This window comes from Muntiacus reevesi, chromosome 2, assembly GCF_963930625.1.
Source record: "Muntiacus reevesi chromosome 2, mMunRee1.1, whole genome shotgun sequence".
NCBI classification, from domain to species: domain Eukaryota; kingdom Metazoa; phylum Chordata; class Mammalia; order Artiodactyla; family Cervidae; genus Muntiacus; species Muntiacus reevesi.
The window spans coordinates 124920557-124992645 of record NC_089250.1 but is presented as its reverse complement, the minus strand read 5'-3'; the positions used below and the strand labels follow the sequence as shown (position 1 = coordinate 124992645).

The 72089-nt window shown below is 38.3% G+C and overlaps 1 pseudogene; it reads left to right on the top strand.

Moving 5' to 3' along the window:
- The first annotated feature begins 18873 nt into the window (after positions 1 to 18873).
- LOC136157256 (nuclear receptor coactivator 4 pseudogene) lies at positions 18874 to 47756 on the top strand (annotated as a pseudogene).
- Positions 47757 to 72089: the final 24333 nt, after the last annotated feature.

The following is a 72089-nucleotide window of genomic DNA, read 5'->3' as shown; positions in this document are numbered from 1 at the left end:
GGAAAAAACCTAACACGCAAGGCCATTCAGGATATAAGGGACCCTCCAGGTTGGCCTCGGCCTCTACCCCACCTTGTGTCCTCCCCCCTTTTCTGCTGTTGTTCTTGCTTGCCCTGCTGCAGATTCTTGTGTTGCCTGCCGAGAGCTCTCCTGCTCCTCTTTCACTGAATAAAGACCAACTTAAAACCCTAATTAATAAATCTCTTAGACGCTGGTACCCTATGAAGGGGCCAGGGATGAAAGAAATGCTTCAATTCAAACCCTTTTGCTGGCATTCTGGCTTGTTTGATAAACGTGTGCTCTCATTGCAAAAAATGTCTAAACATCCTAAGCACAGTACGCTAACAAAAGAAACTATTAAGCATAGGTCCCTCCGCGGGGTGAGAAAAGCTCCACAAATAATAGTCACAAATGTGCCTAATAGAAAATACTTTAGATAGAGATTAGCTGGCGACTTCTTGCAGGTAGGTAACTTTTAGACTAAGAGCCAGTTTTGTGCCATATCTGCTGTTTTTGCAATCCTTCGCATTTCTGTTCTGTAAAAATGTAATCCTATCTAGTTCCCATGGAGATGATGCCTATTAGAAAGAAAATAGATTAATCACAAGAAAAACAAGGTCGGCTACTGAAGTTGCTTAAGTTACACCAGGTGCAAGCCATAAAATGTTAGCAGGCCTGAAGGCCAAATGATAAGAAAGACTCTTGTGAACGAAAAGTATGTGGGTGACATCCAGTTTCTGTTGAAGGTCAAGTTGCTGTAATGTTTTCAGATGACCTGTGTGTAAGCAATGTGCACTTCCCCCAAAAAGATGTTGTAAAGGGTATAAAGGGGCCGTGCGAAAATAAACTCCAGACTCAGCCCCGAGCTTTGTCCACTGTCTCTCTCTCATTTGCCGATGCCGTTCATCCTGAGGGTTCCCCTGGATCCTGCTGGGGCTGGACCCCAACAATAGAAGGAACTAGAGAATATGCTCTTTCTTCCTGGTGGCCTTGTGTATCCCTTAGTGCTATAGGAAATACACAACACAATGATTTCACAGGTTACTGAAGCCATCCTGAGGGTCTGAATGTACACTAAATAACATTAATCAAGGCACTGACTGTGCAGAAAAGTTTTAATAAATGCTGGAAAGAGCTAGTGATAAATGAAAATAACCAAGCTTTCCCCCTGTGAACTGACAAATTAGAGGGCGAATCAAGCTCATTTCTAGTCTCTACTAATAAACAAAATCTATATATTATTTCAGAAAATTATCCTCACTAATACAATGATCTAATTTCTTGACAAGTTCTAGATTTTGAGAGTCAAAAGAGCCTTTGGAAATCATCTAAATAAGTCTTTCACAAATATAAAAATTGAGAAATAGACAGGAGTTAACTGGCTTGTACAAGGCCACATACAAATCTAGTTTGAAAAGTAATTAATTCTACTTTTCTGTTGCTATCTTACCAAACAACTCTATACCAAAAATCTTCTACACCCTCAACTTTACTAGATCTTCTTGGGGATACTCAAATTTGGAAGAAGCATTTCTGGAGATAAGAAAGAGAACATTACTCTTCATTCAATAAGAAACATGAAATTGGGAGTACTTTGTGAGAGCTGATATAGAAATTACTTCAATAAAGTCAACTGTAATGGAATCAATGACTTTGAGATCTGTATATAAACATTTATTGCTATCAAAAATTAGAAACAAATGTTGTGAAAGAACCCATCAAAAAAGGATTAATAATAACTCAAGGAATGTTTCAGTCATTATATTACACAGGAAATTCAATGCAGTTTCTCCAAGTTCCTCCAGAATCTCTTACACAAGAAAAGTTCTATTCAAGCCTCCTGCTATTGACAAAATAGTAAAATGCATGGAGCTTCCCACCTTGTACCAAGAAACTCATTGAAAAAAATTACTGTGTTAGTTACAGGGATAGTTACTAATAATATACTTCAGGTTTCCTATGTACTGCTCTATATTCTATCTTAAATAAGTAAAGTACCCACTTTCAGCACCTGACCTGTCAGGCTGTTCCAATTGAAAAAGAAAATTTTCTTCATTATCTTCATTGTAAATGATCTTACATGTTAAATAACATCCACCCAGAATGCAAAAAAGCAATGATTATGATTGCATCAGAGTACTGAAAGCTAAAGATACTGTGATATGACTGAGTCCTGATAATATCAGCTCATAAAGTTGAATAAATAATTTTGAACAAAAGAAGGACATCAAACCACATATATGTGAGAATTCTGCACCTATGAAATGAAAGCTATGTGATTTTTCTTTAATCGTTAATTGTTATTAAAGGACAAAATAAACAAATGTATTCACCTGACTGAAAGACAGTTTGATGAAATTTCATGTGGAATTTCATTTTCATAGCTTTTAATCCCCCCCAAGTTCTAAGAAAAAAATACCATCTGCCCAATCCTAAGAAAAATTAAAAGCTAGAGACCATTATAGTCTTTGAAAGACATTAAATGAATCCTTCTCTTTACAACTTGGAAATTGTCATACCAAAAAATAATATTTTCCACAAATCATAAGGCAGTTTACAGGGTAGCACATTATTGACACATGCCCCTCAAAGCTGACAATGTGTGAAGTTCTGTTTTTAAACAGCTTTCCATTCACAATTTGGTTTTCTGTATTAAGTCACTGATATACAAGCAAATTAAAAGGATAATGATTGCTTCTATTATTACTTGCAATCTCCAGAGATACCCAAAGAGCTGGGTGAAAAAGTTTTCAATCAATTATCAGTCAACTGATAATAATTTCAGTTCAAGAGAGCAATTGGTGTTTTCCTCACAATAAAAATAGCATATTTTCTGCCACCATTCCTGCATTCAAAAATCTTGTGCTGAGCCAGAAATAAATAGAATATGTGGACAGATGAATTACCAGTATTTAAATTGAATCAGTAATTTTAAAACTTCCAACAAAAGTCCAGGGCCAGGTGACTTCACGGGTGAATTCTACCTAACACTGAGTAGAAAGACAACACCTATGATTCAGAAACTATTCTAAAAAGTTGAAGAAGGAGGAATACTCCCAAACTCATTCTATGAGGTCACCATCACCCTGACACCAAAACCAGACAAAGATATCACAAAGAAATAAATTACAGCCAAAATCACTGATGAACAGAGATGAAGAAATCCTCTGCAAAATAACAACAAACCAAATCTAATAATACATTAAAGGATCACACACCATGATCAAGTGGGATTTATCCCAGAGATGCAAGGATTTTTCAGTGTTGACAAATTAATCAATGTGATAGACTACATTAGCAAATTAAAGAATACAAATAATACTATAATTTTAATAGGTGAAGAAAATGCTTTGATGAAATTTGTTCAATTTTATCAACATCCATGTAGGATAAAAATTCTCCAGAAAGTAGGCATGGATGGAACATATCTCAAAATAAAAAGACCATACATGACAAACCCACAGATAACATCATATCCAATGGTGAAGACCTGAAAGCATTCCCCACTAATATCAGGAACAAGAGAAAGATGCTCACTCTCACCTCTTTTATTCAACAGTTTTGGAAGTCCTATCCACAGGATTCAGAGAATCAAAATAAATAAAAAGAAACCAAATTGGAAAGGAAAAAGTAAAACTGTGTCACTGTTTGCAGATGACATTATACTATATATAGAAAATCCTAACGATGCCACCATAAACCACTAGAGCTCATCAACAAATTCAGTAAAGGTGTGACCCTGAATAGCCAAAATAATCTTAAGAAAAACAGAGTTGGAGGACTCACACTCCACAGTTTTGATCAGTTGAAACTTCAAACTACAGTAATCCAAACAGTATGATACTGGCACAAAAACAGACACATAGATCAATGGAATAAAATATAGAGCCCAGAAGTAAACCTATGTAGTGAGGTCAATTAAACCAAGACACAGTCATCGCTCAGTGGGTAATGAGTCTGCCTGCAATGCCAGAGACACAGGAGGCGTGGGTTTGATCCCTGGTCAGGAAGATTCCTCCAGAGTAGGAAATGGCAACCCTCTCCAGTACTCTTGCCAGGAGAGAATAATTCCACGGACAGAGGAGCCTGGTGGGCCCTAGTGCATGGGGTCACAGAGAGTTGGACGCGACTGAGCACATGAACAATAATGGCAAGGAGAAGAGACAGTCTCTTCAATAAGTGGTACTGGAAAAATCAGACAGCTACATGTCAAGAATAAAATTAAGACATCCTCTACATCATATGTGCTTCCCAGGTGGCGCAGTGGTAAAGAATCCGCCTGCCAATGCAGGAGACACAGGAGATGCAGGTTTGATCCCTGGGTCAGGAAGAACCCCTGGAGTAGGAAATGCAACCCACTCCAGTGTTCTTGTCTGAAAAATTTCATGGACAGAGGAGCCTGGCATGCTACAGCCCGTGGGGTCACAAAAAGTCCAAAGAGTTGAACACGACTGAGCACACACACACACACAACATCATGACAAAAATAAACTTAAAAGTGGATTAAAGATCTACATGTAAGACCAGAAACTATAGAACTCCTAGAGGAAAACAATGGCAGAACATTCTTTGATTTAAATTGTGACAACTTACATTTTTTTAATCCATCTCCTAGAGTAACGGAAATAAAAGCAAAAATAAACAAATAGGACCTAATTAAACTGAAAACTTTTGGCACAGCAAAAGAAACTATGAAATCCAAAGACAGCCTACAGAATGGGAGAAACTATTTGCAAATGATGCAACTGACAAGGGATTAATTTCCAAGATACATAAATAACTCCTACTGCTTAATATCAAAAAATCAAATAGCTCAATCAAAAAATAAGCAGAAGATATAAACATACATTTCTCTCAGGATGATATACAAATGGCCAAAAAGCACATGAATGGCCAACAAGGACATGAAAAGATGCTCAATATTGCTAATTAATAGAGAAATGCAAATCAAAACTACAATGAGGCACCACTCACACCAGTCATAATGGCCATCATCAGAAAATGTATAAATAATAAATGCTGGAGAGGATGTGGAGAAAAGGAAACCCTCCAACACCACTGGTGGTAATGTAATTTGGTGCAATCACTATGGAAAACAGTATGGAGGTACCTCAAAAAACTAAGGATAGAGGTATCATATGATCCAGCAATTCCACTCCTGGGCATATATCTGGAAAAGATGAAAACTCAAATTCTAAAAGATAAATTTACCCTAATATTTGTAGCAGCACTATTTACAATAGCCAAGACACAGAAGCAACCTAAACTTCCATCAACAGATGAACAGATAAAGATGTGGTATACACACACACACACACACACATATAATGGGATATTACTCAGAAATAAAAAAGAATGAAATAACACCATTTGCAGCAACATCAATCGATCTAGAGATTATCATATTAAGTGAAGTTAAGTCAGACAGAAAAACAAATATGATATCACTTAATGTGAAATCTAAACAATGATACAATTGAACTTATTTACAAAACAGAAACAGACTTGGAGACAATAAAAAACAAACATGGCTACCAAAGGGGAAAGAGGCAGGGAAGTGATAAGCTAGGAGTTTGGAATTAACTGATATCCCCTACTACATATATATAATATATAAGCAACAACGATTTATTGTGCCACATGGAACTATATTCAATATCTTATAATAACCTATAATGAGAAAGAAACTGAAAAATAATATATAACTTAATTTCTCTGAAACTGTAACACTGTAAATAAACTACACTTCAATCTGAAAAAGTCTTTGTATCCATTGTCCATTTCCAACTAAGCTATAAACTATAAATGCTCATGATGGTCCATGCCAAGAAGTCATCTTAATGTAAATGACATTTTTAAAGACAATACATTCACATGCCCATTTGAGTTATAAGATGGCACAAGTTTTGCAAAGAGAAGCACCAATGGTCTCCTGAGTTGCCAAGCCAACTATTCAGTCATCAGTTTATTGTCTTTAACTATTTGTCTTTACTTCTGATTGTTCCCTTCAGAGCACTAAGTAATATCCTTATCTCTCCTTTTATTCATTGACTTTCACCCCTCTACCTATTCCCTACTATAAAAAAAATAGGATTTATTTCTTTAGGATACCTGTTCTTAACCTTTTTGATTTTTGAGAGATATTAAATTTTTCAGTTCTTCTATTGCTTGCCTTGGTAAAGTTGAGTGTTATACACAAAAAAACTCTATATTTGGATATCAACTTTAATATTTTGTAAGCTTAATTACATTATCTATGCTTTGATGAAAAGTCAATCATAAAGTTGAAGATGATAATAAACAGAAGTTATACTAACATGTCTATACAATGATTCATTCACTACAGGAAAAATAAGGTTGATTCTAAGAAGCTATAGAATAACTGGCTTTGTTTCCTCAACAGGCCTATTAACTGAATGGCAAAGCAACTTGAGCTGTCTCTAATGGCAAGGGTTTGTTGCCTGGGAGGCTAACTTTAGGATGCAGAGCAAGAAGTCAGCGGACAGACTCCCCCGAACAACCACATGGATCAAACGACCAGCACTTCACTTCACAATGACAACACCCACCCTAAGGTTCTCCTTTAATTTCTTTAGGACACTGGTTCTCAATGTATGCTCCTCAGAATAGCAGCGGCGGCTGCAGCGCCTAGAACTTGTTAGAGCTGTAAATTCTTGCTATCTCCTCCAGAACTATGAAATCAGAAACTGAGAGCAAGGCACAGAGGTCTGTGCTTGCACAAAGCTCCAGGTGATCATGAGGCAGACCAGGGTTTGAAAACCACTGCTTTAGAGGAAACCCCCTAGGGTTTGGCATTGACACGAATGTGAACTACAGACAGAAATAAGGTAAAAGATTTGTCACAGCTGGTCTAAACCTTTAATAATTCTATTCTTTTTTGAGCACACCCTCATTCTTACCTGGTTATCTCAGCTGGTAGAGATTCTGCCTACAATGCAGGAGACCCTGGTTCAATCCCTGGGTTGGGAAGATCCACTGGAGAAGGGATAGGGTACCCACTCCAGTATTCTCGGACTTCCCTGGTGGCTCAGCTGGTAAAGAATCCACCTACAATGTGGGAGACCTGGGTTCAATCCCTGTGTTGGGAAGACACCCTGGAAAAGAGAAAGGCTACCCACTTCAGTATTCTGGCCTAGAGAATTCTATGGGCTGTATAGTTCATGGGGTCACAAAGCCTTGGACACGACTGAGTGACTTTCACTCATTCTTACCATTTGACCAGATTATAAAAATCGTGAATTTTCTATGGGGTTCTTTACAATGATGTACTAGTACAGTACATCATCTGTACTAGTACAGTACTGTACTAGTACTGTACAGTACTAGTAGATGTACAGTAGCCAATGAGAAGGAAAAAAGCCCAGATCTGTGCTCCCAGTACAGCAAATTTCAAGCTATCCACATGGTATCTGTGAAGTCACAGTTAGGAAAAGATGATCACAATTCCAGGTCATTGAGACCTGGCTCCACCACCTACTGGTTCCCTGGGAAAATCATTTCTCTGCAGTACTCTTCTGCCTTCATAAGCTTTTTGTCTTACAGAAGTTCTATTAACATCTCTTTCAACCATTGATACTTTATGATTAAAGGTTTTATCATCTTTTGTAATTCTTTATTGAGCTTCTATGGTAGTTCCATTGGTAAAGAATCTGCCTGCAGTGCAGGAGACCTGGGTTCAATTCCTGGGTCAGGAAGAGCCCCTAGAGAAGGAAATGGCAACCCACTCCAGTATTCTTGTCTGGAAAATCCTATGGACAGAGGAGCCTGGCAGGCTACCATGAGGTTGCAAGAAACAGACATGACTTAGCAACTAAACCACCACCAATTCTTTACTAATATTCCACTGGGATTTCAAATGCATGTGTTCAGCTTGTTACCTTAAGGCAGAGCCTGAAAATATGTTTATCCAAAGTTTATGAGGCAGGAGGAGAAGGAGATGACAGAGGAGGAGATGGTTGGATAGTATTACCGACTCGATGAGTTTGGGTAGGCTCTGGGAGTTTGTGATGAACAGGGAAGTTTGGCGTGCTGCAGTCCATGGGGTAGCAAAGAGTCATACACAACTGAGGGGCTGAACTGAAAGTTTTTGATCCTACTGCACTGGTCAAAAAAAGAAAAGTGGCCACTCACCAATGTGTTGTTAACATTATTATTTGTATTATAAGAAGGCAGTGAATCCCATGTTAACAACATCCCTGGAATTTGAGTAGTCCTCTATAGATTAGTCATTCATCTGTTCAGTCAACAAATATTCAAATTCCTTCTATATGCCAAGAATTGATCAGGAAGATACAAATAAACAAAAAAGACTAAAATTATAACTGGCCCTAAAATTGTTATACTGGGGACACTGGGATGGCATAAGCATGAAGGTCAGCCCAGAATGGGAAAATCACATAAGAGCAGCTAAAATAGCTTGGTGAAAGGAGTACTGACCCAGTTCTGCTCTCTCCTTAATAAAATGGGTGGGGAGAAATTTATGAGACTCGTTTCAACCACAGAAATCATACACACTATAAAGCAAACATAATAGCATAATGGGAATATAGTGCATATGATTTCTAACAAGACTCATCCCTCAATCATGGTACATGTATCTTTGACATTCCAGATATACGGTCACTATTTAGTTACTCAGAAAACAGTGGAACGGAATCCCCTAAAAAGATACACCTTAAGATAACAGCACTAATCCTTCTATGACTTACTTACCTCGCCAGCAATGAGCTCATTCCCAGACATACATCTTTTCGACCATGAAGCAGTGTCATGTCTAGCAAGGAGCATGGAGTTGAAGTCTTAAACATGCTTGATCCTTAAACATCCTGATCATCCTCTCCCTATTTCACAGCCTTGGCACATTCATAACCAAAGTCAAAGTTTCCTCATCTATAAAATTAATTTTGTAACAGTACTTCAGAAACTTGCCAAAAGAATTAAAATGAAATCATGCAAAGGCAAGGTGCACAGTAAAAGCTTACTAAATGCTTTCTACATAGATTTCATCATGCTCTATTCTGCTTCTTTGTACTACAGTCTATGATGTCTTCTACTCATTCACCTTTGACACTACAAAAAATTGTGATGATTTACAACTTCCTTCTCTCTCTTTTTTTAAACAAAATATGTTGCATTTCAGCTCTCAAAAACTTCTAATTTATAGTGAGGAAAGCTTTTTCCTCACCCAGAAAAAAAATCCCTGCTTACTCTATTCTGCATGCATGTTAAGTCGCTTCAGTTGTGTCCAACTCTCTGTAACCTCATGGACCACAGCCCACCAAGCTCTTCTGTCCATGGGATTTTCCAGGCAAGAATACTGGAATAGGTTGCCATTTCTTCCTCCAGGGAATCTTCCCAACCTAGGGATTAAACCTGTGTGTCTCAATTCTCCTGCATTGGCAAGCAGCTTCTTTACCACTAGCGTCACCTGGGAAGCCTTGGGACCAATCCTGTGATATTCCACAGCAGCTTGAAGGTTCAGAAACTGGCCTTTCCTAACCTATCCATTCTTTAGCTAGCGTATTCAGTCTCAAAGAAGGCAAACAAAAAAATCTCAGTCTTCTAAATTACAATGCACAAATATACAAACAATTTGGGTTATATGATAAATGAACAAAAGTTCCAGTGCAAACCAAAGGTTCCACTAGAGAACACAAACAGGTATACAGTTTATCTATGGTACTGACATTTCACGGAGAGGGTGGATAACTAGGAAAAACTTGTAAAAAGGCTAAGGAGAAATAATGGGGAAAAGGTAAAGAAGCATTGAGTTATAGAAAAATACTCACAGCTCCCAATTTACAAAGATGTCAGTTGATAATTTGGAAGTTATCATGGAAGAAGTATCTGAAGTCACAAGACTTCAAGTACCCAATTGCACTCCATAATGTTTTTGATTTTTATCTGGTCTGCCTAAGAAAAAGCATGTCCCTGGCCTTCTACAGTGGCTGCTATAATATGGCTCTGTAATGTCAGCACAGCCCCTGTAACAGAAAGAAGTCCACAAGAATGTAACCTATAATTCAGGCCTGAACTCAGAGTGGAAGAAGGAATACACCAATTGGTAAAACCTAGAATGGACTGTGATTACAAACAATTCCAATATCTCAGTGGTTTACAACAAATACATTTTATTTCTGACTCAGGCAGCACCCCTGTGGATGGACTGTGGCTCTCCCCTAGGTCATCTCCCCTCTCGGATCCAGTCTATTGAAGCAGCCTTTTTCTGGAACATTCATGGTTATGAAAAGGGAACTGGGCTTTGGGCCATGTGCTAGGGTGTAAACTTTTTATGTAGATGTGACTCATGGGCCTTCTAATTCTTTTTTTTTGATCAGAGAAGTCACATGGACAAGACTAATTTAATTAGGATAGGGAAATATAATCCTTTCCCAGGGAGACTAAACAACTGTGTATAATCATTCAGATCAGCATGCTAGAGTAATAAGAATGGTACCTTCAGTTAGATCTCAAGTCACTCAATACACTACCTTTCCTATAAGCATTATCTCATTGTATCCTTTCGTGAGATTAAAAAAAAAGGCAATAGTCATTTTATCTAGATAGATTTACATAACTGAAAACAAAAGAACTCTGTGGAGAATATACTATTAGAGGTGCCTGAAAATGGCCAAGTTCCCTTGGGTGGTCTTGAGTTCCCCATCATTGGAAGGAGTTGCACAGAATCTGGACAACTACTTCATGCCCATGCTGAAGAGGAGAGTTAGGATCCTATTATTAATAGTAGACTGGGCAAGATAAGATTCCTTTTATCCAGAAGATTTTATAATTCTGCAAGTTATCAAATTTCACACAGCTATTAAGCAGCTAGTCAGTAGTAAATGTCTTTCTCCTCCAAATGAACGTGTATACAGAAAGGAAAAAAGAAAGCCCAGGGTAATTTAGTGATCTGGCATTCAGGTTCACTTGATCCAGTACATAAACGTTGGGAAAGGTTGGATCGCAAATCACTTCTTCATCAATATGCATGAAATGTTTGTTGTTGGTGTGGTGACTAAAATGCTATGAATTAAAAATAAATAAATAAATAAATAAAATTTTAAAAAAATAAAATAAAATGCTATGAATTATTACTAGGAATTATCAAACTTTCTGAATACTCTAGGTTTGCTGCACTGACGTGGTTCTGAATAAGATATAAGCATATTGGTACCAGCCTCTCGATCAGCCCCCAGGCACAAATACTCTCTTGGGTTGCATAATAAACAAATGTTCCACTAGGGAGCAAAAATTATATGTCAATACTTAAAGGAAGAATAATCCTTGAACAGATCAGTTGTACTGAAGTCCTGCATTTTAAAGATATTTTTATAACTTTACAAAGCAACAATTCATTTACTGATGACTCTTCTTTCCTCCTCTTATTCTCCCCTGAGTTTTGGATTTTGTTGGCACTAACCCTACAGCGTTATGGCTCTAGTATGATTATTTGACATAGTGATTTGAATTTTTACCATTTATCAAATGAGTATTTATTATTGACATAAAAATAAAAAATAAACCTAATTTTAGTATTTTAAGCACTTTTAACTTAAAACGTCCCATAATTTTCTCCTAATTACTTACCATTATCAGAGGGCATAAAAAAATCAGCAGGCATAAAAAACACAAAGGATGATGAGTATCTGATTACTGGAAGTATAGTCACTCATTAATTGTTCATTTTGGTTGGAGACCTAACATTGATCAACTTCTCCTGAAAAATTGAAATAACATTCTCATCTTCCAGGAACAAAGAAAGGTTCAGCATTTCAGAAATTCAAGCTCTGACATCTGATCAGGATGTTGGCTCAGCCTATCCAGAAGACACTGCTGCCAACAGCTAGCAGCGCAATGTTAGCAAATGAAATTCTTTTCAAGCTGGTCTGAGCCAAAGACTGAGTCAATTATCTCCTTCAAACCCAATTTTAAGTGAGGCCAACCATTTAAAGCTGATTTAAGTTCTGGCTCTCAGAAAGTCAGAAGTTATGAATGGCACCACGCTGAGCAGGCTGTCCAGGATAGAATATATCCAATATTTCCCTCCATTATTTCCCCTGAGTTATCTTCATATGACATGAACTTTGACCTGATTATGGATATGCTTTGAATATGTCCAATACGAGCACCTTCCTGGAAAAACCTCAAGCCCCACTGTAAAAGTATAACCGATTAGGAAACATAAATATATATCATTCTGCTTCAATTGGTTTGCTCCCAGGAAGCATTTCTGAATCCCAGAGTGGTGCTCTTCCAAATATAATAACCAATGAGGCGCACAGAGCCAGAAGAGGCACCGCTACGCTCAGATAGAGGAGTCTGAAATACATGACTCTAGGGTTGAAATCAATCCATCTTCTGCAGAATTCATGGGTGATTTTTCTGGTAAGGTTTAAAATTCCATTTATTATATTTGACACATCCAAATTCAAATAAAAAAGACAAGGAGAAGATTAATATCTCTTAAGGAATGTTTCAGATTTCTTTAAAAGTTTAGGTAACTATTAATAACAGATGTCCCTTTCAAAACCAGTTTTAGGTTGAACAAGAAGGGAGAAAAGGAAAGCTGATTTTACACACACACACACACACACACACACACACACACACAAATTAACGCTTTAAAAAGTTTTGAACTCTTTCAACATGCGAGTTATGTTTACAGGTTTCACACTATTATCAGGTTTGGCCACTCACACGACCAGTTCTTGTTTTCACAAGATTTTATCACTTAAGTTTGCCTCTCTAAATCAAGCAGATGGCATTTCATATTCTGGTGTGTTGAGGAATACAAAGCAAGGGTTTTTTATTAATACCACTGGATTTAGGTGATTTTCTTGGGATTTCTACTTATATAATTATGCTAAAAATTCTCAGTCTTGAATTGCTACTGCCCTATAAGTCAGCAACTGTTCATTTTTAAAAATATTTAGACATACACACTTGTGTAATTATTAGAAAAAAAATCAAAGGATCATAAGCAAGGAGGCTAAAATAAATATTCCTGGATTTAAATCCCAGCTCTGACACTTAGTCGTTGGATGACCCTCAGGAAACCTCTTCATCTCTCTGCCTCAATTTCTTACTGTCAAAATATTGACTATGATAATACTTTATCATAAGGATGCCTCATAAGGTTGTTTAGAGGCTTAGATGGTTTGATGTTTATAACACACTTGGAACAGAGCTTGTTACTGTGTGTTTGTTATATAATTAAATAAACAGAAAATACATATAATAATTTTATACATGCCGTCAACTGTCATTCAACTGCCATCTTCATCTCTTTCAAATCTATAAAAACTCCTTTCTCCACAAATTTTTAACTGTGTGACCTTGGACAGGTTATGTAACATCTATGTACCTCAGTTTCTTCATCTGTAAAATGGGGATAATGAAAGTACACACATCATAAAGTTATTGTGTATAATAGATAAAATCATACTGATAAAAATGCTTAACGGTTGTCACATAATAAAAGCTCAAACACATATTAATATTCTAACTGAGGCCTTGAATATACAATAAATGTGACAGTTAATTTTAGTGATGAACAGATGGGTCACCCAATAACTGGCATGGAGGCAACCATCATGTAGGAATATAACATAGTTATATTTTTACATCTTATTCCAAAATAAAAGGAAATGTAAAAATTAAGTTTTTAAACCTAGTTGGAGATATAGGTACCTTTTTTTATAGTGTGTAACTTTAATGTGTAATTTTGTCTGAAGTACTAACGTTTTTTAAAGAAAAATGAGAAGATATCATAGTTATTTAACAGGGATACCAAATAAGGAAATAGTTTGGGCCTCATACTGCAAAATAAGCATTTTTCAGTATTTAAAATTTTGAGGACCATACAGTTTCTGTCACATATACTCAACTCTGTTGTTGTAGCAGCAAAGTACCTACAGAAAATTTAAAAAAGCTATAGTTGTATACCAGAAAAACTTTATTTACAAAAATAGGCTAAGGACCAGGCTCCATGGCCATTTTTCCAACCCTTATCTAATTCATCCCAGTGTCCCAACCAAAACCAACATAAAACTCAGCAAAAATCATGATGGCTTATTAACTTCGTCATATTATCTTGGGCCTAGACTCTACAGAACTTCATAATAAAGAAACAGATAATGTGCTCTCTACCTTCAAGAACATTTCCATCTCATCAAGTAGTTCCAAATAATGTGATACATGAAAAGTTAAATACACAAAGGTGTGTTCCAAATTACATATGGTTTACAGTCAACTCAAACTATATGTCAAATCTTAAAATTATATGAAATTTAACTGAAAGGTTTTTCAGTGGGATAGTAATTCTATGTATGCTTGTTTTCCATGAACACCAGCCTGTTTTTCCTAAAAAAAAATGAGGGAACTGGAAGATCTAATGTTCTTTCATAAATTAGATCAAACATTTATATAAAATATGATACATTTTAATCCACATACTTTAAGAATTTTATAAGAGCACCAACAATGAAAATATTCTCTTTGGGTTTTCTTTACCAAATATCTGAAAATAAGGCATCTTCATAATCTCATTTGTTCATGTTATTCTCATTCCATAATCAGACCCTGAGTTTTTTGTGGGTTTTTTTTTTTTGCCTTAAATTGGATGGTAAATTGATTTTCTAAAATGTAAGCCTGAGTTATCCTTCAGTTAACTTGTTAAATTATATATCAACTGTGCCAGCAAGGAATTATTTTCTAGTGAACAATTAAGTTTTACAAGCATTATTCTGTCTGTTCATTCTGGCATGACAAATATAACACTTTAGGCATCAAACTTCTATAAACTGTCTGTTAACATGTAATCTAATTGAGCTTGAGAATATACTTTTTGACCGATGGGAAGGAGTCTCCAAGATACACACTTAAAGAATGAAAAAAGCCATGTTTTTCTCTGATGCTTCAATTAATCACCTAAGTTCTTTAAAAAATAAAACCTTCCCATGGACCTTGTTGTGAAGCTGTGGTGTGATCCAGTCTCTAGTTCCCCCAGAGGTCTCTGTTTTTTTCACACCCCAGAAAACAAGCTGCTATTGCCTTGCTTCTAAGCATGGCTGGGTTCCTCCATGACTCAGTGGATAAAGAATCCACCTGCAATGCAGGAGACACACAGGAGATAAGGGTTCGATCCCTGGATCAGGAAGATCCCCTGGAGGAAGAAAATGAGAACCCACTCCAGTATTCTTGCCTTAAAAATTCCATGGACAGAGCAGCCTGGTGGGCTCCAGGGCATGGCATCACCAAGAGTTGGACACAACTAAGCACAAAAGCATGATTCACTACGTTCCTGCCACACTGGGCTTCGCAAACCACCAGTCATTCCTGAGGCTTTGTATTTGGTATTTCCTCTGCAAAGAAATTAATGTCTTATTAACCAATACTCTGCAGGTCTTAACTCATCTTTAGTTCTTCAGAGTACCTCTTCCAGAATCCTTACTTCAAAGATGACACACACATAGCCTCCATCAATCACTATGAGATGATCATCTACTCCATTTTCATTATCAAGATCTGAAATACTTCATTTGTTTGTATATGCATTTGTTTATTTTATGACTCCCTTTACCAGAATGTAAAATCCCTACGAGCTGAGTTATATGTCGTTTTATTCTTTGTTGCATCTTCAGGTCCTAGAAGCCCTAAATAGAGAATAATAGAAAGAAAGAGGGGAAAGAAGGGAAAGAGACAAAAGAAAAGAAGCCACGAGAGAAGAAGGAAGAAAAACCAATAGAGAGTGGATGAGGTGAGTCCAGTCTCTTCCGGAATTGCCAGAGCCACATCCACTTCCAAGAGCCCTTCCTTTCTCTGTCTGCTCTTACAGGTAGAAAGAGCCACTTTGGTGTTAAACACAAGGCTGTTCTCCTAGGAAGGTCTCCTGTACTGGACACAGGCAAAATCAGTCTGTTAGAGCAGCTATTTTCTCTGCTTCTGAGTTCACACTCTGTGTGTCTGTGTATGTGCCTACATCCTATTCTATTCAACCATTTATTGACTGCTGGCTGGGTACAGTATATTTTCAGCCCTTTCACTTATTGCTCCTCTCAGTTAGATCCCACGACCTTTCCTCAATCTGTAGGTCTCTACATAAAACAAAATTTTATTTAAAAAACTTTCCATTTTTTTATTCAAACTTTGAGCCAAAAAATAATCATCACTTACAAAATTATTTTTTTCATATTTCCATCGGCATGTTTTACCATTATGGAATTTCTTCTGTTAACATCCTTTTCCATATTTTTACCCAATTGAACAAAAAAGAGTTTTAGAAAAAGAGCTCCCATAATTTAATATAGCATTGACCACACTGCCCCCACATCATGAATGTTCCGATCTTTTAAGTATATGTTATAATCACATAGATTTAATTTTTGTGTCAAATAGGAGAAAGAGCACAACTTGGGTGTCTAAGATTAGGGGAAGACTTAGTTATGGAACATTTCTTGAATGAAACCCCACACAGCTTAATAAATATGATTATGATGTGCCAATGCAGGTTTCTCAATGGTAACAAATGTACCTCTCTAATGAGTGAGGCTGATAATGAAAAAGGCTATGCATGTGTCAGAGCAGGGAGTACGTGAGAAATCTCTGCACTTTCCTCTAAACTTTGATGTGAACTTAAACTGCTCTAAAAAATTAAACCTAAAAGTATAAAAAATTAAATCTCTATAGTTACCAAATCTACAAAAAATTATACATGCATGTGAAATAGGCAAAAATGGCAAGCATCATCAGAGAAAATGGCCAACAGTTTGATGTATGTGATTGATGGACTCAGATCTTTATTTCTTAACTTTATCATTAATAATAATAAAATATAATAAAATTATATTTATACATGAAATAAAGTAAATGATCATATAAAGTAATTTTCCAATCATGAAAACTTTTTTTCATTCACAGAACAAAATATAGACCTTCAACTGTCACAAACGAGGGAATTTACTGTGAGGTATAAACATGGTTTCTGATCTGCAGAGCTTATGATATAATAGAGGAGTTGAAAACATACAAAAATTACTACTCTGTCAGGTAGCACATGACAAATCTTTAATGTGAACTGCTAAACTAAAATCATTATATTTCCAATGTGAACAAGTGAAGGCTTCAGATGGAGGAATACTTTAAGGACAGAAAGCCTTCAAGTTGGTTCTTGAAAGATGGCAGTAATCTTCACAGAAAATGTTGGAAATGAGAGAATTTCTAGTTGAGTGAATGCAATTCTAGCTCTGATTCCCACAGAATCTTACTGAATCATTAGCATAAGCAATTGGTTAAATTTAATGACTACTTTCTGCCCAAAAGAGCAACATTTCAGCCTACTAAGAAACTTCTCTCTGGCAAGAATATACCAGGATACAAAAGCTGGCTCTTTAATAACCAGTATCAGTGTTTTATGAAATGTGTTTTGCAGAAGCCTGGCTCCTGGTGATACTCCACCAAATTCACCCAACTCTGATCATGGATTAACAGTTCACAAATCTGTATAATAAAGTCAACACTTCTAAACTTACTTCCCCACAAAACCCTTTTAGGCTAATAGACAATAGCTATTAACATCTTAACAGTATAATAAAATTAGGATGCAATGTGGTATAGTGGTGGAGAAGGAAATGGCAACCCACTCCAGTATTCTTGCCTGGAGAATCCTGTAGACAGAGGAGCCTGGTGGGCTGCTGTCCACAGGCTCGCATACAGTCAGACACAACTGAAGCAACTTAGCATGCATGCATGCATGGGAGAAGGAAAAGGCAACCCACTCCAGTATTCTTGCCTGGAGAATCCCTGGGATGGAGGAGCCTGCTGGGCTGCTGTCTATGGAGTCACACAGAGTAGGACACGGCTGAAGCGACTTAGCAGCAGCAGCAGCATGGTATAGTGGTGAATAGCATAGTAGACTATGGAGATGGAGTACCTGGGCTGTAATTCTGGCTGACCTCAGGCCAGTTACTTAACCTTCCTGTGTATTCCTTTCCTCATCTACAAAATGGGAATGACAATTAAAAAACAAAAACAAAAAACACTGCTTCCTAAAATGTTGTAGGCGATCAAATGAGGTCCCATGTGTAAATCCCTTAGAACAGTTCCTGACACATGGTAAGCACTAGGTAAGAGTTATCATTAGAGCAGCCTCCTCTGGGTTCACTACGGGGAAAGGAAGTTCATCAGAGATGAGTAAACATGAAGCGGGCTTGTCATCGCTGGTATAAAAATCTAAAAAGGCTGCTTCACCCATAATTCTGGCACTTGGACAGAAGCTTCTGCTTTTCCCCTGCAGCAGAGGACCTCAGGAATGAGAGTGGCATGCTCAGGTGAAAGTGAAAGCTGCTCAGTCATGTATGACTTTGCAACCCCATGGACTATTCAGTCCATGGAATTCTCCAGGCCAGAATACTGGAGTGGGTAGCCTTTCCCTTTTCCAGGGGATCTTTCCAACCCAGGGATCGAACCCAGGTCTCCCACATTGCAGGTGGGTTCTTTACAAGCTGAGCCACAAGGGAAGCCGGCATGCTCAGGTACATGACATGTTAAGCTTGAGATGCCAATAGTACAGACAGACTGGTATAGGCAGTAGACTGCAGGCCATGTTCATTTCCAGTCTAGAGTTCAAAACAAAGCTTTTCAATTAACTTCTATCATTTCCTCTTTTATGGCATACCTCTATATACTAATGGCCTTAGGACTTGAACCCTGCTACCCTCCTATCTGTTCTTATCCTAAGGACTGACTAAGGCTTGATGATCTGCTGAGAGGCTTCCCTAAATCAGTCCTCTTATTCATGCTCCAAGCCCATATCAATATATCTTTATTCTGCTGTAATGGCCAAGCCTGATGTCAATGACTGTGTTGAACTGCTGCGCCTTGCCATTAACATATGTGTTATACCTGCATCGCTGGCTAACACCACTTTCCATGAGTGGGCAAATGAAAGTTCCAAGTCCTAGCCCTGAAAGTGTGTACCATCCCATGCCTATACAACTTGAGGATGCCCCTGAAATCATTAATCCCATCCATGATGAAGCTGAGAATAGTCCAGTCAAGTCAAAGAGACCTGGGGCTTGGTTCTGGGGCCTGAGCTGGTAGAATGGCATGTCCAATCAAAGCTGACTAAAAATATTAAGAACCAGAGGATGAATCAGAACCAAAGTTTTCAAAGAGCAAAAAGGTTCAATGTTGGAAACCTAAGGCCACTCAAACTCAAGAAGTATTCTTGAACCACTACAGATATTTTAACTACTGATCCTTCTTTGAGAAGTCTGTAGGGGGTCTTCTCATTTAAACTACATTCTAACTGAAATGTTGCAGTAACAGTATTATCTAAGCATCGATAATCAGTCATATGTGCATTCCCAGATTTATCTGGCCTGTAGAATCACCCGTTCCTGCTGACCTGCCAGGTGTGGAAGCCATAAGGATTCACTGGTTGATGCATATCCCTGATGCTCAACGTTTATTTGGTTCTCATTTACCTGAACCTAAGAATATGCTTCATTCAGCAACAATGACACAATGGCTGAAATATACCCTGCCATGAACTGAATGCTTGACTTGAAGCTCTAATTCCCCCCAAAATGCATGTGTCGCAGCCATAATCCCTAAGGTGATGGTATTTGGAGGAGGAGTGCTTTTGAGAGATTATTAGGTTTGAATAAGGTCATGAGATGGGGCCCACATGATGCAATTAGTGCTCTTATAAAAAGAAGAAGAGGCCAGAACCCCCTCTCCTTCTGTCATTTGCAGATGCAACAAGGAGGCTGCCATCTACAAATAGGAAGAGGGCCCCCCACCCCAACCGCAGATACTGAATCTGTAAGCATCTTGATCTTGGATTTTCCAGCCTCTGGAACTACAAGAAATAAAGGCATGTTGTTTAAGTCACCCAGACAATGGTATTCTTTAAAGCAGCCAGAGCTGACTAAGGCATGCTCCAGGTATACATAATCTCAGAACATGAGTATATTTTAAAAGATACCCATAGAATTATCATACTTCCCATATTTTAACTCTGGTAATCACTCGTGCATATAAATATCCCTAACACAATCCTATCAAATAATGAGGTTAGCTGTACATATCAAATATCATTAATTTTTAATATGTATTACCTCGTTTTTCTCAGTCAATCTAAAATTCTGTATCAGAGTGAAACTCAGTAAGTTAAACATTAATAAGTGGCAGAGAGAGATGTAGCCTTTAAAACTTTATACATTGACATTATTTCTCCTTCCCATTTTTCTGTCACAAGACTTCATAATGTCTAATAAATCTTTCTAAATTTCAGCTTTCTTATCATCTCTATTGAGGCAATAATACCTTGCCTATCTCAGAAGTATTATAGAGAGCAAAGAAAGAAAAACAAACGTACCTATAAAAGTATAAAATACTCTACTTAATTAAAATAGCATTTCCTCCAGTATAAGTATTACCCCCAATACTATCAAGCAAGTAATACTTAATATTTAAAGCTCATTTTTTCACTAAGTCACTGTCAATACAAATCAATCCTATTAAGGGAGCCAAAGAGAACAAGAATAGTCTCTTTTCTAAGTCCTTTACCAGCCAACATTAAATTGATATGCAAATAAATATGATAAATAATTGCCTTGACTTTGATCATAAAATAACCAAGCCATTCACAGTGCATTTTCATGAGCTATCTTCTAACAGTGGAACTGAGCCACCTGTGTGATACACAACATCAATCATTCAATCAGTAACCCCTAGAGATTTGGTCTATGGTTGGGCTCTTCAGTCACTATGTTTATTTTTAAGATAATATTAACTATGTAATAGTACTTTTGCCCTTGGGCAAGTTGTTTCCATTTATCAGAGATCAGTGGCAACTCTGTGGTTTCTTAGTTGGGTGAATGACTGTTGACAACCCTTCAGAAGCAGGAAGAAAGTCAAGTTTTGAAGATTTGCAGTATAAAAATAGGCATATCATTGCCTCAAGAGATAAGAAACCTTACGCTACTGAAATGAAATCAAGTCACTGGCAATATTGCACCAAACACACTGACACATTTTTGTTATTGTAATTTTATGTGGCATTCTCTAAGGACATGTAGTATATGTCACATTTCAAGACTGCAAATAATTCCTTAACTTTAATCAAGAAAGCTGAAGAATGTTCCCCCTACCCATTGCCCTACATCATTAAAAACAAAAAGCTTTTGCCAAAGCTTTGCTCTGTTTGGAAATCAAATTATCCAGTGTAAAGCAACACTGAAATTTATACCATATTAAAAGTATTCTGTCTGGAATTATTTTCATCATATTACTGAGACTATAATGGCATGGGTGACTCAGTGGAAATAAATAATTCACTAGCAAGTTACATGTCTTTTTCTGAATTAATCATAGAGGCAGTGATATTGCATACTACTATAGGGGAGGGGAAAACCTTAGCATAAGAGTTAATTTTCATGAAGAAAAAAATCTAAACATTAGAATCTATGCAGAATTTAAAGTTACCAAGTCACTGACAAAGTAGCCAGCAAAAGATAATTGTACACTTGTGTGAAAAGTCACTGGTTGATGCTTATTATGCATTGCAGAAGCGGGATAACTTATAGTTTGTCTTTCCAAGTAAAGGGGTTTGTAAGGGCAAGAAAGGGGCTGGCTAGAGCACCAAAAACAGACTTAAAGTGCAACTAGCTTTCCAAAGACTTTTCCATGTGAGTTTTATTTTTAAATTCAGATAAAACCATAAATATTTTAAGTGATCAAGTCACTTAGCAAATAATTTTCAGCTTTTGCATAATGTGGGAAATTGTCCAAATCATACTTTAGCCAGTAAACTTTTTAATAAAACATTTTTACCTGAAGTCTAAAATCTAATATATACATGCAAATATATACATGTTTAGCTGTCAAAGAAAAGAAAAATGTTTCTCGACTCTGTGAGTTAGAAGAACTAAACCACCTCTACATTCTACATCTAGGAATCACTAAATTTCAATTTAAAAGTTGATCTGTCAGGATTCAACCACTGAGAATAAAATGCATTCTGGATGATTTTTCAACAGAAATTACAGTGCTGAACCACTGAAGGGCTGCTACTCCTCACAAGATCAGAATGGGTCCCCTACCAAATTAAAAAGTCACAAGCTGCTGATTTCAGAACAACCACCTCCACTTGGGAAGCTACCAGTCCAAAAGGTTACCATACTATAGGAGCAATCAGAAATTGTTATTTCCTTTCTAAATAAAAATGTTGACACAAGATAGAGATTCCATAGCTTCTACAGGTACCTGGTGACAGCAAAAAGAAGTTAACTCACCCTGAGAAACTCATTCAATATCCACTGTATTTAATAATACCCTCTCTGTGTATGGTTCTCAGCTTGTTCCTAAAAGTATTTACCTCACACTGGAGACCAGCAAAGTTATAGGACAATTTGTTGAATCAAGACCCCACAAAAATTCACAATAACTAACACTGACACAGCATTTTCATTTCACTAGAATACTTAAATATTAGTTCTAGGACACTGAATATCCTAGAAATGTTGCCATATAAAAATTTTGCTAAATGGTATGCAGGAACACATAGGACTACGTCTCTGCAAGATGATAAAACCCAAGAGTTGAAAATGACCTTATAGATCAGCAGGTATACCCCCTTTCCAGGCAAGCATGTCCAAAGACTAGTCACCCAGGCTATGTTTGGGCATGCACTGGTGAGGGGTACTCTGGTAGATGCCTTATTAGACTCAACTCCTCACTCACCCTTGGGATCCTTAGCACTAATGAGATGAAGTGTATTTCCCATGTCTTTTCTCAAATCCAAAACAATAAACTTCCTTACATGCATCCACAATGTCTTTTCCATCCTTTGTCATTTACTATAGCAAGCACTGTCAGTGCCACGCACAGGTTCTTAGAGTTCCTTTTACTCAGTTAATATATCTGTCGCCACTAACAGCTTTCTCTTGCCACCTTCTCTGAAGGAGCACCTTTGGAAAATGAAAGCTGTCTTGCCTGAAAACACATGTAAGGTTGTGACCACCCTCCATCACATCCAGTAACCAGAGACTGGCATGAGGGGTACAAGAGCCCAACTCTCTTTACAGCTGAGAACTTGCCACAGGATCAGACTGAGGTTGGATTTCACTTGAAGACACCTCTCTGCCTAGCCTCTCTCTCTGGCTTCCTCACACCTTTTCAGGTTTCTTTTGAAAGCACTGCTTTATAGCGCTAGCAAAGAAATCTCTGTCTCAGGCACTATGTCCAGAGAACCACCTGTAACACTGCTTTCCTTGAGTGTATACTCAGAGACATTTTCTAAGCCCATTCTGTATTCTTGAGCCCTAAGAATAACACATAGGCATTCAATTACACATCTGAAGAAAGAACATAAATAGCACTCATTATTGATGATTAAAAACCTGCTGTTATGGTTCTGTAGTTATCTATGATTCCTGAATTTACTTTGTCCCTAGCATTTAAAAAACAAAAAAACTCTTTAGTTTGGATTGAGGTTTATAGCTGATTAACGATGTGGTGATAGTTTCAGGTGAACGGTGAAGGGACTCAGCCATGCATATACATGTATCCATTCCCCCCCAAACTCCCCTCCCATCCAGGCTGCCACATAACACTGAGCAGAATTCCCTGTGCTATATAGCAGGTTCCTGTTGCTTATCCATTTTAAATATGGCAGTGTGTACATGTCAGTTCCAAACTCCCTAACTATCCCTTCCCTCCAAACTTCCACTCAACAACCATAAATTCATTCTACTTTGCCCTTAGCACCTTGACCATGGGTTCTTTCTCTGAATTGTTTTCCAGTTTCACAATATAATAATTACATACCTTAAGTGTGTTGAATTTCCCGATAAACACAATTTTTAAACCACAGTATCATAGAACAAAGTTATTTCTTCTCTGCAGATTTTTTTTTTTTTTTTTTTTTGGTCAGAAGATAAGGATATTGGATGAGAGTCCTAAAGGAAAATATTGCCTTTATTTTGGTTACAACTTGTGCACTGTGACAGGATTCAATATCTAGGTGGACAGATATGCTAGATGGGTAATATTAGATTTCTGTAATCTGGGATAAAGAACAATGCCACCTCATTTCTACAAGATCTCATGACAGCCTCCCTAGAATAGTTGAAGTATTTTTCATATCCAGATGACATACATGAACATCTTATAGGAAATGCTGGGTTCTCTTATCTCTTTTGAGAATGACATCATAAAACAAGGAGATGCAATATTAGACAAATACAAATACTGAATACAAGGTTTTCAGGTTATAGGCAATGCTATAAGACCCTGCAGATAACACCACCCTTATGGCAGAGAGTGAAGAAGAACTAAAGAGCCTCTTGATGAAAGTGAAAGAGGAGAGTGAGAAAGTTGGCTTAAAGCTCAACATTCAGAAAACTAAGATCATGGCATCCAGTCCCATCACTTCATGGCAAAGAGATGGGGAAACAGTGGCTGACTTTATTTTTCTGGGCTCCAAAATCACTGCAGATGGTGACTGCAGCCATGAAATTAAAAGACACTTACTCCTTGGAAGGAAAGTTATGACCAACCTAAATAGGATATTAAAAAGCAGAGACATTACTTTGCCAACAAATGTCAAGGCTATGGTTTTCCCAGTGGTCATGTGTGAATGTGAGAGTTGGACTATAAAGAAATCTGAGAGCCGAAGAATTGATACTTTTGAACTATGGTGTTGGAGAAGACTCTTGAGAGCCCCTTGGACTGCAAGGAGATCCAACCAGTCCATCCTAAAGGAGATCCGTCCTGGGTGTTCATTGGAAGGGCTGATGTTGAAGCTGAAACTCCAATACTCTGGCCACCTGATGCAAAGAGCTGACTCATTTGAAAAGTCCCTGATGCTGGGAAAGATTGAGGGCAGGAGAAGGGAATGACAGAGGATGAGATGGTTGGATGGCATCACCGACTCGATGGACATGGGTTTGAGTGGACTCTGGGAGTTGGTGATGGACAAGGAGGCCTGGAGTGCTGCAGTTCATGAGGTCACAAAGAGTCGGACACAACTGAGCGACTGAACTAAACTAATAAGATCCTGGAGAGAGCGGAGGTCATTCACTAAATACTGTTCCATATTGGTCTTTTTAGAAACCAGCATTTAACGCTGGTCTTTTCTTTCTTTTTTCCCCATAACACTTTTCTTCAGTTCTATGAAAGGATATATGATTGCAACTTTCCTTTCAGCTGCTTTAAGTTTTCATTATCTTTATATCACCTAAATTTCTCTGCTAATACTGAAACAATTGCATCCCACTATCCTTGTCAGCTTCCTTAAGGAACAAAGGAACTTTAAATATTCAGGGGACTGGATTCTTGTCTTCACCTGTTAGGATTTTCTTTTATCCTCTTAGATCCTTTTTTATGGTGTACAATCATTTGCTTCCTTGGGCTTAAGGCTTGCTACAGACTAGTTTGTAACTAGAGTATAGATAATGACAGATATTCCAAGAGGTTGGGAGCAACAGAGCTACATTTATAGAATATTGGCAGGGTTCACTTGGGAGAAGTGGTGGAGCTCTATATCAGAGTTTAAGAAATCAAATTAAAGGGCCATTCGGTAGTGGTAGGACAAATGCACAATTCAAAAGTAAAAGAGAATACAAAATATTTATGCAGCACCTGTAAGAAAGAAGAAATTGATATGATTTTGAAATCATTATAAAACAAAATATGTCAGATTATTTTTTCATACAATGTTTACAAAATGTTTTACTGAAAAAATTCATTGTAAACACAGAGGAACACATTGTAAGCAGAGAGAAAGCCTGCGCTCAGCAATGAAGACGGTATGGTCAAAAATTATTTAATTAAATTTTGAAAAAGAGATTGTAAATTCAATATAGGCACAATTGTGCTTGTGTTACATAATAAGACACAATTTTTCAACAATGTTGAACAGAATAGCTAGTTGCTATTAAAGGAGTAAAAAAATTTCTCTAAACAAGCCACATAAAGATAATTCCAATACTTTGGCCACCTGATGGGAATAGCCAACTCATTAGAAGAGACCCCAGTGCTGGGAAAGACTGCAGGAGGAGAAGGGGACAACAGAGGATGAGATGGTTGGACAGCATCACCGACTCAATGGACACGAGATGGAGCAAATGCTGGAAGATAGTGAAAGACAGGAAAGCCTGGCCTGCTGCAGTCCATGGGGTCCCAAAAAGTCAGACATGACTTAGCAACTGAACAACAACAAAAAATAATGCCTATGTTAAGTTGGAATTGACAATCTAATATGAAATTATTTCAGGGAACTAGATTCTTAGAAAGTTTTTATCTGCAAAAAGAGATAACAGGATCAACACAAATCGGTTTTGTTGAATCCTTTTGTAGACTGTTTTCTGATGTTTTTCTATGAGTTCTTGAAAACATTTTGCATTTCTACAAATTTGCAGTACACATCGAAGACAATGTCACTAATATATTTGCATAAATCAATATAAAGGGAATGATTCTGCCATAAAGAATATAAGAAACAAAGTTCCTGATATTTACATTGATGAGTTTTAACAATTGTATTAAAAATAGCATCACAACTTTAAATGGAGTACTATAAAAACTCTGATTTTGCAAAGCATTTTGAATATATGAACATGCAACATGGTACAATGTCCTCTCTTAATGATTTTAACATTAAGCCAGAAGCACCAGACCAAAACAAGACCAGAATTTTAAATCCTCTGACAGTTCAAAACTATTCCAACTTCACATATTTGCAAAGTGTTTTAGATGTAAAATAAACTATAATATCCTAAACAAGGAAAGAAGGAATAATCACTGAAAGCAAATTCAGTGTTCACTGTGGAAGTTAAAGTATCAGTCTCTCAGTCGTGTTCGACTCTTTGCAATCCCATGGACTGTAATCCATCACGCTCCTCTCCCCATGGGATTCTCCAGGCAAAAATACTGGAGTAGGTAGCCATTCCCTTCTCCAGGGGCTCCTCCTGACCCAGGGACTGAACCTAGGTCTCCTGCATTGCAGGCAGATTCTTCACCATATGAGCCACCTATATCACTATGGCCTGGGAGGAAATCTCTGGGACCAGAACTCAGATTATCTATGGTTGTTTTCAACAACTTCATTAACCAACAGTGAGGCCTCAGAATATCACCTGAATCTCAGATTCCTTCCCTCTGTCAATTGTAGGCATTCTGCCCACCTATATCACATGGGTAAAGTGAAAACAGAATAAGAAAACAGGTATGAATGTGATTTAAAGATGCTAACACCAGAAGCAATGAAGACAGTGAGTCTGCCTTGCCTTGGCCTCAGCCATTGCTCATGGGTCTCACTTAGTACCACTTTACCCCTTGACCTCTGGACTCCACACACCTGCCACCTTCTCTCAGTTACTCCCCACCCCCGTCTTAGGTCATTCCCAGCGGTCTCTTTCCCCATGACGTTCTTTCACCTGTAACACACTTCACCCCTGTACCCTACCCATGTGCCCCACCCTCTCTGCAACCTCTATACCCCACTCTCCTTCAGATCTTGGCTCAAACACTGTTTCCTCAAGGGAACACTCTTAGACTACCCTTTGAAATTAAATAAGGTCTCTCATACATTCTTAAGGCATCATTAACCTTCCTTCAGAGCACCTGTCTCCCACAATCAATCAGATAAATAAACAGGTGAATCACATAGCCTCTTCAAGAGAAGTTACACCATTTGAAGACTTAAGAAAGCCTCTCCTAACTAAAACTCCTTTTCTCCCCTGCACCAAAAAAAAAAAAAGAAGACAATTATTTTTAACTTTCTGGACATACATAATATATTATTCTGAAAGCCAAAACTCATTTCTAACAATTTCAGAATACACAATGAGTAAACAAATAGAAATAAGTAGAACTGATTAATGAAAAGCTATTTTCAGCTTATAAAATGGGATTTACACTTTGAAAAAACCTTTTTCTGAGACTTTCATGTGCTCACAAAAACTAGAAAAAGACTTACCAAGTATTATGTAGAAAAAGATATACAATTATGTTAGTGTTTTTCACTGGGGCATAAGTTATATTAAATATTGTCCTTGTAGTGCTTGAAAATTACTATCTGGTAGTTTTTAATTCTTCCTTTATAGTCTTTATATTATTGAGATTTTACCCAAAATAATACAAAAATAAATTTCAATGTAACTGCTGATTTTAAAACTATAAATTCTGAATTTAAGATTTGAATAGTGATAACGTAGTAGCTAAATTTCAATCAGGACTTCTCTGGTCACACAGTGGATAAGAATCCACCTGCCCAATGCAGGGCACATGGGTTCAATCCCTGGTCTGGGAAGAAGTCATATACTACAGAGTAACCAAGCCTATATACCACAGCTACTGAAGCCTGCATGCCTAAAGCCCGTGCTCTGAAAATAAATTAAAAAAAAAAAAAATTCAGTGTTTTCATCTTTATAGGTAGAATTAATTTTATGAGAATTGTATTTTAATGGAATGAAATAGTATTGCATTCAGTGTTGATCTTTTTCTTCTAGAAGTTTCTCAGTTCACATAGAAATATTTCAAATGCAGAAGCCAGGGCCACACAGAGCTTGGGAGACCTTTATCAGCTGGAATGTGTCAGAAATAAGACACTCATTTTAACAGAGAAAAACCAAGTTGATTTTAGAGAAGGCTTTCTAGTAAACAGAGCCAGAAACCTTTGAATTCAAGCATCCCCAAGATAACTGTGAGACTACACATTTTAAAAGGCAATGTTTTTTAAATTCCAAGGAAGTAGTTATTTCATCTGATTGCATGACCATGTTCTAATTACTATACTGATGTCTCCAGGCAGCCATTATCCCAGGTTACAGCTCCCTAAGGACTCATATCAAGCACCTGAATGACCCCTCATTATCCAAGGAGCTAAGAAGTAATAATTTTCCTTAGATGCAGTTAGTTTTACTTGGAAGTGAGGATTTATTATTTCTTTTTCTCTGGTCCAGGTATAAATGATAGTTCGTACAGTCTCAACTTTCAGGGTTTGCCAGCCACAAAGATTGCAGATTTATTGTTAAATCCTTGTGGTTTGGTTTTATTGTTATTATACAGTTTTTCTGTTTTAAGTGAAGGGCAAAATTATTTTCTTTGAGGAGCTAGGGAATTAAAGTATTAACATTCCAAGGAAAAGATTTTAATTTCTGATCGATGTTTATAAGACTGATCAATCTTACCAGCAGAATGCATTGCTGGTAGAAATATAAATCATTGTAGCTTTCCTGGAATGCAGTAAATAATTAATCTATTAAAATATCTGGAATGTTATATCACTTCTGGGGCATTATCCCATACATAAAAGCACTACAACAAAAGATCCATGTAAAGGGGAGCTTATATCAGCTACATGTTTACAGTGCAAAAAAAAAAAAAAAAAAAAACCAAACAACAAAAACCTAGAAACAAAAAAATAAATGTCCACAGCCAAGTAAATAGTTTGAATCAATGTGAGTTCATCGCTTATTATACTAGATAGCTATTTTAAAGAGTCAGATGTCCTCAAATTCCAGCAAAATGATGAACCTGTCAGCAAAAAACAAGAAGTGCTAAAAGCAAGGAGAATGCTGAAAACCACGGCAGCGCACACATTTGCCAGCAGTGAAGCACCCAGGGGAAATATTGGAGCTGGCAGTGGCTAGAGGTTTAGGGTTTAACATCCCCACAGAACAGGAGAACGGGCCACAGGTCTACACGAGGAAGGGACTAGAACTCAGCACTCTGTAGATAGCTGGACGCTGAAAGGGCTGTGAGTCCAGGGCAAACTCCCCATTTAATCAGCTCACTCAGCCAGGGAAATGACAGAAGAGTTTTGATAGAGGTCTTCAGCACCCTGTCCTTCTCTCTCAATGTGGACAGCAAGTACCTAAGTATCCAATAAAAGGTAATCACCTGAGGAAATTTTGTGGGGTTTTTGACTTTGTGCATATAGACAAGGCAAATGAACTGCTGGAGAGAATGCCTCTCACAAGTCTTCTAACCAATGGCAGCCTATATGTGGGTATATAAACATCTCCCCATTCTCCCTCCTTTGCAGAGGTAACTCTGAAGTAGGTGCTACATTATCTCTCACAGAATTGTTCTCTAGTTACCACAGTGGTATCCTCATCCTACATGCTAAAAGTGAGAACGTGGGAACTGAAAACCAAAGTACTGTCTCATTTACAGTTGTCAATCAATCTTTGTTGGTTTTCTTTCCCTCTTTGTCTCACTTTGGCAAGTCTCCTACTGCTGTTATCTGTGATAACGGCCCAAATAAACTACTTGCATTGGAATCCTTACCTTGGGGTCTCCTTCAGGAGAAACTCAGACTAAGACAGGTTGGGTCTGTCTTAGATATGAAAGGAAAAAACAATTCTCCTGTGAGAACTGCATTCCACTGATTTGGAGTTCGATTTTACTACGCACAAGAGGTACCAAAAAATATCAAGTCACAAAGTTATTTTGAAAATGGGTAAAAGAAAGAAACACATCTACAGCACCTGAAAAAAGCAAATTCAAAACCATTCCAGAAAATTGTTTCCCTAAAACTTGCCATATTTACTCTCTTCAAGGAGAGAACATTTTGGGAACTTAAAAATGAGTTCATAATACAGTATTATTAAAACACACAAATAACCTACTATGAATAAGTCCAAAACAAAGTAAGCAGGGATTCGTACTCTCCAAAACATGATGTAACAACAACTTGATAATAAAATACCTTTTAAATTATTAGTCATTTTTAAAATCACAGAAACAAGGGACTTGCTTCTAGTCTGGTGGTTAAGACTCCATGCTTACAATGCAGGGGCATGGGTTTGATGCCTCATCATGGAACTAGGATTCCACATGCTGTCTGGAGCAGCCAAAAAATTTTTTAATTTTTTAATTACAATAAAAAATTAAATTACAGAAAAGAAATACATAAGGATGATGTAGCTAGGCTAATAACTTGGGTCTTTTTCACTATTATTTTTTTGTTATACAAAGAAACTGGTTTTCTCACAGTAACAAATGCATACATCATCACTCTTTTCAACATGGTACTAGAAATTTTAGCCAGTGCAATGAAGCAAGAAATAAAAGACACATTGGAAAGAAGAAATGCAACTGTATTTGCAGACAACATGATTGTCTATGCAGACAATCTCAAGTAATCTACAAAAAGACCTCTAGGACTAAGTGAGTTCAGCAAGTTGAAGATACAAGAAACATACACACAATAAAGAATGAGTTGCTAAGTTAGACACAGAAAGACAAATATCATATCACTTGTATGTGGAATCCAAAAAAGGGCACAAATGAACTTATTTGCAAAACAGAAGTAGAGTCACAGATGTAGAAACAAACCTATGATTATCAGTGGATAAGGAGAGGAGGGATCACTGGGAGACTGGGATTGACATATACACCCTAATAGGTATAAAAGAGATAACTAATAAGAACCTACTGTAAATAGAGGGAACTCTACTCAATACTCTCTATTGAGAAATATAGGAGAAAATATATTTTCTCCTCAATACAGGAGAAAAAGTCTTAAAAAAGTAGATATACATATATGTGTATCTGATTTACTTTGCTATATATCTGAAAATAACACAACATTGTAAATCAACTATACTCCAGTAAAAATTTCAAAAATAAAATCAATTAAAATCAATTGCTTTTCTATATATTAAAAATGAACATGTGGAAATTGAAAATTAAGAACACAATACCATCTACTATGCTGCAGGCCGTGGGATTGCAAAGAGTCGGACATGACTGAGCGACTAAGCTGAACTGAATCATCTACTATTGATCCAAAATAGGCTTCCCTGCTAGATCAGCTGGGAAAGAATCCACCTGCAATGCAGGAGACCCCGATTCAATCCCTGGGTTGGAAAGATCCACTGGAGAAGGGATAGGCTACCCACTTCAGTATTCCTGGGCTTCCCTGGTGGCTCAGATAGTAAAGAACCTGCCAGCAGTGAGGGAGACCTGAGTTCAATCCCTGGGTTGGGAAAAATCCCCTGGAAAAGGGAAAGGCTACCCACTCCAGTATTCTGGCCTGGAGAATCCCATGGCCTGTATAGTCCATGGGGTCGCAAAGAGTAGGACATGACTGAGCAACTTTTACTTTCTATTGACCCCAAAAAATAAAACGCTTATGTTTAAACCTAACAAAACATGTATAGTACACAAAAAGCTGATGTAAAAATACCAAAGTAGACCAAAATAAACAGTGAGATATATTAGGTCCATAACTCAATAAAAGTTGCCAATTCTCTCCAAACTGTTCAGCTTTAATGCAATGTCATCAAAATTTTGGCAAAATTCATTTGTCAAACAATCTAGATGAGTAAATTTTAAAATTTAAATGGAAACGAGCTAGCCTTAGCTAAAACAATCTTGAAGGGAAAAAAGAGTAGGAGGTAACATTCTAACTAATATTAAGTTTGCTATATAGCGACAGTAACCAAGAATGTGTGGCATCAGCAGACACACATAGGTCAAAAGAACAGAATACAGAACCCAGAAACAGATCCACACAAATATGCTTAATGGCTCTTTGAAAAAAGAGCAAAAGCAATTCAATGGAAAGAGGATAACCTATTCAAAAACTGGTGCTGGAGAAATCAGACTTCCAGAAACATAAATGAATTAAATAAATCACAGCCTGACTCTTATACCTCATATAAAAATTAACTCAAAATGGATTATGGACTTAGATGTAAAACAGAAAACAGTAGAACATTTGGGGAAAACTGAAAGGGAAAATTTGGGGGCTAGAGAAAGGTAAAGAGTTCATCTTCTGGTCAGCCACTTGTAAAAGAATGAAACTAGAACACTTTCTAACACCATACACAAAAATAAACTCAAAATGGATTAAAGATCTAAATGTAAGACCAGAAACTATAAAACTCCTAGAGGAGAACATAGGTAAAACTCTCTCCAACATAAATCACAGCATGATCCTCTATGACCCAACTCCCAGAATATTGGAAATAAAAGCAAAAATAAACAAATGGGACCTAATGAAACTTAAAAGCTTTTGCACAACAAAGGAAACTATAAGCAAGATGAAAAGACATCCTTCAGAATGGGAGAAAATAATAGCTAATGAAGAAACAGACAAAGGATTAATCTCAAAAATATACAAGCAACTCCTGAAGTTCAATTCCAGAAAAATAAATGACCCAATCAAAAAATGGGCCAAAGATCTAAACAGACATATCTCCAAAGAAGACATACAGATGACTAACAAACACATGAAAAGATGCTTAACATCACTTATTATCAGAGAAATGCAAATCAAAACCTCAGTGAGGTACCATTACATGCCAGTCAGGATGGCTGCTATCCAAAAGTCTACAAGCAATAAATGCTGGAAAGGGTGTGGAGGTGGAGAAAAGGGAACCCTCTTACACTGTTGGTGGGAATGCAAACTAGTACACCCACTATGGAGAACAGTGTGGAGATTCCTTAAAAAACTGGAAATAGAACTACCATATGACCCAGCAATCCCACTCCTGGGCATACACACCGAGAAAACCAGACCTGAGAGAGACATGTGCACCCCAATTTTCATCACAGCACTGTTTATAATTACCAGGACATGGAAGCAACCTAGATGCCCATTAACAGACAAATGGATAAGAAAGCTGTGGTACATATACACAATGGAATATTCAGTTCAGTTCAGCTGCTCAGTCATGTCCGACTCTTTGTGACCCCATGAATTGCAGCACACCAGGCCTCCCTGTCCATCACAAACTCCTGGAGTTTGCTCAAACTCCTGCCCATTGAGTCAGTGATGCCATCCAGCTATCTCATCCTCTGTCATCCCCTTCTCCTCCTGCCCCCAATCCCTCCCAGCATCAGGGTCTTTTCCAACGAGTCAACTCTTCGGATGAGGTGGCCAAAGTATTGGAGTTTCAGCTTCAGCATCAGTCCTTCCAATGGACACCCAGGACTGATCTCCTTTAGGATGGACTGGTTGGATATCCTTGCAGTCCAAGGGACTTTCAAGAGTCTTCTCCAACACCACAGTCCAAAAGCATCAATTTTTCAGTGCTCAGCTTTCTTCACAGTCCAACTCTCACATCCATACATGACCACTGGAAAAACCATAGCCTTGACCAGATGGACCTTTGTTGGCAAAGTAATGTCTCTGCTTTTTAATATGCTATCTAGGTTGGTCATAACTTTTCCTTCCAAGGAATAAGTGTCTTTTAATTTCATGGCTGCAGTCACCATCCGCAGGGATTTTGGAGCCCAAAAAAATAAAGTCTGACACTGTTTCCACTGTCTCCCCATCTATTTCCCAGGAGGTGATGGGACCAGATACCATGATCTTAGTTTTCTGAATGTTAAGCTTTAAACCAACTTTTTCACTCTCCTCTTTCACTTTCATCAAGAGGCTTTTTAGTTAGTCTTCACTTCCTGCCATAAGGGTGGTCTCATCTGCATATCTGAGGTTATTGATATTTCTCCTGGCAATCGTGATTCCAGCTTGTGCTTCTTCCAGGCCAGCATTTCTCATTATGTACTCTGCATATAAGTTAAATAAGCAGCCTAACAATATACAGCCTTGACGTACTCCTTTTCCTGTTTGGAACCAGTCTGTTGTTCCATGTCCAGTTCTAACTGTTGCTTATATTACTCAGCCATTAAAAAGAATGCATTTGAATCAGTTCTAATGAGATGGATGAAACTGGAGCCCATTATACAGAGTGAAGGAAGCCAGAAAGATAAACACCAATACAGTATACTAATGCATATATATGGAACTTAGAAAAATGGTAACAATAACCCTATATGCAAGACAGAAAAAGAGACACAGGTGTATAGAATAGACTTTTGGACTCTATGGGAGAAGGCGAGGGTGGGATGATCTGAGAGAACAGCATCGAAACTTGTATATTATCAAGTGTGAAACAGATCGCCAGTCCAGGTTGGATGCATGAGACAAGTGCTCGGGGCTGGTGCACTGGGATGAACCAGAGGGATGGGATGGGGAGTAAGGTGGGAGGGGGGTTCAGGATGGGGAACACATATAAACCCATGGCTGATTCATGTCAATGTATAGCAAAAACCACTACAATATTGTAAAGTAATTAGCCTCCAACTAATAAAAATAAATGGAAAAAAAAAAGAGTTCATCTTGACAACATACATAGGATCCATAAAAGGAAAATGATGAATTTCACCTCATCAAAATTTAAAATGTTTGCTCTGCAGAGACCCTGTGAAGAGAATTAAAAGGCACAGACTAATAAAAAGTATTTGTAAGCCATTTATCCAACAAAGACCTTCTATCCAGAGTGTTTATACACAAAACAAAAAAATTCAACCACACACATAAAAAACCCAATTAAAAACTGGGCAAAGGATATGAGCAGGTATCTCAGCAAAATGGATATATGGATAGCAAATAAGTTCATACAAATACGTTCAACATCTTCTGTCATTAGAAAAATGCAAATTAAAATCTCAGAGTTATCACTACATTATCAGAATAGCCAAAACTTAAACAGTGACAACACCAAATGGTGGCATGGGGAAGCTGAACCAGTCACACATTGCTGACAGGAAGGTAAAATGGCACAGCCATTCTGGAAAGCAGTTAGGCAGTTTTATATAAAACTAAACATGCAACTATTATACACCCATTCCCTCCCAGCCCCTTTCCATTGCAGAGGGAGGGTAGGGCTGAATGCTCATCATTAAACTGAGTTAATGGTTTGTTTTTAGGCAGTCATTTGAATTTCCTTGCATGTGGGTAGTTAAACAATAGCTGCTGCTGTTGTTAAGTCACTTCAGTCGTGTTTGACTCTGCATGACCCCATAGACGGCAGTCCACCAGGCTCCACTGTCCCTGGGATTCTCCAGGCGAATACTGGAATGGGCTGCCATTTCCTTCTCCGATGCATGAAAGTGAAAAGTGAAAGTGAAGTCACTCAGTCGTATCCGACTCTTTGCAACCCCATGGACTGCAGCACACCAGGCTTCCCTGTCCATCACCAACTCCTGGAGCTTGCTCAAACTCATGTCCATTGAGTCAGTGATGCCATCCAACCATCTCATACTCTGTTGTCCCCTTCTCCTCCCACCTTCAATCTTTCCCAGCATCAGGGTCTTATCCAGTGAGTCGTTTCTTCACATAAGGTGGCCAAAGTATTGGAGTTTCAGCTTCAACATCAGTCCTTGCAGTGAATATTCAAGACTGATTTCCTTTAGGATGGACTGGTTGGATCTCCTTGCAGTCCAAGAGACTCAAGAGTTTTCTCCAACAGTTCAGTTCAGTCACTCAGTCGTGTCTGACTCTTTGCGACCCCATGAATCGCAGCACTCCAGGCCTCCCTGTCCATTACCAACCCCCAGAGCCCACAGTTCAAAAGCATCAATTCTTTGGCACTCAGCTTTCTTTATAGTCTAACTCTCACATCCATCCATGACTACTGGAAAAACCAAAGCTTTAACTAGGCAAACCTTTGTTGGCAAAGTAATGTCTCTGCTTTTTAATATGCTGTCTAGGTTTGTCATAGCTTCTTCCAAGGAGCAAGTGTCTTTTAACTTCATGGCTTCAGTCACTACCTGCAGTGATTTTGGATCCCAAAAAAATAGCCTCTTGCTGTTTCCATTGTTTCCCCATCCAAATTAATGTGCCATATTTCTGAGGCATTCCAGTGATCTTTCAGAGACACAGACTGGAACTGCAGACGCTGCCAACTGGCCTCACTCTTTGTATATCTTGTAGATCAACACTCAATCCACTGCTCTTTCATGCTTACAATGATACTATAGGTAAGTACTTTACAGATAAGGAAACTGAGGCTTAGAAAGATTAAGCAATTTGCCCAAGGTCAGAGAGCTAAAATCTAAAAGCAAAAATGTTAACACACAATCATCTGGCCCTCTAGCCAATGTTCTCAGTTATTCTCTAAAACTAAATATCAAATCAGAAATTTATAACCTTTCTGATCACATAAGATCAGAGCTCAGATTCCAGAGTGAAACCAAGTAGAATTACTCCTTAGTGGTACTGAGGAATGTTTGGTTTGTGACCATTAATGATTTCCTGATTCCTATACCACCTTCTGACTTCAGCAATTTGTGTTACCTCTCCAGGCTTCAGTTTGCTCACCTATTAAATTTTAAATTACTATCTTCTCAAAAAAAAGACATTTCTGCAGATTAAGAGAGATAATGCATTTAAATTGCCTTAGAAAAATGTGACGCTTCCAACCTCCCATCACTGCCACCATTGTTGCCAAAACATGTCCACTGATAGAGAAATATGAGACAATTCTAAATATATAAAAACAAAAATACAAATAATGCATATTCCTCCTGGGACTGTTAGAAGGAAAACCAGAATATTCTCTGTGGCTTGCACAACACTGGCTCTTTCTTTCTTGGCCTGTCCCGACTCCCAGAGTCAGAACTTATGCCAGATAGCTTTGAATGTGAGCATCTGTTCGCTCTTCCATCAGTCCCCACAAAGCAGTATATGAGCTTGCTGTTGTCTCAGTTAATCCTGTGAACATGAAGAAAATTCCGAGATTTCACTGGAGTTCCTTTTCTATGCACGGAAGCACCTGCCCTTCTGTCACAGCTCTACCATCTGGCAATAAATGCTCTCATGCATCTGTGTACATTGTTTTAACAAATATGGCCCCATCTTTTCACACAAGGAATAATCTGGCAAATTCTGATTCCAAACAGGAGCACTAATGAACATGGGGTTTAGGGAATATAAAGTTTGCAATGACCCATCAAAGCAGACTGTGAACTCTGGCCCTGCAACAACCCTGCAGAACACTGGTTAACACAGAGAAATAAATTGTCATCCACATAGTGACTGCCAAGGATGACAGTGAGCAGATTTTTTCCCTTAATCATTCAGACGTGGTCATCTGGTTTCTCACTGCTTCTTGACGAACCCAAACTCAAGATCCCCACATCTTTCCCTCCCAGTTTATTTCCAGACTGTCTATACCTTCACAGCCCTCATTACGTGACAGCTCTAGCTATGCCCTTGGAGAAATACTGCCAGCTGATAACCAGAGGGTTTTTCATTTGGGTTTTTTTTTTTTTTAAACTACAGTGTTATGCCCATATCAAGCATATCTTGGATTCTATATAGAAAACCAATTTAAAAGTTTATAACCAATGCAAATTTTTAAAACTCAGCACTGTCCAACTCATTAACTGGCATTATTTTATGTCTATTTATATACAGTCACTCAGGACCAGGTACAGAATATTATTCCATGAAGTTTAAAGTAATGAACAAATACATCAGACCTAAGTTCATTCACTAGCTAATGCTCACTAGAAGTAAACATTAAAGATGTGTTTTTAGACACTTTAATTATAAATCTGACAGTAATAATTTCTGACTCATTAAAATTTTTTGTTCTTTTTAATTAATTTATTTTTTAATTGAGGGATAATTGTTTCGCACAATTTTGCTGTTTTCTGTCAAACCTCAACATGAATCAGCCATAGGTATACATGTATCCCCACACTCTAAAGCTTCCCTCCCATCTCCCTCCCCATCACACTCCTCTAGGTTGATCCAGAGCCCCTGTCTGAGTTCCCTGAGACATACAGCAAATTCCCACTGGCTATCTATATATTTAATTGAAACATCAATGAAGATTAAATTATACTTTTGGTGGTTTAGAAACTAAACAATAAAGCTGGAATGTGCCAGTTTGCAGATGATTAATTCATATTAGACACAGATAGTCACTATATTGCCTTGAATATATATTTTTCACTCAGAAATAAAAATGAGCACATTGATCATGATTTAACAATTTGTAAGGTTCAGGTTTAATTTTCTGCCTTCCCTCAAGTAAGTCAAAACTCATAGGTATTGTATTTTAATCATTTTTAACAATTCTTAGTTATTAATAGTTATTTTAACTAGAAGATTTTGATGTCTTATAAGAGTTCTTAATCTATACAAAATATAGCATTTAGGTTTAGAATATGTTGGTGGTTGAAACCATTCAGGAATTCAATAATCAGGCTACTTTATTAACTTTGGAAAATGAAGAATAATTATCAGTTTTCTAAACGGACTTTCATTTATCTAATCTTTGAGCATCTATACTTGCCAGCTACTGCTCTGGGCTGTACTGATTCTGACTGAAGAACAAGATTCTGTCTTTAGGAAGTTGATATTCTGTTGAGTAGGATAAGGAAAGACAATCATTACAAACAAAATTTACCTAGATTTTCATTCACAATGGTTATTTCCTTCTCTTTATATTATTCATATTCTTTGTTCATGTTTTGAAAACTGAAATGGCATTACAATCCAAAAATCATAATAGCATACCAATGAATAAAAATAGATTTTGGCTGAATTTTCTCTGAATAGGAAGTGATTTCTAGTTTGAGAGAATACTGTGTTTCATTTTGCTGAATATGGTGACTAATGTTCAGTTTCTTCATTTTAATAATAACAATGGCCAAACTTGATTGATATCTAATTCAGCCATATGACATGAACAATCTAGTTTTGTCTGTATGGCATTTAATCATGTGCAACTAGATTAAATAGATAGGCATTAAAATTAAAAAATTACTCTGCTATAAAACATGTTCATATGAGAATAACAAATTTTGTGTCAATTCATTGCAGTCTGACATTTGTTCTGACTGATTATCCAGTCAAGAGTAATTTGTTCCTTAAATAGCTAGGTTTAACTTAGCTTTCTTATTTTGAAAACATCACCATCTAATTCAATGTTTACCTATGTTCAGTCACATAAATAGAAACTGTTATAAGTCCCATATAATAAAACACCCAAATCATACCTTTCCAACCTTTACCTGATGTCTTCAATGGAAAAAGATTTGCTTAAATATCCACACATAAGGAAAAATAAAGTAATAGGTGACAGGAATCCTGCAATATGAATTCATAGTTCATTTACCCCTGGTCTTCCCTTTTACTCAGTCTTATTTACTCATGAAAATCTGTTTTTATGTCATCCACTTTATCTCTCAAGTTTTAAAACAATAGATCCCACTATCGATTAAAAATCAAGGTGATGATGTTTGATTCAAATAATTCTCCAACTATGCATTTTATAAAAAACTTCTTGGCAGAAAACAGGAAGCACCACTCTAAAACAGCACAATTTAAAACTAAAGGTATTTTCCAAAACTGAACCAGAAAGAAAAAGGAAATTTGAACAGACCAATCACAAGCACAGAAATCAAAACTGTAATCAAAAATCTTCCCACAAACAAAAGCCCAAAACCAGATGGCTTCATAGATGAATTCCACCAAAAATTTAGAGAAGAGTTAAAACTTATTATATTCAAACTCTTCCAGAAAATTTCAGAGGGAAAAAAACTCCCAAACTCCTACGAGGCCTCCATCACCCTTATACCAAAACCAGACAAAGATGCCACAAAAAAAGAAAAATACAGGCCAATATTACAGATAAACATAGATGCAAATATCCTCAACAAAATTCTAGCAAACAGAATCCAGCAACATATTAAAAAGATCGTACATCATAACCAAATGGGCTTTATTCCAGGGATGTAAGGGTGTATATTGTCACCCTGCTTATTTAACTTATATGCAGAGTACATTATGCAAAATGCCAGACTGGATGAAACACAAGCTGGAATCAAGATTTCCAGGAGAAATACGAATAACCTCAGATATGCAGATGACACCACCCATTAGGCAGAAAGCAAAGAGGAATTGAAGAGGCTCTTGATGAAGGTGAAAAAGGAGAGTGAAAAACCTGGCTTAAAATTCAATATTCAAAAAACAAAAATCATGGCATCTGGTTTCATCATTTCATGGCAAATAGATGGGGAAAAAAATGGAAACAGTGACAGACTATTTTCTTGGCTCCAAAATCACAGCAAATGGTGACTACAGCCATGAAATTAAAAGACACCTGCTCCTTGGTAGAAAAGCTATGACCAACCTAGACAGTATATTAAAAAGCAAAGACATTATTTTGCCAACAAAGGTCCATCTAGTCAAAGCTATGGTTTTTCCAGTAGTCATGAATGGATGTGAGTGCTAGACCATAAAGAAAGCTGAGTGCCAAAAAAATGATGCTTTTAAATTGTGGTATCGGAAAAGACTCTTGAGAGTCCCTCGAACTGCAAGGGGATCAAACCAGTCAATCCTAAAGGAAATCAGTCCTGAATACTGATCGGAAGGACTGATGCTGAAGCTGAAGCTCCAATAGTTTGGCTGCCTGATGCAAAGAACTGATTTCTTAGAAAAGACCTTGATGCTGGGAAAAATTGAAGGCAGGATAAGGGGACTACAGAGAATGAGATGGTTGGATGGCATCACCGACTCGATGGACATGAATTTGAACAAGGTCTGGGAGTTGGTGGTGGACAGAGAAGCCCGGCATGCTGCAGTCCATGGGGTTGCAAAGAGTCAGACACAGCTGAGCAACTGAACTGAAGGATTCTTCAATATTTGCAAATAAATCAATGTGATACACCATATTAACAAACTGAAAACCACTAGTTTTTAAAAATGATAAAAATCATATGATTACTTCAATAGTTGCAGAGAAAGCCTTTGATGAAATTCAGCATCTATTTATGATAAAAACTCTCCAGAAAGTAGGCATAGAGGGAATATACCTCAACATAATAAAAAGCCATATATGACAATAAACCCCACCAAAGAGCTGCCAGAACTTACACAGGACTGAGAAATAGGCTCTTGGAGGGCACAAACAGAACGTTGTGCACAAGGACCCAGGAGAAAGGAGCAGTCACCCCACAAGAGACCGACCCAGACTTGCCTGTGAGTGTCCAGGAGTCTCCAGCAGAGGCATGCGTTGGTGGTGACCTGCTGCAGGGATGGGGGCACTGAGTGTAGCAATACATGCATGGGATCTTTTGAAGGAGGTCACCTTTATATTCATTACCTCCACCATAGTTTGGCCCAAGGTAAATAGCAGGGAGGAGACACAGTCCCACTCATCAACAGAAAATTGGACTAAAGATTTACTGAACATAGCCCTGCCCATCAGAAAAAGACCCAGTTCTCCCCTCTGTGTCTCTCCCATCAGGAAGCTTCCAAAAGCCTCTTATCCTTCTCCATCAGAGGGCAGACAGACTGAAAAGCACAATCACAGAAAACTAACCAATCTAATCACATGGACCACGGCATTGTCTAATTCAATGAAACCATGAACCATGCCATGTAGGGCCACCCAAGACAGATGGGTCATGATGGAGAGTTCTGACAAAATGTGATCCACTAGAGAAGGGAATGGCAAACCATTTCAGTATTCGTGCCTTGAGAACCCCATGAACAGTATGAAAAGGCAAAAAGACAGGACACTGAAAGATGAACTCCCCAGGTCAGTAGGTGCCCAAAATCCTACTGGAGACCAGTGGAGAAATAACTACAGAAAGAGTAAAGAGACAGACCCAAAGCAAAAACAACACCCAGTTGTGGATGTGACTGGTGATGGAAGCAAAGTCCGATGCTGTAATGAGCAATATTATGTAGGAACCTGGAATATAAGGCCCAGGAATCAAGGCAAATTGGAAGAGGTCAAACAGGAGATGGCAAGAGTGAATGTCAACATTTTAGGAATCAGCAAACTAAAATGGACTGGAATGGGTGAATTTAACTCAGATAACCATTATATCTACTAATGTGGGCAAGAATCCCTTAGAAGAAATGGAGTAGCCATCATGGTCAACAAGAGAGTCCAAAATACAGTACTTGGATACAATCTCAAAAACAACAAAATGATCTCTGTTCGTTTCCAAGGCAAACCATTCAATATTATAGTAATCCAAGTCTATGCCCCAACCAGCAATGCTGGAGAAGCTGAAGTTGAACAGTACTATGAAGACCTACAACACCTTTTAGAACTAACACCCAAAAAAGATATCCTTTTCATTATAAGGGACTGGAATGCAAAAGTAGGAAGTCAAGAAACACCTGGAGTAACAAGCAAATTTGGCCTTGGATTACAGAATGAACCAGGACAAAGGCTAATAGAGTTTTGCCAAGAGAACACACTGGTCATAGGAAACACCCTCTTCCAACAATGCAAGAGAAGACTCTACACATGGAGATCACCAGATGGTCAACACCAAAATCAGATTGATTCTATTCTTTGCAGTCAAAGATGGAGAAGCTCTATACAGTCAGCAAAAACAAGATTGGGAGCTGACTGTGGCTCAGATCATGAACTCCTTATTGCCAAATTCAGACTTAAATTGAAGAAAGTAGGGAAAATGACTAGACCATTCAGGTATGACCTAAATCAAATCCCTTACAATTATACAGTGGAAGTGAGAAATAGATTTAAGGGACTAGATCTGATAGACAGAGTGCCTGATGAACTGTGGACGGAAGTTCATGACATTGTACAGGAGGCAGGGATCAAGATCATCCCCAAGAATAAGAAACGCAAAAAAAAAGCAAAATGACTGTCTGAGGAGTCCTTACAAATAGCTGTGAAAAGAAGAGAAGTGAAAAGCAAAGGAGAAAAGGAAAGATACACATATTTGAATACAGAGTGTCAAAGAATAGCAAGGAGAGATAAGAAAGGCTTCCTCAGGGATCAGTGCAAAAATACAGACAAAAAAAAAAAAAAAACCAGAATGGGAAAGACTAGAGATCTCTTCAAGAAAATGAGCGATACCAAGGGAACATTTCATGCAAAGACAGGCTCAATAAAGGACAGAAATGGTATGGACCTAATAGAAACAGAAGAACTATACAAAGAACATCTTCACGACCCAAATAATCATGATGGTGCGATCACTCACCTAGAGCCAGACATCCTGGAATGTGAAGTCAAGTGGGCCTTAAGAAGCATCACTACGAACAAAGCTAGTGGAGGTGATGGAATTCCAGTTGAGCTATTTCAAATCCTAAAAGGTGATGCTGTTACAGTGTTGCACTCAATACACCAGCAAATTTGGAAAACTCAGCAGTGGCCACAGGACTAGAAAAGGTCAGTTTTCATTCCAATCCCAAACACAGGCAATGCCAAAGAATGCTCAAACTACCACACAATTGCACTCATCTCACACATTAAAGTAACGCTCAAAATTCTCCAAGCCAGGCTTCAACAATACATGAACTGTGAACATCCAGATGTTCAATCTGCTTTTAGAAAAGGCAGAGGAACCAGAGATCAAATTGCTAACATCTTCTGGATCATCAAAAAAGCAAGAGAGTTTCAGAAAAACATCTACTTCTGCTTTATTGACTATGCCAAAGCCTTCGAGACCATGGATCACAATCAACTGTGGAAAATTCCGAAAGAGATGGGAATACCAGACCACCTGACCTGCCTTTTTAGAAACCTGTATGCAGGTCAGGAAGCAACAGTTAGAACTGGACATGGAACAACAGACTGGCTCCAAATAAGAAAAGGAGTATGTCAAGGAGTATGTCAAGGCTGTATACTGTCACCCTGCTTATTCAACTTATATGCACAGTACATCATGCAAAACCTGGGCTGGATGAAGCACAAGCTGGAATAAAGATGGCCGGGAGAAACACCAATAACCTCAGATATGCAGATGGCACCACCCTTATGGCAGAAAGTGAAGAACTAAAGAGCCTCTTGATGAAAGTGAAAGAAGAGAGTGAAAAAGTTGGCTTAAAGCTCAACATTCAGAAAACTAAGATCATGACATCTGGTCCCATCACTTCATGGCAAATAGATGGGGAAACTGTGGAAACAGTGACAGACTTTACTTTTGGGGCCCCAAAATCACTGCCGATGGTGACTGCAGCCATGAAATTAAAAGACTCTTGCTCCTTGGAAGGAAAGTTATGACCAAACTAGACAGCATATTAAAAAACAGAGACATTATTTCGCCAACAAAGGTCTATCTAGTCAAGGCTATGGCTTTTCCAGTAGTCATGTATGGATGTGAGAGCTGGACTATAAAGAAAGCTGAGTGCAGAAGAATTGATGCTTTTGAACTGTGGTGTTGGAGAAGACTCTAGAGTCCCTTAGATGGCAAGGAGATCCAATCAGTCCATCCTATAGGAAATCTGTCCTGAATATTCACTGCAAGGACTGATGTTGAAGCTGAAACTCCAATACTTTGGCCACCTGATGTGAAGAAATGACTCATCTGAAAAGACACTGTTGCTGGGAAAGATTGAAGGTAGGAGGAGAAGGGGATGACAAGAGGATGAGATGGTTGGATGGCATCACCAACTCAATGGACATGAGTCTGGGTAAACTCCAGGAGATGGTGATGGACAAGGAGGCTTGACATTTTGCAGTCCATGGGGTCGCAAAGCATCAGACATGACTGAGCAACTGAACTGAACCGATATATGACAAACCCCCAGCAAACATCATCCTCAATGGAAAAAAATTGAAAATATTTCGTCCAAAATCAGGGATAAGACAAGCGTGCCCACTTTCAGCACTACTATTCAGCATAGTTTGGAAGTGCTAGCCATAGCAATAAGAGAAGAATTAAAAGGAATTCAGATTGGAAAAGAAAAATGCAAAACTCTCACTGTTTTAGATGATATGATTCTCTACACAGAAAACCCTAGGGTACTGCCAGATGTGCTGGTGGGGCAGGGCGCTCTCTGTGAGCCCTTGGACTTTTTTTACCCGGGCCTGGATAAAGCAGCGTCCTGCTTGCTGGGCAGCTCATGCATGGGGGCCTAGCTTGAGAGGAGGAACAAGGTGAAGACCAGAGTAGCTGCTCTCTGGACCAGAGAACAGCCAGAGAGGACCAGAGGACCAGCACTCACAGGACCAGAGTGGCTGCTCCACTGAGGTGCTGTGATGCATGGAAGGACTTGGAGCTTGCAATTGGTGGAGTTCTCCCAGCTGAGCAGCAAATTGAAGATAAATTGCGAGAGGTCAAAGCCCAGATTCACTGCTGAATAAGTCACCACCTGGAATGCCTTCGAAGCTGTGAGGTGTGGTTGTATGAACAAGTAGATCTCATCTATCAGCTTAAAGAGAAGATGCTCCAGCAGCAGATCCAATAGCTCAACTGGTTACGGGGCCAGTTCAATTGTCTTATTCATCAACTGGAGCACACCCAAAACAAAGACCTAGCCAATCAAGTCTCAACATGCCTGGACAGGCTGGGCAGTCTGACCCTCAAGCCTAAAGGTTCAAGTGCCCTACTCTGAAGCTGATATAACTTCCCCACGCCAACCATCACCACCTTTGGGTCTCTGAAGACCATTCAAATTCCTAAGCACCTGATGGCTCCTCCTAGTTCATCAAATATTGGGTCCTTCTTAGAGAAGAGAGGCTACATCCCATTGCCAGAGCAGAAGTCAGCATCCAGCACCACAGCTGTCCCTCTCAGTGAATGGCTCCTTGGAAGCAAACCTGCCATTGGTCACCAGGCTCCTTACCTACCCAGCACCAATCTCCAGGACTGGCTCAACCAAAAGCAGACCTTGGAGAACAGTCAGACATCTGATAGAGCCTGCAGTTTCTTGAATAATTTATGGGGCAACCTAAAGGGTTTGGAAAATTGATTCCACAAGAGTCAGCAACAAGAAGTTTCTGAAAAACCAAGTTACCAAGAAGTCTTAACAGCTATACCACTACCAGTTCTTACTCCACTGAAATTGAAAAGGTTAGCTATCTAGAGCCTCTTGATCAAGATGAGATGGATCTTTCTGGTTGGCTGGCAACTCCCCTAGGAATCCCATAAGCTTGAGAAGCCTGGGAACAGCAGCTGTGAAACCGCCAGTGAGAAGTTTAAGCTCTTGTTCCAGGTGTTCCCGGAGTCCTACAATGTGAATGATTGGCTTGTCAAGTCTGATTCCTGTACCAATTGTCAGGGTAACCAGCCCAAAGGTGTGGAGATTGAGCACCTGGGCAATCTGAAATGCCTGAACGACCACTTGGAGGCCAAGAAACCCTTGTCGGCTCCCAGCCTGACTACTGAGGATTCACTTGTCCAGAAGCACCAAGACCCATATAAAGTGGAAGTGGTCTGCAAAGCCAATGAGCCATATATAAGTTTTGCAGAGCACATGTGTGATGAAAATTGTGAGAAGGAAGCTCTGTGTAAATGGCTTCTGAAGAAAGAAGGAAAGGATAAAAATGGTATGCCTGTGGAACCAAAACCTGAACCTGAGAAACAAAGATTCCCTGAACATGTGACTCTCTCCATCCAGAAGAAAGGCAGCAGAACAAGCTAAGGCACCAAAGGCAATGGCTTCTTCTAGAATTGCTGATTCCTTCCAAGCCATCAGGAACAGCCCCTTGTCAGAGTGGCTCATGACCCCCTCACACAAAGAAGGATGTCCCAACAAGGAAGTGCCTCTTATAGAGGACAGGGGTGGCAAACAAAAGCTTACAAACCCCTTGGCCACTGCCTGGTGTCCTTTAACACAGCTGACTAGGTCTTGCCAGGAAAGATGACAGGAAATTTTAGCCCATTATCCTCAGGAGAAGAGAAGTGGCTACTCTGAAAGAAGGCCAAGGAAGTATTGCTTAATTCACCCCTACAGGAGGAACACAACTTTCCCCTAGACCGTTACGGCCTCCCAGCAGTCTGTGATCTCTTTGCCTGTATGCAGCATAAAGTTGATTTTTTTTAAAAGTGATTGTATCGAACCCCTCTACAGATGTGAAGGAATCAAGTACTAGTCAAGCAAATTTTCTACAGATTATCACAAATCCATGAGCTGAATGACTGCAGCTTGTGAAATCATTGTTTTTGGGTCTGATGTAGTTCCTTTCCTGCCCAATTTCAAACTAAAGAGAAATTAGTCATCAAATTATGAGTTACTGTGTAAAGGAAAATGGTTATTTGTTGATGCTTAGGTGATTCAGTTCCTTCTTACAGAAGTATTAATTCACCCCTACACTAGAAATGCATCTTAGTGGGTAGGTCTTTTTCATAAGTCTCCATGGCTCCTTAGATTGGGTTGTTATTAGAAGTACATTAAAACACTGCAGTTTTAAAAAATGAAATAGTTTGATAATCAAAGTGTATTGATGTATTCTAAAGCTAGTAAAATTACCCAACCTTTTGATTGCCAGTCTTTGGGTGCTTCCCTTATCATGTGTTTTCTTCCATTAATGGTGAATTCTTCTGTTTAATTAAGATACTATTGTATTTTACACAATTAACCTTGCCAATACAGTGGTTTTTCCTTCCCAAAACATGTATTGAAAGTCTTGGCAATTTTTGACATTTATCGCAAAACATTTCAGCTTAGGTTCCATATTCTACATTATTTTTTTTCTTTTGAAAGAAACTCAGCTTTTGCAGTTCTGTCTTTATTCCCTTCTCTAAATGTTATTATGAAAAAAGACAGCTCTTTCAGAAGGGCTCCATATTGCTTGAAGACTATATTCAGGGTAGTTCTATCCTCTTTCAAAATACTCTGAAGAACTACAGGCAGAAGAACCCCAGTGCCTACTAATCAAAAAGCAAAGTATGTTGGAAATGTAGTACCTGAACTATTCACTATCCTAAGTGTTATTGGTGCATCCGGTGTAAATGGAAGCTGAACTTGACACCTGGTGCTTTTAACTAGGCATAAATTAAACATCCGCTCACTGCAAGCATAGCATAACTATACCTTGAAAAGTATAATGCAGTGACATTTTAGTGAATAGGAAGTTTTGAACACTTGTGCCTTGGGGTGTTAATTGAAGCGATGTTTCCTTAGTATCCTTAAAGTTATGTCCATGCTTTAAAAAGTTTCTCTGTAGGAGAGAGATGGTATTTATACCATGTTTTAAAATTCACTAAGATGAGACATCTTAGCTGCTTTCCACTTTTAAACTATTTAGCTACTCAACTTGCCTATGTTATTGGAAATATCTTTAAAGTTTGTGATGTGGTAATCTAGAAAGCCGTTTTGAGGAAACTTCAGTCTCAGTGTCATTGCCATATAGCTTCACTGGAGTTCTTAATCACAGCTGAAAGGAGCCTATTATTTTTCAGTTCTTCCAGACACCATTTAGAACTTTAAAGGTGGTTGGTAAAAACTTAAGGAGCTTTTCCATTATCTTAGGTTGCAGGAAACTTTGTAATTGAGGTTTAACACATTTTGTATCCCTAAATTAACATTAATCACTATGCTAATGAGTATGTAAAACATTATTTTGCATTTGATGCATTTTGTACCTCCCTCCATTCATTAAAAGCATAAGAGCCAAAAAAAAAAAAAAAAAAAAGAAAAAGAAAACGAAAACCCTAAAGATGCCACCAGAAAACTACTAGATGAATATAGTAAAGTTGCAGAAGATAAAATTAACACACAGAAATCCCTTGCACTCATATGAAAAATGAAAAATCAAATTCAAATTCAAATCAAATTCAAATGAAAAATCAGAAAATTAAGGAAATAATCCCATTCGCCATTGAAACAAAAAGAATAAAATACTTAGGAATAAATTTACCTGAAGAAACAAAAGACTTGTATACAGAAAACTATAAAACACTGATGAAAGAAACCGAAGATGACACAGATAGATGGAGAAATATACCATGTTCTTGGATTGGTACAATCAGTATAGTGAAAATGAGTGTACTACCAAAGCAATCTATAGATTCAATGCCATCGCTATCAAACTACCAACAGTATTTTTCAAAGAACTAGAACAAATAATTTCACAATTTGTAAGGAAACACAAAAGACCCTGAATAGCCAAAGCAACCTTGAGAAAGAAGAATGGAACTGGAGGAATCAACCTGCCTGACTTCAGACTGTACTACAAACTACAGTCATCAAGACAGTATAGTACTGGCACAAAGACAGAAATGTAGATCAATGGAACAAAATAGAAAGCCCAGAGATAAATCCACATACCTCTGGACACCTTATCTTTGACAAAGGAGGCAAAGATATACAATGGAGAAAAGATAGTCTCTTCAACAAGTGGTGCTGGGAAAACTGATCAACTACATGCAAAATAATGAAACTAGAACACTTTCTAACACTATACACAAAAATAAACTCAAAATGGATTAGAGACCTAAATGGAAGATGTTTCCTAGAGGAAAACATAGGCAGAACACTCTGACATAAATCACAGCAAGAATCTCTATGACCCACCTAACAGTAATGGAAATAAAAACAAAAATAAACAAACGAGACCTAATTAAACTTAAAAGCACAGTGAAGGAATTTTGCACAATGAAGTAAACTATAAGCAAAGTGAAAAGAGTCCTCAGAATGGGAGAATTTAACAAACAAAACAACTCACAAAGAATTAATCTCCAAAATACACAAGCAGTTCATGCAGCTCAATACCAAAAAAATGAACAACCCAATCAAAAGTGGGCAAAAGAGTTAACAAACATTTCTCCAAAAAAGACATATACATGGATAATAAACACATGAATTGATACTCAGCATCACTCAATATTAGAGAAATGCACATCAAAACCACAATGAGGCATCAACAAAAAGTTTACAAACAATAAATGCTGAGAGGGTGTAGAGAAAAGGGAACCCTCTTACACTGTTGCTGGGAATGCAAACTCGTACAGCCACTATGGAGAACAGTGTGGAGATTCCTTAAAAAACTGGGAATAGAACTGCCATGTGATCCAGCAATCCCACTGCTGGACATATACCCTGAGGAAACCAGAATTGAAAGAGACACATGTACCCCAATGTTCACTGCACCACTATTTACAACAGCTAGGACATGGAAGCAACTTAAATATCCATCAACAGGTGAATGGATAAGGAGATTCTGGTACATATACACAATGGAATATTACTCAGCTATAAAAAGGAACACATTTGACTCAGTTCTAACAAGGTGGATGAACCTAAAGCCTACTATACAGAGTGAAGTAAGTCAAAAAGAGAAAGACAAATACTGTATATTAACACATATATATGGAATTTAGAAGGATGATACCAACAATCCCACATTCAGGGCAGCAAAGGAGACACAGATGTAAAGAACAGACTATTGGACTCAGTGGGAGAAGGCAAGGTGGAATGATTTGAGAGAATAGCATTGAAACAGCATTCAAATAGCATTGAAACATACACCATATGTAAAATAGGTGACCAGTGCAAGTTTGATGCCTGAAGCACAGCGCTCAAAGTCTGTGCTCTGGACAACCCAGAGCGATAGGGTGGGAAGGGCAGAGGGAGGGGGGTTCAGGATGGTTGGGGAAAACATAGGTATACCTGTGGTTGAGTCATGTTGATGTATGGCAAAAACCATCAAAATATTGTAAAGGAATTATCCCCCAATTAAAATAATTTTTTTAATTGGAGGGTTTTTGTAAACATATACATACACACACACACACACACACACACACACACACATCCATTATATCCTTGACCTGTGTGCTCAGAACATGTGAGAGTAGCAAAGAGAATATATAAACATCTAATATTTGAGGAGAAAGACTGAAGGAAAAAATGCTAGCACCCAGGACATTTATCATCATTTGGTGTAGTTAACATTTAGAGTCTCAAATTGTCAGCAATTTTTCACAGGAAGCAACAGCTAAGAAATGCCAAAATCCATTCCATTTGAACCTCTAAGTTTTATCCCAAGATCAGCTTTATAGAGGAGCTGTCAAGATCATTTCTTAAAAAGTTAGTTGTATTTAATTCACTTTCACTTCAAATGTAAATATCTTACTGGATTTTAAATTACAAAAAATTGTAAAATCTATGGGAGTATGATTAATAAACTATACCACTAAAACAACGGAATAATCAGTAGAATAATAAGAAGCTTGAAACAAGTGTGTAAATCCTTTTTTTTAGTGTATAAGAATCTAAAGGAAACTAAGAGAATCATAGGAAAATACGAGTAAGAACTATGAAGTGCATAGTTCCCTCCCTAATTATGATTTGCCAATGACTTTGGGTCATAAGTGTAAGACTCATTAAAAACAGCAAGGAAAAGATAAGACCAACAGCTTAGCTACTCAGAACTTTTAATTAATAAATTATACTCTTCATTTTCTTAGGGGTCTGAAGAGAGTTAAGAAAAGTAGATTACTACAGTATAGGCCTATTCATTTGAAGGCAATCTGTTTGGAGTTTGAGACTCAGATAAAGTCATTTTTCACTGCACTGTGAGGCAGTGTCTTACATAATGGAAGAGAGTACATGTGTGAATCATCATTGCCAGCAAAAACCCAGAGAAGAATACAGCTAATCCTCCCCTCTTGAATTAAAATAACTGATTTTATACACACCTGACTGTATTTAAAGATATAATCATTTTATCATGATGAAAATTTTAAAATCACATTTTCTGAGGCTTAGTTCTTAATAAAACACAAGTAACACCACTTTTTCTATGTCAATGATTCTAATTATTCCCTTTTCTCTATGCTTATAAGGTGGATAATGACTAATACAAACTCCAGTATCTATATTTTGTTCATGGAAACAGCATTACAATGTATGCAGGTTTGAGGCATGTGACTACAAATAATTGAGCTTTATGAGGAAATGGACTGCCTGGACAAATTCCTTCCTAGAAACAATTGTGAATTACAATCTCCATCAGAGGCCATGAAAATGTATTTTCTGCTACTAACTTTCAGGGGGGAACAATTTATCCTGTAGAGAGATCTAAGAAATTTCTACATTATCAAGACAGGGTAAGGCTCAAAACAATAAATTCATTCCAGATAGTGGTATCACAAAGTGTGAGATCACAAACCTCTTGATTTACAGCAACAATAGACACCAAGCAATATATTATAAAAGATATTGGTTTCCAAATATACTTAGAAAAATTCTTTATGTCTGGATGTATTTCTTTCAATAGTAGTCAGAAAAATATGACTTACATTTCAACTGGCTTAAAGGAAAGTCATATCCTCTATCAGTGACAAATAGGTAAAACAGAACTATCAGATCTTCCTTCAGATGCAAATATTTTAGCATACTTACCTGGAGTCAAGATTTTTTCCCAAAACACTATGAGGATAAAAGTGACAATGTAGTGAGAGCTTTGGTAGATTCCAAAGTTTTCTGCAAAAATAAAATATTGACTCTTGTTATCAAGCAGATCCTGTTGCAAAAAAGTTATTCTACAGATTTTGACAATGAGACAGGTACTAGATTATATAGGATTTTTGCTGCAAATAATATGTATACATCTTAAAGGAGCTTAAGTAGAGAGTATATTAATCATAAGGATGGTGGTTACCTCAGAGAACACAAGTTGAGGAATGGGATAAGGCCTCTGCCACAAGCTAGAACTCAGGACTTAAAATACCACACCAAGGCTATTATTCCTGGTGTTCTATGAACTCCTGTCTATACATCCGCTCTGGTCTTCTCGCCTTTCCTCCTTACAAAACCATTTCTCTCCTCCCCAAGACCCTCTCTGGTGGCACTCAATCTTGAATCAAATCCAACTGGGGCCAATAAGCCCCTCTTTCAGATTTTGGGAACTAGGATTTAAGTTGTAACATGTAAATTCTGGTAGATTTGAACTGCTGATGCCATTCTCATTTATAAGACATTTTTACCCTCCCTCACCTTAGGCGACCCGTCTGCCACATGTGAAGAGGCCAACTATCTTCTTTTTGAAACTCTCCACCGTTATTTAAAACCTCAACTTAACATCTGATAGTTCCGTTTTACCCATTTGTATAAAGTGGTGGATGTCTCTTCAAGCTTGATGTACTTTCAGATCTAGATTTTGAAAGGATCAGGAAGTAGTAGTGTTTCCATAATCCCTAACTGTTACAGGTATTTTCTCTTCCCAATCCTGTGAAAGTGAAGGTCGCCCAGTCAACTCCAGTTCTTTGCGATCCCATGGACTATAGAGTCCATGGAATTCTCCAGGCCAGAATACTGGAGTGGCTAGCCTTTCCCTTCTCCAGGGGATCTTTCCAACCCAGGGATTGATCCCAGGTCTCCTGCATTGCAGGCAGATTCTCTACCAGCTGAGCCACAAGGGAAGCCCAAGAATACTGGAGTGGGTAGCCTATCCCTTCTCCAGCAAGTCTTCCCAACCCAGGAGTTGAACCGGGGTCTCCTGCATTGCAGGCAGATTTTTTACCAACTGAGCTATGAGGGAAGCCTGGTCCCAACCCTACAGGGAAACATAAAACCACAGAAGTCACATACATTGCAAAAAATCCTCAACAAAATTTTAAGGAACATAATTGTAAAGTACATTCCCAAACTGTGGAACTCAGAACAACATATGTGGAAAGACCATCAGGTGGCTGGAGAAAGAAACAAAAGTTTAATATGAAATGAAAATTTCCAGTAAGATTTCAACATAGTTTTAATTAGCTTTAGAAATAAGTGCTATTTCTAATGTACAAATATGTAGCTACTGATATAAAAAGTGTACTTAAATTTCTAATTAGAAGTTAACTTTGTCAGTCTGGAGTGTTAGCCAGTTCATATCTGTTTTTCATAAAAGCTCAGCAAGCAAATATATGATAGAATTAAGTTCCTTGAAATAAAAGAAAAAGAGATAAAGTTTAAATTTAATTCTACAGGTTTCTGTGCAGAAGTTTTCAAGTTTATTAAAAGAATCACTGAAATAATCCACATAAATATATTCATGACTGTCATTTAGGAAATTCATATTTGTGAGTACCAAATTTGCATGCTATTCAAAGTATAATTTTTATTTAATTAAAATTTAGAAAATTTAAAAATTATGCAATGAATATGCCTAAAATCCATCAACTAGAAAAGATGAAACAGAGTATTGCCATTTTTGGAAGGTTCCTCCAGGAAGACATTGAAAATTAATTAAGGGCAGAATTTTAAAATCATTAAGTCATTTTAAGCTTTCATTTAGGTAATAAGATTTTGATAAATGTGACACTATGCTAACCAAACTGAAATTTAATTCAGGAAGCAAAAAAGAATTAGTATCTACAAAGGCAGTTAGGAATATTCTACAAAATACCGGATTTATGAAGTCTCTTATGAAGTATCTAAAAAACATGAGTGTAATTAAATTTTTCATTTTCCAAGTATGAAAAACTTAGAATTTTTCATGAAGTATTTAAACCAAATGAAAGAGAAATCATAGCATCTAGACAAAATCACTTATATCTAGTTTCTTTATGTGATAGCATATACCAATTTCACTGTGATGTCATAGGTGCAAATGACGTAATGCTTTGGAAAACATATGATTATTTTCTCCCATGTGAGTCAGTGTGTTGTACTCTGTACCTTGGCTGTTGCAGAGTCAATGCCATATGATCATCAAATGCCATTTCCTTTTCCTCTTGGGCCTACATTCTCCAGTTTGCCCATGGGTTTGCATTCCAAAAACTGCAACTCTATGCTTAAGCTTTGCAAATTGATAGGTTTTAAGAAAACACATTGCATACATTTTTAATTTTCCAAGTTTTAATTTTTCCAATTGAACTGTGAATACCATGCAAATATTGTACCCATAAGCATGAATTTCCTAAAGGGTAATAATGAATATTTTATATGGATTAATTTAGCAATACTTTTAATTAATGAACTTAGAAATTTCTAAGCTATAACCTGTAGAAGTTAATTTGACTTTTAATTTCTCTCTTCAATGGACTGCGAGCAAAGTGATATGCCATTTTCAGGCCACACCTCTAAAACTTCCTGCATGACCTTCCATGGTCAGTCATATGCAGAGGACCCAGTGCAGAATTCCAAGGCCCTAAATGATGGTGGAGACACTATATGAAAAGAGCCCAGTCCCTCCATGACTCTGTGAAGGAAAATGCACTGTAGACCTACACTAGACAATCCAGTGAATGAGAAGTAAAATTGCATTGTGTTACAACACAGAGATATGGAAGCTGCTTGCAATAGCAGGTAATTACCCTGATTTAAGAACCTAACTTATTTCTAGTTATTACTAGTGGGAAGTCAGTATACATATTGGAGAGGGAAATGGCAACCCACTCCAGTATTTTTCCTGGGCAATCCCAAGGACAGAGGAGCCTGGTGGTCTATATACAGTCCATGGGGCCGCAAGGAGTCAGACACGACTGAGTGAATAAACAGCACTAGCAGCACACATATAGGTACAAGAGTATTACTGTCATATGCTGACTTTCTGGTAATAATGTGATTTAATGAACTACAATAGGATACTAACAATTAAAGTCATGTACATATATGCCAGACACTGAGTCAAGCACTTGACATGTATGACCCCAAATAAACCTTAACATCAATTAAATAAGCAATATCATCACTTTTCCAACACAAATATTTAATAGTTGATCTTGGGAAAATCATTTCAAAATCCGGACCTCAGATTTCTAAGGTTCCTTTGAGTAGTAACATTTTGTAAGTCTAATCCAGAATTAAGATGCTTTAAATTGCTCAGTTATCAAGTGCAAGTTGCTCAGTCGTGTCCAACTCTTTGCGACCCCATAGACTATACAGTCCATGGAATTCTGCAGGCCAGAATACTGGAGTGGGTAGCCTTTCCCTTCTCCAGGGGGTCTTCCCAACCCAGGGCTTGAACCCAGGTCTCCCGCATTGCAGGCAGATTCTTTACCAACTGAGCCACAAGGGAAGCCTCTTTCTAAATCAAGCTCTCATATGTCTGCATTTTTTTCTGATACAGAGCATATTTCTTAAAACTCTAAATTTGGGAAGTTGGTATAAAAATAAAGCACCACATACAGAAATTCTTTATAGTAGAGAATTGTTACCTTTTTTGCCCCTTGGAAGAAAACAAGCAAAAATATTACATTATGTTTAGGATTTTGAAACTGAGCATCTTAGGACGTGCGAATGAACAATGAATCAAAGATATTGTGAGACAAAGAAATGTGAGACCTCATATGAGAAACAATTTCATTTGTAAGCTTATGAAACACTTTGACTGAGTCTTTCAAATAAAAGGTACTGAAATAAGCTCATGGTCTAAGTATTAGTCTTAAACAGGAAGGACCAGTTGGGAAAAGACTGGACTGTGTCTGAGAGGGCAGAAGTGAGGTTCATGCCTTGGCATGCCTTAAGGGAACATATTTTTCAGAAGATTACTTGAGATCCTGCTTAACCTTGACATCTCCTATGAGAACCAGTCAAAGATAAGGTCCCTGGAGAAGCCAAGAAGGTGTTCTATACACTGTAGTCACAAACATCCTGAGGAAAAAAATTCCTTCCTGAGAAACCTCCTACTTGAGGTCAGAATATACGAGTAGGGCCACAGATGACTGCTGCTACACTCTTTCACACTTTCTCTTTAACACTCAATCATGTATTTTCCTTTCTTGGGATACCTGTTGTTATTAACCTTTAAACTGAAATATGAGTAGACAAGAGAAAATTGAAGTGGGCTGTTAGTAATATATTACTGAAAGTCGCTCAGTCGTGTCAGATCTTTGTGACCCCATGGACTATACAGTCCATGGAATTCTCCAGGCCAGAATACTGGAGTGGGTAGCCATTCCCTTCTCCAGGGGATTGAACCCAGGTCTCCACATTGCAGGCAGATTCTTTACCAGATGAGCCATGAGGGAAGCCCCATATTAGAGATAATCCAAAAGCAATTCTACTGTATCTAGATATCACAATTGTTCACATGTGTGTTGTTCTGTAAAGCATTTAATCTAAAGTTTCACTATTATCTACATTAGGATTTCCTTTGTGTTTTAACTTTCAAGCTTGATTTAAAGTATATGTTAAACTAAACAATCTAAAGTGGAATCATGTACTTCCTTATAACATGCTATTAATATTTTATAATTTAATATGGTCTCAAATAGTCTTACTGTAGCTGTGAGTTGCTATAGATTTAAATATTTCTATTTTAAACAATTAGAGTGATTTAAAACAAGTTTATCTTTATATCGTGTTTCTCATTTATTTTGGTCATTTATTTTAAAAAAGTACTCTGCTCTTTCATCTCTGTGATTCAGCACTGTATTTCTGATTGCACGTGGATAGCTAGAGTGCCGAGGCAGAAAGAAAACATGAAATAAAAGAACAAAAGGAGGATGCAAATCTACCTAGTAATTTCAGTTCAGTGTAGGCGCTCAGTCATGTCCGACTCTTTGCAACCCCATGAACCGCAGCACACCAAGCCTCTCTGTCCATCACCAATTCCCGGAGTCCACCCACACCCACGTTCATTGAGTTGATGATGCCATCCAACCATCTCATCCTCTGTCTTCCCCTTCTCCTTCTGCTCTCAGTCTTTCCCAGAATCAGGGTCTTTTCAAATGAGTCAGCTCTTTGCATCAGGTAGCCAAAGTATTTGAGTCTCAACTTCAATATCAGTCCCACCAATGAACACCCAGGACTGACTTCCTTTAGGAGGACTGATTGGATCTCCTTGTAGTCCAAGGGACTCTCAAGAGTCTTCTCCAACACCACAGTTCAAAAGCATCAATTCTTCAGTGCTCAGCTTTCTTTATAGCCCAACTCTCACATCCATACTTGACCACTGGGAAAACCATAGCCTTGACTAGATGGATCTTTGTTGACAAAGTAATGTCTCTGCTTTTCAATATGCTGCCTAACTTGGTCATAACTTTCCTTCCAAGGAGTAAGAGTCTTTTAATTTCAAGGTTGCAATCACCATCTGCAGTGATTTTGGAAACCAAAAAATAAAGTCAGTCACTGTTTCCCCATTTATTTGCCATGAAGTGATGGGACTGGATGCCATGATCTTAGTTTTCTGAATGTTGAGCTTTAAGCCAACATTTTCACTCTTCTCTTTCACTTTCATCAAGACTTTTGGGTTCCTCTTCACTTTCTGCCATAAGGGTGATGTCATCTGCATATCTGAGGGTATTGATATTTCTCCCAGCAATCTTGATTCCAGCTTGTGGTGCTTCTTCAAGCCCAGCGTTTCTCATGATGCATTCTGCATATAAGTGAAATAAGCAGGGTGACAATATACAGCCTTGATGTACTCCTTTTCCTATCTGGAACCAGTCTGTTGTTCCATATCCAGTTCTAACTGTTGCTTCCTGACCTGCATACAGGTTTCTCAAGAGGCAGGTCAGGTGGTCTGGTATTCCCATCTCTTTCAGAATTTTCCACAGTTGATTGTGATCCACACAGTCGAAGGCTTTGGCATAGTCAATAAAGCAGAAATAGATGTTTTTCTGGAACTCTCTTGCTTTTTCGATGATCCAGCAGATGTTGGCAACTTGATCTCTGGTTCCTCTGCCTTTTCTAAAACCAGCTTGAACATCTGGAAGTTCATGGTTCATGTATTGCTGAACCCTGGCTTGGAGAATTTGGAGCATTACTTTACTAGCATGTGAGATGAGTGCAATTGTGCGGTAGTTGGAGCATTCTTTGGCATTGCCTTTCTTTGGGATTGGAATGAAAACTCACCTTTTCCAGTCCTCTGGTTACTGCTGAGTTTTCCAAATTCGCTGACCTATTGAGTGCAGCACTTTCACAGCATCATCTTTCAGGATTTGAAATAGCTCAACTGGAATTCCATCACCTCCACTAGCTTTGTTTGTAGTGATGCTTCCTAAGACCCACTTGACTTCACATTCCAGGATGTCTGGCTCTAGGTGAGTGATCACACCATCGTGATTATGTGGGTTGTGAAGTTCTTTTTTGTACAGTGCTTCTGTATATTCTTGCCACCTCTTCTTAATATCTTCTGCTTCTGCTAGGTCCATACCACTACTAGTAACTTCAGTGGGCAAGAACACAATATATAAAAAGATTCTCAAAGGAACTCACTGCTTTATACAATCACTCTATGAAAACATTTCAAATACCATGAAGAACACGTTCCTGCCGCAGCCGGGAACTGTCACACATCACACTTGCACTTACACTGGTGGTCTCTTCTAATCATGTTATTACCAAGAACATGAGATAAGGAAACCAGAAAAAGCTATACCAAATCTGCCTTGGATCAAGTGAGGTGAAAGTAACTCCTTATGATATGGAAAAGATAGAAATAGGTTTTAACGTCTTAACTGGATTAAACCCAAAGAGAGAAAAAGCATTTATCTTGCCTACCTTGCTTGTCTAAATTACTCAAGCCATCACTGTTAGCAATTCTCAAGCTCTTTCCCCAGCCTCCCACAATTAGTAGTTGTTCAATGCCTATGATTATGGGTGCCACCCTCTTGCTCAGGATTATTTTTTCAGAAAATAGTGGTTTTCTTTGCCAACTACTAAATTCTTACCACTCAGCTTTTCACTATACTCAGCTACAAGGCAAAAATGAGAAAAGGATCATTTGCCCTCATTATTATTTTAAGGAACAGTTCTCACACTCCTGCCATAAACTTCTTTACCAACTACTAGTTAGTCTTTTACGTCTTTATCTTTACACGTTACTTTTTGTATCTGTGTCACATCTGACAAGATATGTACTCACTCAGAATTTTTCCTTATATATACCCCACCAGCATATGTTCCATACCTCTACATAAAACTATTGAACTAATAAATATTAAATAATGAGGAGCAAATGAGGAGCAAAAGTAAAGGTCTGAAGAAATGAAGAGACTTACCATGTCCATGGATTGGAAGACTCAGTATTTTCAGAGATGCACAACAATTAAAACTGTCTCTTCTTCCAAACAAACCAATTAAAACTTTCTCTTCTCCAAAATATAACATCAGGAAATGGAAAGAAACTAAACTACAGACTGGGAGGAAATCTTCAACATATGTATTTAACAAAGGCTTATATAGAGTTGTGGCTTAGCTGGTAAACAATCCACCTGCAATGCAGGAGACCTGGGTTTGATCCCTGGGTTGGGAAGATCCCCTGGAGAAGGGCAAGGCTACCCACTCCAGTATTCTAGCCTAGAGAATTTCATAGACTGGAATTCCGTATAGTTCATGGGGTCGCAAAGAGTCAGACACGACTGAGCAACTTTCACTTTCACTTTAAATAGAGTATATATCAAGAGATCAACAATGAGGAAATAAGCAACTTAATAAAAATAAGGCAAAGGATTTTAACATTCATGTCACAAACACACAAAAGTTGCAAATAAGTACATGAAAAGATGCTAAACATCATTACTTTCAAGAAAATTGAAGTAAAAGCACAAAGAGACAGGACTTCATATCTTTTAGAATGGTAGGAATTAAAAAGACTGATGATACTGACAAGTGTTGGTAGAGAGATGGAGAGAAACTGACTCTCATATTGTGGATGGGGTGAAAAGTGTGAAACAATTTAACAGTTTCTCAAACTATAAGGTTAAGACAACGCTTTGTATCATCTAGCAACTTCACTTCTGGATATAGGCATACCCCATTTTACTGTGTTTCACTTTGTCATGCTTTACAGATACTATGGGTGTGTGTGTGTGTGTGTGTGTGTGTGTGTCTGTGTGTGTGTGTCTGTGTGTGTGTCTGTGTGTCTGTGTGTGTCTGTCTGTGTGTGTGTGTGTGTCTGTCTGTCTGTGTGTGTGTGTGTGTGTGTGTGTCTGTGTGTCTGTGTGTCTGTGTGTGTCTGTCTGTGTGTGTGTGTCTGTGTGTGTCTGTCTGTGTGTGTGTGTGTGTGTCTGTGTGTGTGCGTGTGTGTCTGTGTCTGTGTGTCTGTGTGTGTCTGTCTGTGTGTGTGTGTGTGTGTGTCTGTCTGTGTGTCTGTGTGTGTCTGTCTGTGTGTCTGTGTGTGTGTGTGTGTGTCTGTGTGTGTCTGTCTGTGTGTGTGTGTGTGTGTCTGTGTGTGTGTGTGTCTGTGTGTGTGTGTGTGTCTGTGTGTCTGTGTGTGTCTGTCTGTGTGTCTGTGTGTGTGTGTGTGTGTCTCTGTGTGTCTGTCTGTGTGTGTGTGTGTGTCTGTGTGTCTGTGTGTGTGTGTGTGTGTCTGTGTGTGTCTGTCTGTGTGTGTGTGTGTGTGTGTCTGTGTGTGTGTGTGTCTGTGTGTCTGTGTGTGTCTGTGTGTGTGTGTGTGTCTGTGTGTGTGTGTCTGTGTGTGTGTGTGTGTGTCTCTGTGTGTCTGTCTGTGTGTGTGTGTGTGTGTCTGTGTGTCTGTGTGTGTGTGTGTGTGTGTCTGTGTGTGTCTGTCTGTGTGTGTGTGTCTGTGTCTGTGTGTGTCTGTCTGTGTGTGTGTGTGTGTGTGTGTCTGTGTGTCTGTGTGTGTCTGTCTGTGTGTCTGTGTGTGTGTGTGTGTGTGTCTGTGTGTGTCTGTCTGTGTGTGTGTGTGTGTCTGTGTGTGTGTGTCTGTGTGTGTGTGTGTGTCTGTGTGTGTGTGTCTGTGTGTGTGTCTGTGTGTGTGTGTGTGTCTGTGTGTGTGTGTGTGTCTGTGTGTGTGTCTGTGTGTGTGTCTGTGTGTCTGTGTGTGTGTGTGTGTCTGTGTGTGTGTGTCTGTGTGTGTGTGTGTGTGTCTGTGTGTGTGTGTGTGTCTGTGTGTGTGTCTGTGTGTGTGTCTGTGTGTCTGTGTGTGTGTGTGTCTGTGTGTGTGTGTCTGTGTGTGTGTGTGTCTGTGTGTGTGTGTGTGTCTGTGTGTGTGTGTGTGTCTGTGTGTCTGTGTGTGTGTGTGTGTGTCTGTGTGTGTGTGTTTAATAAACTGAAGGTTTATGACAACCATGTTTTGAGCAAGATTATCAGCAACATTTTCCAACAGCATTTACTCACTTCATGTCTTGTGTCATACAATTCTGGCAATATGTTAAACATTGCCATTATTATTATATTTTTATGGTGATCTGTGATCAGTTCTCTTTGATGCTACTATTGTAATCGTCTCGGGGCACTACAAACTGTGCTCTTATCAAACAGCAAGCTTAATAGATAAATGTGTGTTCTGACTGCTCCATTAACCAGCCATTACCTCTTCTCTCTACCTCTCCACAGGCCTCCCTATTCCCTGAGACACAACAACATCAAAATTGAGCTAATTAATAACCATACAATGGCCTCTAACTGTTCAGGTTAAAGGAAGAGCCACATGTCTCTCACTTTAAACCAAAAGCTAGAAATGATTAAGCCTAGGGTAAAGGCATAGTAAAAGCTGTGACAGGCCAAAAGTGAGGACTCCTGCACAGTTAGCCAAGTTGTGAAAGCAAAGTTAAAGTTCTTGAAGGACATTAAGAGTGTTTCTCCAATGAATACATGAATACACACATGATAAGAATGCAAAAGAGTCTTAAGCTGATATGAAAATGTGTTAGTGGTTTGGATAAAAGATCAAAGCAGTCACAATAATTCTCTTAAGCCAAAGCCTATTCCAGAACAAGGTCCTAACACTCCCCAGATCTGTGAATTTGAGAAAGGTAAGGAAGCTGCAGAAGAAAAGTCTGAGGCTAGCAGAAATTGGTTCATGAGGTTTTAGGAAAGAAGCTGCCTTGATAACATCAAAGTGCAAGGTGAAGCAGCAAGTCCTGATGCAGAAGCTGCAGCAAGTTCTGATGCAGAAGCTGTAGCAAGTTATCAAAAAGTTGTAGCTAAGATAATTAATGAAGGTGACTATGCCAAACAATGGCTTCCCATATGGCACTAGTGGTAAAGAACCCACCTGCCAATGTAGGAGACTTAAGAGACATCAGTTCGGTCCCTGGGTTGGGAAGATCCCTTGGAGAAGGGAATGGCTACCCACTCCAGTATTTCTGCCTGGAGAATCCCCTGGACAGAGAAGCCTGGCAGGCTATAGTCCATAGCTTCACAAAGAGTTAGACATGACTGAAATGACTTAGCACACACACATGCTAAACAACAGATTTTCAATGTAGACAAAACAGCTTTATACTGGAAGAAAAAGCCATCTAGGACTTTCAAAGTTAGGGAGAAGTCAATGCCTGACTTCAAAGCATAGTCTGACTCTTTTTGTAGCAGCTTCTGTTGCTGGAGACTTGAGTCAATGTTCATTCACTGTTTGCAAAATCCTAGGGCCGTTTAGAATTATGCTAAATCTACTCTGCCTGTGCTCTATGAATGGAACAATAAAGACTGGATGACAGCACATTTCTTTATAACACAGTTCACTGAATATCACTGAATATTTTAAGCCCACTGTTGAGACTTGCTGCTTAGAGAAAAGATTCCTTTAAAAATGTTACTGCTCATCGATAATAGACCTGGTCACCCAAGAGCTCTGATGAAGATATACACCAGGATTAATGTTTTCACACCTGCCAAAACAGCATCCTTTCTGCAGCTCATGGATCAAGGACTTATTTCAAAATTCAAGTCATATTATTTAAGAAATACATTTTTTAAGGTTATAGCTGCTATAGATACTATTCCTCTTATGGATCTAGTTGGAGCCAAATGAAAGTGTTCTGAAGAGGATTCACACTCGACATGCAATTTAAAAAATTCATGACTAAGGGAAAGAGGTCAAAATATCAACATCAATAGGAATTTGAAGGAAGTTGCCAACCCTCATGGATGACCTTTAGAGGCTCAAATATTTCACTGAAGAAAGCAATTGCAGATGTGGTGAAAATTCCAATAAAACTTTAGAAATGGAGCTGGAAGATGTTACTGATTATTATATGCAAAGTACATCATGAGAAACGCTGGACTGGAGGAAGCACAAGCTGGAATCAAGATGGCTGGGAGAAATATCAATAACCTTAGATATGCAGATGACACCACCCTTATGGCAGAAAGTGAAGAAGAACTAAAGAATCTCTTGATGAAAGTGAAAGAGGAGAGTGAAAAAGTTGGCTTAAAGCTCAACCTTCAAAAAACTAAGATCATGGCATCCAGTCCCATCACCTCATGGCAAATAGATGAGGAAACAATGGAAACAATCGCTGACTTTGTTTTTGGGGACTCCAAGATCACTGCAGATGGTGATTGCAGCCTTGAAATTAAAAGATGCTTACTCCTTGCAAATAAAATTATGAACAACCTAGACAGCATATTAAAAAGCAGAGACATTACTTGGTCAACAAAGGTTCGTCTAGTCAAGGCTATGGTTTTTCCAGTGCTCATGTATGGATATGAGAGTTGGACTATAAAGAAAGCTGAGTGCAGAAGACTTGATGCTTTTTGACTGTGGTACTGGAGAAGATTCTTGAGAGTCCCCTGGACTGCAAGGAGATCCAACCAGTCCATCCTAAGGAAGATCAGTCCTGGGTGTTCATTGCAAGGACTAATACTGAAGTTGAAACTCCAGTACTTTGGCCACCTGATGCGAAGAGCTGACTCATTTGAAAAGACCCTGATGCTGGGAAAGATTGAGGGCAGGAGGAGAAGGGGATGACAGAGGATGAGATGGCTGGATGGCATCACTGACTCAATGGATATGGGTTTGGGTGGACTCCAAGAGTCAGTGATGGACAGGGAGGCCTGGTGTGCTGTGGTTCATGGGGTTGCCAAGAGTCAGACACAACTGAGTGACTGAACTGAACTGATGTAAAATTTAAAGTAGTGAGGAATTACTTCTTGTGGGTGAGTAAAAATGGTTTCCTGAAATGGAATCTACTCCTGGTGAAAATGCTGTGAAAACTGTTGAAATGATAAGGATTCAGAGCATTACATAATCTTAGTTGATAAAGGAGTCACAGGGTTTGAGAAGACTCCAGTTTTGAAAGAAGTTCTATTGTGGGTAAGACACTATCAAATAGCACTGCACACTATGAAGAAAACAGAGTGAAAGGAAGAGTCAATTGATGCAGAAAACCTTATTGCTGTTTTATTTTAAGAAATTTCCACAACCACCCCAAATTTCAACAACCACCAATCGGATCAGTCAGCAAACATCAAAGTAAGACCTTTCACTTCCAAAATGATTATGATTCTCTGAAGGTTCAGATGATGGTGAGTTTTTTTTTTTTTTTTTTTTAGCAATAAGGCATTTTTTAATTAAGGTAATTACATTGTTTTTTAAGATATGCCAATTCTATGCCCCGACCAGTAACGCTGAAGAAGCTGAAGTTGAACAGTTCTATGAAGACCTACAAGACCTTCTAGACCTAACACCCAAAAAAGACATCCTTTTCATTATAGGGGACTGGAATGCAGAAGTAGGAAGTCAAGAAACACCTGGACTAACAGGTAAATTTGACTTTGGAGTACAGAATGAAACAGGGCAAAGGCCAACAGAGTTCTGCCAAGAGAATGCACTGATCATAGCAAACACCCTCTTCCAACAATACAAGAGAAAACTCTACGCATGGACATCACCAGATGGTCAACACCAAAATCAGACTGATTTTATTCTTTGCAGTCAAAGATGGAGAAGCTCTATACAGTCCCCCAAAACAAGACGGGGAGCTGACTGTGGCTCAGATCATGAACTCCTTATTGCCAAATTCAGATTTAAATTGAAGAAAATGGGGGAAACCACTAGACCATTCAGGTATGACCTAAATCAAATCCCTTTTGACTATACAGTGGAAGTGAGAAACATATTTAAGGGACTAGATCTTACAGAGTGCCTGATGAACTATGGACAGAGGTTCATGACACTGTACAGGAGACAGGGATCAAGAACATCCCCAAGAAAAAGAAATGCAAATAGCTATGAAAAGAAGAGAAGTGAAAAGCAAAGAAGAAAAGGAAAGATATACCCATTTGAATGCAGAGTTCCAAAGAATATCAAGGAGAGATAAGAAAGCCCTCCTCAGTGATCAATGCAAAGAAATAGAGAAAAATAATAGAATGGGAAAGCCTAGAGATCTCTTCAAGAAAATTAGAGAAACCAAGGGAACATTTCATGCAAAGACAGGCTCAATAAAGGACAGAAGTGGTATGGACCTAACAGAAGCAGAAGATATTAAGAAGAGGTGGCAAGAATACACAGAAAAACTAAACAAAAAAGATCTTCACGACCCAGGTAATCATGGTGGTGTGATCAGTCACACTCACGCAGAGCCAGACATCCTGGAATGTGAAGTCAAGTGAGCCTTAGGAAGCATCACTATGAACAAAGCTAGTGGAGGTGATGGAATTCCAGTTGAGCTATTTCAAACCCTAGAAGATGATGCTGTGAAAGTGCTGCACTCAATATGTCAGCAAATTTGGAAAACTCAGCAGTGACCACAGGACTGGAAAAGGTCAATATTCATTCCAATCCCAGAGAAAGGCAATGCCAAAGAATGCTCCAACTATCGCACAATTGCACTCATCTCACAGGCTAGTAAAGTAATGCTCAAAATTCTCCAAGCCAGGGTTCAGCAATACATGAACCATGAACTTCTAGATGTTCAAGCTGGATTTAGAAAAGGTAGGGGAACCAGAGATCAAATTGCCAACATCCGCTGGATCATCGAAAAAGCAAGAGAGTTCCAGAAAAACATCTATTTCTGCTTTACTGATTATGCCAAAGCCTTCGACTGTGTGGATCACAATCAACTGTGGCAAATTTTGAAAGAGATGGGAATACCAGACCACTTGACCTGCCTCTTGAGAAACCTGCATGCAGGTCAGGAAGGAACAGTTAGAACTGGACTGGTTCCAGATAGGAAAAGGTCTTGATACAATATACAGTCTTGATTGTATATTGTCACCCTGCTTCTTTAACTTATATGCAGAGTACATCATGAGAAACACTGGGCTGGAGGAAGCAAACACAAGCTAGAATCAAGATTGCCAGGAGAAATATCAATAACCTCAGATATGCATATGACACCACCTTTATGGCAGAAAGTGAAGAAGAACTAAAGAATCTCTTGGTGAAAGTGAAAGAGGAGAGTGAGAGAGTTGGCTTAAAGCTCAGCATTTGAAAACTAAGATCATGGCATCCGGTCCCATCACTTCATGGCAAATAGATGGGGAAACAGCGGAAACAATCGCTGACTTTATTTTTGGGGAGTCCAAGATCACTGCAGATGGTGACTGCAGACATGAAATTAAAAGATGCTTACTCCTTGCAAGGAAAGTTATGACCAACCTAGGCAGCATATTAAAAAGCAGAGATATTACTTTGCCAACAAAGGTCTGTCTAGTCCAGGCTATGGTTTTTCCAGTGCTCATGTATGGATATGAGAGTTGGACTATAAAGAAAGCTGAGCACCAAAGAACTGATGCTTTTGAACTGTGGTGTTGGAGAAGACTCCTGAGAGTCCCTTGGACTACAAGGAGATCCAATCAGTCTTCCTAAAGGAAGTCAATCCTGGGTGTTCATTGGAAGGACTGATGTTGAAGCTGAAACTCCAATACTTTGGCCACCTGATGCAAAGAGCTGACTCACTTGAAAAGACCCAGATGCTGGGAAAAATTGAGGGCAGGAGGAGAAGGGGATGACAGAGGATGAGATGGATGGCATCACCGACTCAATAGACACGGGTCTGGGTGGACTCCAGGAGTTGGTGATGGACAGGGAAGCCTGGCGTGTTCTGGTTCATGGGGCCACAAAGAGTCAGACACGATTGAGCAACTGACCTGGATGTACAATTAACAGACTATATTGTCAATGTAACTTCGATAATGCATTAGGAAACCAAAAAATTCATGTGACTTGCTTTATTGTCATATTCCTTAGCTTCAGTGTTCTGGAACCATACCTTCAGTATCTCCAAGGTATTCCTACATCTACTCAAAATGAATTAAAATATATGCTCATACAAAAACTTCTACACAGATATTCATAGCAATCTTGTTTATCATACCCAGTAATTGGAAAAATGCTAATGGAACAAAAATTAATATATTCTAGTAGATATGCACAATGAATATCAATCTGCAATAAAAGGAATGAGCTACTAATAAAAGCAACAACATGGATATTTCACAGACACAAAGTCAAGTGAAGAATTATTTTAAGTACAAGGCAAGGATTCCAATTATATGAAAATATAGAAAATGCAAAATTAATATACTAGTGAGAGAATTCAGACCAGTGATTTCCTGAAGTGAGTGGAAATGGAGAATATTGACTTTGAAAGGACCCACGAAACTTTCTGGGGAAACAGAGCTGTCTTACATATTAAGTGCCTTGGTGGTAACACAGACATTGACCTAAACATCTAAATGTGTGAATCGATCATATATAAACTATATCTCAATACAAAGAGTATGGTAAATGTAGAACAAAACACTCTCCTTGACGACTCGACCTGTGGTCAATCCCTAAGCTTCTACTCTATGCTACAGATAGTTTATTGATGGACTAAACCTAGAAATCGCAGAGTTGGACATGACTGAGCAACTGAACTGAAACCTGGAAACATCTTTGTTAGTCATCTTTCATTAAGAATAACACACATTTTTTCAACATACACGTCTCATTAGCTGAGATATTTAAATTAAGGAACTACAGGTAAAGTTATAATCAATTTAAAGTAATCATCACATGGTCATTTCAAAGTCCCCCTGCTCTGATAACAACTAATTTAACATATACTCTGATAAGGGGCTTCCCTGGTAGTGCAGTGGTAAAGAATCTGTCTGCCAATGCAGGATATGCAGATTAGATACTTGGGTCGGGAAGATTCTATGGAGAAGGAGATGGCAATCCTCTCCAGCACTGTTGCTTAGGAAATCTCATGGACAGAGAAACTGGCAGGGTGGGGGCTACAGTCCCTGGGGTCACAGGAGCCGGACATGACTTAGGAACTAAGCAATTAACAATGCTCTGATGAATGAAACCTGCTTAGCCAGCTCTTTATAGCTGAAGAGCAAGCTTAGCCTCTAACTATAAAAGAAAAGTTGGTTCCACATCATGAACATATTGTGTAAACAGTGCTGATGAGCACTTTTCATTGTTATGTACTATAGACCAGAGGTGGCAAATTGATGGTACACCTATTTTATATGGACCACACAGTCTTGGCCTGCACTATCTTTATTTTTTAAATTATTTGTGAAGATATAAAACTTGGGAGAACTCCCAAATAATTCTATTTTTCTTTCTTTGCTTAAATAATTTGCCCATTTGGCATACTGAGCTTCACTCTCAAGTGGTATTCTCCACACAGCCACAGTCTTTACTGCTCCCTAGAGTTGCCCTTACAGCGAAGCCAAGAATCAGTTGTATTATTCTCATTTTAGCAATAAGCCAGACCATGAAGTATTTCTTATACCCAAACCGATGAAAAAGCAAGCAAAGAAGTCAAGAATGTTTTTGAGAAATGGGAATGCACACATTTCTTTAGAGCAGTTCTATCTAAAATGCCAGCCAAGTGTGTCTGTGTCAAATGAACTTACCTGGCCCCCGTATTCACATTTGCTGTTTGACCACTCTAACCCTCTTACAGAAAATATACTGGATGGAGTTGGCAATTATTTCTCTCAGGGACCTTATATGTGTTAGCCGCTAATCATGTCCAACTCTTTGCGACCCCATGGACTGTAGGCTGCCAGGCTTCTCTGTCCATGGAATTCTCCAGGCAAGAATACTGGAGTGGGTTGCCATCTCCTTCAAATAACAACTAGGAGCTAAAAAATTACAGTATATAATCAAGTACTAAACTAGTTGAGAAACATTTAGAAAGGTGGTTTGAAGTTCTTTTTTCAGGGAAGAGGAAACTCAATGTTAACCAATAAGTTTGGGAAGTTGGTTGAGATAGATAAGTGCTATGTTGCTTCAGTCATGTCCAATTCTTTGCGATCCTGTGGACTGCAGCCCACCAGGCTCCTCTGACCATGGGATTATCCAGGCAAGAATACTGGAGTGGGTTGCCATGCCCTCCTCCAGGGCATCTTCCTGAGCCAGGGATCGAATCCATGTCTCTTATTTCTCCTGCATTGGCAAGTGGGTTCTTTACCCCTAGCTCCACCTGGAAATGAACATAACCAATATTGTATACACTTCCAATACATCTATGTCATCTAAGTCTTTAATAAAAATTAACACTCATGAAAAAAGAAAAAAATGTTAAGAATATGGTAATGTCCATGAGAAAATTTATAAAAAGTAAAGGACACACAAACAAGTAACGTTGGACCTTTCTTTAAAATATTACACACAGAATTGCCATTTTGTTCCCTCAAGACATAAAAATGAAACTAAAATTCTGCCATTGTTTTGTAAACAATATATTGGTAAAAATATAAATAAAATCTCCATTAGCCATTGCTATCAATGGTTAATCTTTTTATGTGGTTTTGAATAAATTATTTCAGAAGCCCTCTACATTCAGAGGAGAAGTTTTCAAAGTAAATTATGACAGTGGAAAAATCACTTAACAGATCCTCTTTGTACACTTCATATTATAAAATCTATTGAACTTTATATGAAGTCAACAAAACTCAGTGATATAAAGAAACAGATTTTATTTTCTAAACTGTGAAACTGTGAACTATGAAAATGAGGTTTGTTCATCTTATCAAGAAAAGCTAAAAATATTTTATAGGAAACTATGTTAAGTATGATTCATTTTTTTAGTATTGTTAGGCCTGGCTGGCAAGTGTGTGTGTGTGTGTGTGTGTGTGTGTGTGTGTGTGTGTGTATGAGTCTATCTCTCTAAAAAACTATCAGTTCTGAAATGATAACATCTTTACACTGCTGAAAACTCTTTTAAATGAACTGTAACAGCAGCAACTATTTCTCTGGGCCAACTGCTTTGCAAATGGTACATGAATCGATATATAATGAGACACAAACAATTTATCTTTGTGTGATCCATAAGAAATTCAAGTACATAATTAGATTATCTATCACCTGTCAAAAGAGCAAAATAAATAGAGCCTGTTACCCAAGAGATAAAGAAAGAAATAGACTAAATACAGACCATGGCAGCAAGGTGCTGAAATGATTAAGGGGAAAAACGTTCCTTTGGAAAGGTCTGGAAACCACAACAGTAAAAGGGTGAAGGTGAAAGTCGTTCAGTCTTTTCTGACTCTTTGCAACCCCATGGACTATACAGTCCACGGAATTTTCCACGCCAGAATACTGGAGTGGGTAGCCTTTCCTTTCTCCAGAGGATCTTGCCAACCCAGGGATCAAACCCAGGTCTCCTGCACTGCGGGCAGATTCTTTACCAGCTGAGCCACAAGGGAAGCCCAGCAAAAGGGTAACTAGGTTTTATGTTTGAAACTCTAGGGTTGAAATGTACAACTTTCATATATAACATGATTATAGTTATGTATAGAAGAGAAGCTTCTATACATGTTATGTTATGTTCTATACAAGTTATGTATAGAAGAGAAGTTATATATAGAAAAGAAGCAAAAGGCAAAGGAAAAAGGAAAGATATACCCATTTGAATGCAGAGTTCCAAAGAATAGCAAGGAGAGATAAGAAAGCCTCCCTCAGTGATCAATGCAAAGAAATAGAGGAAACAATAGAATGGGAAAAACCAAAGATTTCTTCAAG